This window comes from Bidens hawaiensis, unplaced genomic scaffold (genome assembly GCF_021521415.1).
Source record: "Bidens hawaiensis isolate Kalapana, Puna unplaced genomic scaffold, B.hawaiensis_p1.1 tig00037138_1, whole genome shotgun sequence".
Classification (NCBI taxonomy): Eukaryota; Viridiplantae; Streptophyta; class Magnoliopsida; order Asterales; family Asteraceae; genus Bidens; species Bidens hawaiensis.
The window spans coordinates 139653-190935 of record NW_027496468.1 but is presented as its reverse complement, the minus strand read 5'-3'; the positions used below and the strand labels follow the sequence as shown (position 1 = coordinate 190935).

The window sequence follows — 51283 nt, the reverse complement described above, 5'->3', positions numbered from 1 at the left end:
AGAATTTAAGACGAGGTATGACAAGTATATACTCAAAATCAAAGAATGAAACTCCTACGACACCGTATCAAATAAAAAACCGAAACAAAATAATTATTTACGTGAAATGTAACGTTAACCACATCAATGGAGTTTTTGGGCTTGGTTAATATTAAGCATGAAGGCACGTCCACGAGCATCTTGGGTTGATTAAGCGGCTTGGTTTGGTGGCGGAGATTGAATAGAAGGGTCTTGAACTGGTTTCATTGGAACCATGAGTTGAGGAACTTGAGGAGCAACGAGTTTAGGAACTTAGGGTTGATAGGTTTAAATTTTATAAGCTTGAGTGGTGTAATAAGGAGTAGATATGATTTGGCTTGATGAGCAAAAGCAAGCCGGGGACAAGTTGCGTAGATGGTTAGCGTCGTCACAATTATAATAAGCCCTAGGGGTAGCATTGGGTTGAGCAAATGACACAACACGAGGTTGCTAGTTCGGAGAAACAAACCATTGTGGAGCGGTTTATCCATGCGAAGTTTCCTGGTAAGTATTGATGAGGTGACCATAATGGTTGCAGTTGGTGCAAAACGGCATAAGGAGTAACCGGATGATGATGTTAACAAGTGGTGCACAACGGGTGAGGCCCGGTATACGGTTTCTTGTTAGGATGGGTTTGATATTGTGGTGGATTGGATTGGGTCAAAGCATAGTTTCTTTAAACCGCTCCCCAATGTTCGACCTTAAGCGTTATACCCGTTTCAAGGTAAGAGTCAGGTTTAAGATATTTCAATTCATAGCTTAGATTCTAGTTGAGGGTGTCACACCCCGAAAATCTTAATTTAAACAGCGGAAGACTTTGACCATGTCTTTCGGGTGGTGACAGACGCCGTTTCAGCCAATCATATTTATGTATACATTTATAATGAATGTTGAACTTTATTTATCCATCAGAGTCATTACATGTGTCATATTACACGGTTATTATTCAAACTAAAAGTTGATATAATGCTAAATATATATGTTTCCCGTGTATATTTTATTCAATATTTTAATAGTTTATGTTCGTTTTTAGTCGAGATTTGAAAAAAAACTACTAACACTTTTATGTTTCGTAGGCAATGGAAGTTGATCGTGATCGAAAAGGGCGAAAAAACGAGTGAAAAAGAGCCAAAGCGAGGATCCGGAACGCGTCAGGAAGGAACCGGTCAGACTAGGCCGGTCTAACCGGCCACCCCATTCTTACACGCCGCGCCGCGAGACGTTAGGAAGCACTCTGGCCGCGCGGTGCCTACGGGCTACTGGTGTTATTTTTTAGTTCGTTTTCGTTACTTGTTGGGCCCTGTTTTCAGTATTTAAACATCCCTAACTTTAACCTGAACATAACCTGCTGCCACCAGACGAATTTGGAGTTTTAGAGAGCTATTATTCGAGTTTTGTGGAGGTTTGGAAGGCAGAAAACAACCGGTGAAGAGTTAGACGTTCACGATTGAAGATTACGGGTTTTACCATCTCTGATTTCCCGTTCTTTATATTTTCACCATGTTTTCGATTTTAATTTTTTTGTTTGATTTAGATTATACGATGTTATGCTAAACTTAATAAACTACCTAGGTCGTGATGAACCTTTGTTCGGTTTGATTTAATTGGGATTTGTTTCGTTATGGAGTTTATGTTTTAAGTAAACTGTTGAGTTTGAGTTAATTGTTGTGCTTTATTGCTTGGTTACATTTACTTGGATTTATTGTTTTACATCGCCCTTGGTGATTGTTTCATAGGATGGGGTTTTGTTAGGTCATTTACTGTGTGTTCTTGATTAGTCTATGATTAATATGCATTAAGATCATAGAAATAATAAAACTAATTAAATAGATAAAAGTGAGCTGCTAGCCTAGAAAGCTGTAAGGTTATAGATTATTGATTGATCTTTGTTGGTCAGTGTCACACCCCAACCTACGGCGAAAATGCCGGGGCGTGAACTGATTGTCACAGCTCACAAGGTTACTACCATGAAAGCGACAATATCTAATTAATTTATTTATTATCAAACAACATTCATATACAATAAAAATAAAGAAAATTTACAAATACAAAACCAACTATTCTTGTATATGTTTTATCCTAAAGTCATCTCTATGTGAGCTTCAGTTCGTAAGCAATTCAAATCTATAACCTGCAAATGCGTACAAAATATATGTTTGTCAACAACACATGTTGAGTGATTAGATCACCAGTTTTGACACAAACAAAAATGGTAATAATATATAATGATATAAGTGAATAAAAATAGGAAAAACTGTTATCTGTGAGTATAAACAATTAAACCATAGCCCATACATGAACAATCAACCATAAAGAAAGGGCTAAACCATTGCCATGCGAATGGGCATTGGTTACCAAAAATGAGGTGTCGGTGAAACCATTGCCAATGCGATCGGGCTCCGGCCACTACGACGTCTTATGATCATACTATAATGAGATTATGTTGGACCTCTCCGAATGCGATTCAAGTAAGCAAGTAAGCAATTATCAAGTAACAAGCAATCATTCAATTGATACACAGCACAAAGATCACAGTTTGCGTTTGAGAAATAATAAGATAAATAATATGATAAATGGTACGCAAGTGTCCCCAAAACATTTAAAAACAAGTAAAATAGGGGAGTGATTACTCACCTGATCGGATGAACGAAATATAAGTGACGATGTGAGAAAGATGAACCCTTCGGGGTACACCGACAAGGATTCCTAGTTAGAAAATAATAATATAAATTAATTATAAGAGATATAACATTATTTAAATAAATTAAGATTTTCAATGTGATTTAAGTTACATTTGGGGTTAGGATAATTATTGATGGATCGATTAACCTCTACGGCCATTGTTATTAATAAACTTAATAATTATAAATTCCCCAACTATTACCCATGATATAATTTATAATTAAATACTTAAATAATATAAGATATGCTTGAAATAATAAAATCTAAATTAAATATACAAATTAAATAAAATACATTTAATTAAAACTAAAGTGAGATATACTTTTAATTATTAGAATAAATAAAATACGAATATAAATAAATAGACAATCATAATAATAATAATATGAAATTATTTAAATATAATATGTAGTAATATATAAATGAATATTTTTGTGTTAAACCTTTTAAATAATATCTATTTAACACGTTTAGTATTTATGTAATATATATAGTAAATATAAGTTTATAAAACACGTCTAACGAAAAGAATCACCAATGATGAGGTTTAAACAAGTTAAAGTTTATTATTAATATATATTTATTATACTATTTATTTAATAACGAAAACGTATGTATATGCATACATTATAAAGATATATATATATATATATATATATATATATATATATATATATATAATAGTTTTAAGAAAAATACAAAGACGAGTAAACGTCAGTATAGGGTGCCAGTTACATAGTAATAATATTAGTTTATGTTTATTGTTGCTTATTGTTTAGATAATAAAGCATTAAATCAAATAAAATAAAATAAAAAATAAAAAAAAAAGCCAAAAGAGGGCTGGCCAGAGCTCGTACCCTTGACACTGGTCGGCTCACTAAGTTAACACACGTACAAAGAGCCACCTGTGCCAACAAGACAGTTTGTATAAGAACGAAACGGAAAGTTATTATACTATTACATATTTAAGCATATACAATCAATCAAGAACCCTAATTCTAAATCGATTACTCTGATATGTTTTGCTTAAATAAAATATAGGGTTAATGGATTATGGACTAAAATGAATTCGCATCATATATTAATTACCAGATTTGATTTCGTATTGATGGAGAACGGCTATACGTGGGTGACGGCCCAAAAACGATCTTGTTCTTCGAGTTGCAGATTGCTACAAATCAATTACTTGTGAGGTTTGATTCGCGAGGTCATGGGGAGGCTATAGACTCAATTAATTGGATTATTACGTGCGATGTATTGTAATTGATAGCGAGATGTTGACAGCTCAAAGAATTAAGCAATATGAATCCTCTTTGATCGTTATTACCAAAATTAATATGTCAATAGGTTCGTTTAAGGCAAGTGGTATCATAATCATAAATTAATTCCATGATTAGGACGAGAATTAAGCTCCAAGAAACTTAAATGGGTATCGGGTTTGAGAAAGGATCGGGTTTGGGTAAAAGGTTATAATATAATATTATAATATGTTTGGTCAGATTTGTATTTAAGTCCCTGCAGTTTTAAGATAGAAACAAAAAGGTTTAAAACTAAGGTTTAGGAGTAAAAATGTATATATCTCAAAGTTGATTATGTATGTTAAATATAATAAACAAATAAAAATATAATAATTACTCGATAAACTTGATAATTAATTTCATACAATTTTCCAAACACCAAATGGGTCGGGTTATTTAAAATGAAAAAGACCGAGTTATTACAGTCTCCCCTACATTAGGGAATTTCGTCCCGAAATTAAAGGATATTGTAACAAAACCCTTAAATTTTGAGGAAAGGAAAATTTTTAAATATAACCTTTAAAATTTATCACAACACAGAACCTTGAATAGTCCAAATAACGCTCCAAATGAAAATCTGATAAGGGCACTTATATATAGGATGTACCAGCGGCGGATCCACCATGTCCTTATCATCTCTATATTTGTACCGTTATCACAACTACTTTCGATTCTATATCATGACACACAATTGCACGCATTATGATTTCCATGCGAGGACTTCGATAATTATGTAGGCCTCCATAATTACTTAGGTCGTCGGACGGTCCACATAATTCGTCACATCATGTGATTTACAAAATATTTGAAAGACATGATTTTGAGAGAAAAGTTATTAATTTATTATAAATATGAGGAAAGTGTTAACATATTATAAGACCATTGGGAGTTGATTTATTATAAGTGTAAAATCAGAAGGTTTTATAAAATATTACTAATAACGAAATTTAGGTGAACTTTCAAGTTTGATTAATGAAATTAGTGAAAATTTTAAAGTAACTTAAAAGTTAAGAGAAACGGAAACATTGAAGTTGGGATATATGATGCGTCGACAAGATCGATTGTGAAGAAAAAGAGTAGGGATACGAGCCAACTAACAAATTTACGTGAACTAACCAAAAATTCTATGATTGCAAGGATACATCAACAAAGGTTTATGAAGGATTTAATTGATAATTGTAGACGAATAATAACCTGTTAAATTTTTTTGCAACATTCGAGATAGAATTCTTAAGACCGTGAGTACAAATTTGAACAAGATTAAACGAAGACTTTGAGGGAGTTAGTTTAGTTAAATGAGAAACTCATGAAATTTAAAGAGAACTTTATACAACATTGAAATATCGCAATTGTGTATTTAAGATGATGTAAATTAAAATATTAAAGTACTGGTAGTAGTAATTGGAATGCAAAAATATTAATGCAAATATTTATGTATACAAACAAACTGTAAATAGATGAAATTGGGAAGCGGATATTCACGAATCACCGAGATAGTCCTATTCCAATTAAATCTTTAAAAACTGATATCGTATAAAGTGGGTCATTATAATATCCCCAGATTACAAGGGATTTTCCTATCTCCATGGAATCGTTTAAATTAAAATAAAGAAGTTTCAATATTCATAGTTTATCATGAAAGATTAAATAAATAATAAGTAATAATGGAAAATAGAGATGAGTTGAGAAATATAATTAAATAAAAGAAAACGCGGAGCTGGATATGCATGAACCACAATGACTATTCCAGTAACAACTAAAGAAATCATCAAAATATTTTAAATTCTCAATATATTAAAATTTAAGTAAAGAGTTGAAATATCCACGAACCACCGTACGACTTCAACTAAATAACGAAATCTAACAAAGTGAAAATGGGTTGTTGTGATCCCCACGAACCACCGCATGTTTTCAACAAAAATCGTGAAAATGTCACTAACTGAACTGAGTGGTCATGGAAATTTAATGAAAAATTCCTTATAACAAGCAGTTGTTCCAAGCCTTCACTCTCCACCATGAGCCTTTCCACATTTGTGACAAACATCCGAACCAGTACCCCACTTGCACTCACCACTGTGCACCTTTCCACATATCTTGCATGTCCTTCTCTCCCACACCTTCTGCTTATTGTCCTTAGGGTTCCATAACTGAGTACCTGGTCGTTTGACATCAGCAATCCATTTCTTATCCTTCTTCTCTTCCGCCACCACTTCGTCTATCGCCAAGTCACTGTAAACCATTTCTGCGAGTCCCACGGCATAATCAAGGTAGCAGGTCTACTAGCCTTGACCAAGACGCGAACGTTTTGTGGCAGTCCCCTAAGGTAACACTTGATCCGCTTGGCTTCAGTGTTCACCATGTCTGGCACCAGCCTAGACAGACGATTGAATTCAGTGAGGTATTCGCGGTGTGTCATCTTACCCGCCTTCAGACTCAAGAACTTCATCTCAACCTTCTTTACCTCTGCATCAGCACATAATCGTTTCATCACTAGCTCCTTCAGATCGTCCCACCGCATAGTTTTGATCTCCTCCCGGGTCTTCCTCTGTTCAACAGTTTCCCACCAGTACATGGCTTCATCAAGAAACGATTGGGTGGCAAAACCCACAGCTTGGTCGGGACGGCACTCGCTAATGCGGATAACCTTTTCCATAGTAATTATCCATTGGAGAGTAGTTATTGCGTCTCCCAAGCCAGTCAGCTTCGGCGGGTCACAACCTTTAAATGACTTGTAGTTGCACCCACCTCGGTCTCTTTTCCTATCATCGACTTAACCACACTTGATCCCTCATTCTCCTCCTCATCATCTTTCTTACTCCTTTCCCCCGACTTCTCAGCAGACTTTTCAGGATTCCAGTTCTTCGCAGCAGCTGCTACCGCCTGAGAAATGGCAGCTTGAACAGCAGGGTCAAGTTGATACTCTTCGTTGTTACTCGGATTTCCACCGGCTGCATTTCCTTCTCCCTCAGCGTTAGTATCTGCTCCTACTGACGGTTGTTGGACAACGCGTGGCCTACCACGACGTCCTGTACGTCCTCCTTTTCCAACAGCTTTCTTAACTCCAGCCATTCGTATTCTATAAGGAAACACAAACGTCATCACTTAAGAAACCATTTAGTACAGGGATAGTAAGGCTAACAGGTAATAACAGTGGCCAGCTGTGATTAGCTGCTCACGTTACTTTCCGTGTCTTATACACTTCCTCTTATGAATCTATTTGTGCTAGTTCTATTCTTAAACAGTTAAACAATCAAACAGTCAAGAAGTCCTATCCCTATATATCCTTTCTTTAGCAATTAAGCTAACATTAACATACATTATTTAATCATGCGCTTTACCGTTACTGAGCTTGCTTGAGTGACACATGGCATTCTCCTACTGGCATCTTCTTTCTTTTCTTACTTTAATCCCATTCTTTGTTCGAGTCTAAGCATGTAGGATGCTTAAATCTCTCGAACTTTGCTCTGATACCAACTTGTAAGGCCCCGTTACCGGTGCCCTACTTTGGACGTTGGATTTACTCATAAACACTGTTCTAGAAATCAGAGTTAACTAAAACTTTCGCGGAATAATATAAAACATCAACCATTCGTTACAATATCCATAATTTGTCTTTTAAAACATAACATAAATTATAACATTCAAAACATCATGACAATATTCGGATGCCAGCCTCTTCAATCCTGCCATGTGTCCATCTCAAACCAGCTGTCTCAATCTGTTAACCTACATACACATATACGTTCTCGAAGGTACGCATTACATACATAACCTATACTTCATTCGTTCATACACATTTATAGCTATCCTTACGTTATAAAGGGCAATTCACCCTACATACCTCGGATATTATTAGGGTGCGGTACCCTCCATCCTCGGATAATATTAGGGTCCGGTCTCCCTTCATCCTCGGATATTATTAGGGTCCAGTCTCCCTTCATCCTCGGATATTATTAGGGTCCGGTACCCTCTATCCTCGGATATTATTAGGGTCTGGCCACCCTTTCTTCCATACCTGTCCTTACTTACTTCCCTTGAAAATACGTGCAATCTCCGAAGAGCGTTCATGTACCATCAACGTATCATACATACATTATTCATACATCTTATATATTCATACATACCTCATTCATACATCATACATATCAATCATATCATTAACTACCACCTGACGGTGCATGCAACATCCGAAGATCGTTCACGCACCGTCAAGCAATCAATCATACCTTTTCACATAAAACATATCTGGCATACACTTATCACTTAGGATAAGTGTATTAACTAATCACATCGAGTATGCACACAGCCCCGAAAACATAACAAGGAATGGGACTAGAAACTCTCGGTTACGTTCACCGTTAAATTGTTATTCCCTTCTTGAGCTGTGCACGACTAACTGTATAATAATTATATGTATCAATAAACTATCACTACATATATCGTCTTTCTAGTTTAATTATTACCCTCAACGAACGGGGTCCGGGGGCAGCGCCTCTGGCAGCGGGGTTCTAGGGGCGGCAGCCCCTAGCGGGGTCCAAGGGGCAGAGCCCCTGGCTGGGGTTAAGCTGTTCTTGTCATTCTTTTTAATTAATTGGCTAACTTAAAAGTTCAAGGGCTTCTTTGTAATTAAATCATTCTTTTTCTAAGTCCAGGGACTGTTCTTGTCATTCCGTTAAACTTCTAGTTCGTTACTGGTTCATAACGAATTGGCTTATCTTAGCGAATTGGTTCATATAACGAATTGAACCCTTTAACGAACTGGACTTCTTAACGAATCAGTTCCATAGCGAACCAGTCCATATAACGAATTAGTCCATCTAATTCGTTATCTCTTCTAACGAACTGGCTATAACGAATCAAGGGTAATTCGTTACCCTTTTCCCTTAACGAATCGGATACGAACTAAAGCTAGTTCGTTAATCTTTCCTTAGCGAATCAGCTGACGAATTGCCTCTAGTTCGTTAATCCTCCGTTAACGAACTAGGGTTAGGTCAGAGAATGTCAGAACATTCTCTAACATTCCCTTAACCTCGTATCTTTTTCGGCGCCACCACCAGAAAACCGCGGGTTTGCCGAAAAACAAGTTTTGACTCGTTTTTCACCGTGTTTCGTTCCGTTTGATCCATATCTAAGCTAGGGTGACCCCTAAGCTCATCTTAGGTTCGGTTTATACCCGAATCCACCCGGATCTCGTGACTTAAACGGTTTAATGGTGTCGGCTTGTTGTTTCGTGACTATATCTAACGGTTTAAGCTCATACAGTATCATACTATCATTACCTTACGTCGGAATCGGTTATTCTTCTATGTTTCGGCTAGAGAAAGAGGCTAGAGAGAGAGAGAGAGCTTAAGTGTGGTTTTTGGGAGGTGTATGGAATATGTGTGAAATGAAATTAATTGGGTATTAATGGTTTATATAATTATGGATCATGGGCTTAAGCCCATGATCTTTTCCTCTTTCCTTCATAACCCAAGTCCATAATCCAGTTCCATCTAGCCCAACACTAGGCCGACTCATAATAACTCATACTTTCGTTTATTAACCGAAAATAAAAAACGGAATGTTATATTGATTATGTATGTTAAATATAATAAACAAATAAAAATATGATAATTACTCGATAAACGTGATAATTAAATTCATACAATTTTCCAAACACCAATGGGTCGGGTTATTTAAAATGAAAAAGACCGAGTTGTTACAGTCAGGATTGCTAGATTTAGTTCTTCGTAAGGAATCCGTCTAGGTTTGATCGTCAACTTAGTCTATTAAGTCAATTAAGTCTACTTAGCTATCTTTGATTTCCGCGATGTAAGGTAGGATTTTGTCATAAAGATACTTAGACATAAATTATTAAATAACCGTAAGGAAGTTTAATTCATAAAATTGGTGTGCCTTAAAACTTGTAAGAAATCCATAAGTGTCTTATTGAAGTTCAAGGGTCATATTCGGGTTTTCTGTCGAGGGTTTATTTTATGATCCCGGTTCCATAACTTAAGTTTACCAGTTAATTGAGTGCTGTAACTTAGGAGATTCTAGCCTAGGTAGTTATTTTCATCATCTGAATTAATCTAAGAGTTTTTAATAGTTTCTTAATATTTTATTTAATTAGGGTTTTTATTTTAAATAAATTGGATGGGACTCAATGGTAAAACATTCACTTTACTAGTGAGAGGTAGGGGGTTCAAACCTCACTATCACCAATTTATATGGGAGATATGAGGGATGACACTGGCTTGCCAGGGTTCAAGTCCTGATCTCACCTGGTTTTACTGGCTCCTCGCTGTCGTTTCATTTGGCAGGCGTGGGGGTTGGGTTTTATCCGGTGAATCCCTCAATAGGTGGACCGGTAGGGGCTCCGTCCGTCCGGACTAGTGTCCGGCTCGGGCTACCTTTAGCCAATGGGGGCCGCGTACGGAGTACCGGGCGTTACTTAGTTGGTCATTAAAAAAGGGTTTTAATATTAATAATAGAATAATTCAATTAGGGTTTGTTTTAATTAATTAAGTATTATTTTAATAATTAAGGTTTATTAAGTAGTCATTAGTTAATCATTGCTTAGGTTTTATTTAAATAGTTAATTATTAATTAGGGTTTAGTTATTAACTAGTTTAAAAATCCCCTCAAACAATATTATTAAATAGTCATGTCTTTTAGTCGAGTCTAATTTTCTAGTTTCTTAATTTAAAGAGTCTCGTGGGTTTGATATTTGGACTTACTTAGCTGTACTAGAGTCGACCAGTACACTTGCCGGTTAGTAGTTTAAGTTAAGTTTAAGAGTCTAGAGTATTACTTAGTGTCTAGTTTAGCGTAATTTTAGTTAATAATTATTTGACTACTTTTAGCACATCAACTTTTTGACGCCGTTGCTGGGGACTCTTGGCGATTGCGTTATTAGCTTCGATTAGACTTACTTGCTACATACGTGATATTTGTTTTATTTTCGTTTGAGTCGTAGAAGTCTAATTAAATTTTAGTTTATTTTTGTTTTAGTTTTTAATTCTTAGTATACTTACTTGGTCTTTTGCGTTTTCAGTTATATGTCACATCTTCATTTGCAAGGACCACCACTGGCTAGTCTTGAATTTTCTCCGTTGAAGACCGAGGCTAGTTCGTCAGTAGAGAAACAACCGTCAGAAGTTGACTCGACACCAAAGTCATCACCAAACACCAGAAAGTCCGAGAAGTCAACCAGACGTCCAAATGGCCGACAATAGACCAATTGCTGCTCAAGCCTTCGACGGCTTAACCGGAAACCAATCATGAATCGTCATCCCTGAGATCAACAATTACAAACGTGGCAGATTCCGTCATACGTCATGAACAACATTAACTAATCAGTTTCATGGGCGTGATGACGAGGATGCACCAGCTCACATTAACTGGCTCTACGCGTTTTGAAAACTTTTAATTTACAAGGTGTTACTGAAGATGCTATTTTCTTACGTCTTTTTCCTTTTTCACTTGTAGGAAAAACGGCTCTTTGGCTTGACACTCAACCACCTGGCACGTTCACTACTTGGGAAGCACTGCGCTCAGCTTTAATCAAGAAATACTTCCTACCTGCTAGAGCGGCTATTCTTCGTGATCAGATTCACTCGTTTCACATGGAGCCGGATGAACAATATTGTCATGCTTGGGAGCGTTTCCCGAACATGCTAGCTCGTTGCTCACAGAATGGTCTCACACCATGGGCTCTCGTGGAAAAATTTTACAATGGGTTGAATTACGAAACCCAAGTTCGCTTCGACACGGCTGCGGGAGGAAATCTAATGGCAAGAAAGAATGTCACCGGATGCAATGAGATGTTTGAAAGCTTTGCTCAATCTAATTACGCCAAAGGGCCACATCGCGGGAATTCCACTCCCGTCAGCAGTACATCCTCATCTTCTCGAGGTGTACACCAAGTTAATTTGGATCTAGTGTGGCTGCTGCTTTGGAATTACTAACTAGAGAGGTGAAGGAACTTAAGACGAAGGTGGACAAGTGTGAGTTTTGTAGGGGTGGACATGGTACTTTGGAGTGCCCGTTGATGAATCAAGACGTCGATTTTGTTGCTGGTCAGAATAGGTTTCCCAATAATTACAACAACAACAATCAGAACTGGAACACCTACAAGAATCCAAATCAGAATAACTCAAGCTGGCGCTCGGCGGGCGCACCACCTGGCTTCCAAAATTCTTATAATAAGGACAAGGTTAGTATTTCAATAATAATAACACCAATGGTACTAATGTTCAAAATAATGTGCAGGATTCAAATGGTGGAATGGGACGATTAGAGGATATGATGAAGAAAATCTTGGAGAGAGATCAAGTTACACAGAAAAAGTTTGTCGAACACGATTTACTCTTTAAGAATCAACAATCTTCGTTGCTTTACGTCCAAAGGTCCATGGGCGATATTGATCGCCGTCACGATGAAAGACCTCAAGGACAGTTTTCTGGTACTACTCAGCCGAATTCGGCCGCTCAATTGAAAGCAATTACTACTCGTAGCGGAAGGGTTTTTGGTCCCGAGGTTGTTAAAGAAAGGGTTGGAGTTGAAGAAGAGGAAGTGGTAGATGAGGAGATTGAGATAGAGGCCCCGGGTAAGTCACAAGGTAAAACACCAATTATTGACTACCAAGTTGAGAAAAAGCCGGTCGAATTCCGGCCACCACCCGATATTGATCTTGCCCATGTTCCGTATCCCGCTCGTCTTATGCATCAAAAGTACACGAGGGAATACGGGCATTTTCTGGATATGTTCCAACAGTTGAAAATTAATCTTCCATTTATTGAGGCTCTCCAACACGTACCAAAGTATGCGAAGTTCTTGAAAGATTTGCTCAAGAGGAAAGATTTGTTGCGAGAGGTTTCGTCTATTCCACTTAGCGGTGATTGTTCGGCGGTAGTGTTGAATCGGGTCCCGGAAAAGTTGTCGGATCAGGGTGTGATTACGATCCCGTGTATGTTCGGAAGTGATATGATGAGTCAAGCGTTGGCGGATTTGGGTGCGAGTATTAATCTTATGCCATATTCATTGTATAAGAAGTTGGAGTTGGGCGAGCTTACACCGACTCGTATGTCGTTGTCTTTAGAGGACCGTTCGATAAGTATCCGCGAGGTATCATTGAGAATTTGCTAGTGAAAGTGGATAATTTTGTGTTCCCGTTCGATTTTATGGTACTTGACATGGAGGTCGACGAGAGGGTTCTCATTATTCTTGGTCGTCCGTTTTTGAGAACGGCGAAGGCTCTTATTGATGTGTATGATGGGAGGATCACACTTCGGGTTGGTGATGAAAATGTTACTTACGATGTTACTAAGTCGATGAAGCACCCGGGTGATAATGATGATTTTATTGGTCCATGCCATTTGGTGTATTTTCTTAATTCTATTATTCCGGGTTTGGATACGTGCCTTGATTATATTTGTGGAGTCGATTTAGTTGGGATGGATGTGGAGAAAGAGTTGACGGATATTATGGAGGATAGTGAGGAAGAAGTGGTAGATGGCATTTCTTGCTTGGCGGAGATTATGGAGGTTAGTGAGGTAATTTGTGAAAAAGAGGTAGAAAAACCCGGCCCGTTGGAATTGAAGGTTCTTACGTCAAATTTGGAGTATGCTTACATTGAAGAGGGCTCAAATTTGCCCGTCATTATTTTTTCTAAGTTGACGGAGGAAGAAAAGTCAAAGTTGATTGAAGTGTTGAAGTTGCATAAAGGGGCAATTGCATGGAGACTTTCGGATATTCAAGGTATTAGCCCAGCTTATTGTACCCACCAGATTTTGATGGAAGATGAGTATAAACCGGTGGTTCAACCCTAAAGGTGTCTTAACTCGAATGTGCAAGAGGTTGTCAAGAAAGAAGTTCTTATGTTGATGGATGCTGGGATGATTTACCCGATTTCGGATTCTCCATGGGTAAGTCTGACCCAAGTTGTTCCAAAGAAAGGGGGGATGAAGTTGTTATGAACGAAAAGAATGAACTTATCCCTTCGCGTACGGTTACCGGTTGGCGTGTGTGTATTGACTATCGGAGGTTGAATGATGCCACTCGGAAGGACCATTTCCCGTTTCCGTTTATTGATCAAATGTTGGAGCGTCTCGCAGGTCAGCAATTTTATTGTGTTCTTGATGGTTTTTCAGGTTATTTTCAGATTCCAATCGCACCGGAAGACCAAGAGAAAATGACTTTTACATGTCCGTATGGTACATATGCGTATCGCCGCATGCCGTTTGGGTTGTGTAATGCTCTTGCTACCTTTCAGCATTGTATGGTGGTGATATTTCAGGATATGATAGAGACGTCCATGAAGGTTTTTATGGACGATTTTTCGGTGCACGATAATTCATTCAATCATTGTTTGGGTAATCTTGAGAGGATGTTGAATAGGTGCATCGAGAAGAAGTTGATGTTGAATGGGGGAAAGTGTCACTTTATGGTGACGGAAGGGATAGTATTGGGTCATAGAATTTCAAGAGATGGTATAGAGGTGGATCGGGTGAAGATTGACACAATTAGTAGGCTTCCTCCACCGACAAATGTTAACCCTATAAGAAGTTTTCTTGGTCATGCGGGTTTCTAGTGGCGGTTTATCAAAGATTTTTCAAAAATTAGTCGCCCGATGACCCGATTACTAGAGAAAGATGTCGCCTTTGAGTTCGATGATGAGTGTTTGAAGGCGTTCAAGATTTTAAAAGAGAAACTCGTGAGTGCCCCTATTCTCATGTCACCGGATTGGAATTTACCTTTGAGCTCATGTGCGATGCGAGTGACTACGCAGTTTGGGCGGTTTTGGGGCAAAGGCGTGAGAAACATTTTCACCCCATTTATTATGCAAGCAAGACGTTAAATGATGCCCAAGAGAACTACACCACCACCGAAAAGGAACTTTTAGTCGTTGTGTTTGCATTTTACAAGTTCCGGTCTTATCTTGTGCTTTCAAAGACCACCGTTTTTACCGATCATGCAACTTTGCGTTTTCTCTTTCACAAGAAAGACGCGAAACCTCGTCTCATACTGTGGATTCTTTTACTTTCCGAGTTTGACATAGAAATTAAAGACAAGAAGGGGGGCAGAGAATGTTGCGGCGGATCATATTTCCCGTTTAGAAGATCCGAAGAGAGAAGAGATTCGTGAGGAAGAGATTGGTGATAGATTCCCGCATGAGTCAATTGATTTTGTTGCGGCCAAAAAGCAAGGTTTGCCATGGTTTATCGATTTTTCTAATTATTTATCTACCGGCCCTGTGTTGAAAGGGATGACTACGCAACAAAAAAAAGTTTTTCGGGATGTTACTCGGTATGTTTGGGATGATCATTTTTCTTTTCAAGATTGGTGGTGACCGGATTCTTAGAAGATGTGTGACAAAAGAAGAAGGGTTGGATATTTTGAGACATTTTCACGAAGGTTTAATGGGAGGTCATCATGGAGCGCATGCCATGGCCCAGAAGGTATTTGATAGTGTCACACCCTCAAAATCCACTAACGGAGTTTTACCGTCAGAGGGTGTGAACTAACAGGATCGGAATCATTAGTTATAATCAAACACCATAAATAAAGTTTTCAAACCACGAAAACATTTAAGTTTAAATAAGTGCGGAAGCGTAAATTCGTAAACCAAGAGTTGTGTCACGCAGGACGACTTAAAACCCAATTAATAACAGTTTAAAAACAAGTTTACAAAAACGATAGAGTTCAATGAAATGCATGTTCCTATACCGCGCGCCCGCCTCGGCTACCTGAGAATAACATACTAAAAGTGTCAACACAGGGTTGGTGAGTTCATGTATATAAATAAAGAAAATGTTTGCGTTTAAGTGTTTGCGTTTTGCGTTTTGCGTTTGCGTTTGCGTTACCAGATAGTGTTAAATCAATTATATATCGATAGGTAGCTAGCATATAAAACAAGTATTACTAAGTGTTCGACACCGAAGCTGACTGTTTATCAATTGCCTTGCCACCATGTCTACCACGACCATGGAAAATGTGTTAGCCAAAATTACACCCACTCGACCTCCAGTCGAGTTTAGAGTTGGGTGGGGTTTGTCAAACCCAGTAGTACTACTCAACAGTGACTCGCTATTATCCAAATATTAAACGGTTCGATGTTATGAAGGACTTTAGTTGGTTCGCTTGCCACTTAGCTTTACAAGTGATATATAATTAATAACAACATCTAAAGCGTTTTGGAGTATGTTATCTCCCCCAAGTAAAAAGCGTTTAAAAGAGTAAAAGGGAACGTGAAACTCACTGTTTGCAAAGAATTCAAAAACAAGTCAACCGAGAGATGCGCGTCACAGAAAATCCTCACTAGCGCTCTAAAACAAAAATGAGATTTTCTAAGTGTTGGAACTATTATTGAGTCTCTAGACTCGGCACATAATACCTATGCATGAGATACGTTTCGTGTTTCGTTTGTGAATTATGTGTGACTCGACAAACAAATTGGTGACACGTTACATATGTATACAACTACTTAAGCATCAAATACTAACATTTTACATTACTAGTAAATTATTCCCCACAAGGGCAATTTAGTCAAAACATAGCAATTATCGATCAACAAACACGTTTCATGTATTTTCACATAGTTCAGCAGCTAGTTTTATCAAGACAGAATTCTACTTGGAAAGATTACTCAATTCAATAGATCCTAACATATCAATTAATTTACCAAAAATCGTCACAAAAGCTCACATGAGTTAGGTTTCCAGAACTACTTTTATTGTATTTTTGTTCCACATAGATTTCTCACAATAACCAAAACATTACAGTAAACTCACAGCAGTCAAAATCATGCGCAACAGAATAATATTTGTTATTCCCGTTAAATGGTAATTCTAATTAATGCAAGACCAATTGGGTTAGGTTCTTAACTCAACATTTTAGCTTCCAGAAGTGGAACCAACCCATTTGGTCTTGTAGTTTATGAGATATGATAATTACAAAACAGCCTAACAGCAGACCTCACAATTCAGACTTGTACTTCAGTTTTGTAAAATAATAAAAGTTAACTTTTACACGTCCAAAAATTAAAAACTTAGACTTTATAGAAACTAGACTCAACCTAGTACACTGTAGTGTTAAGAATTTCGACCAATTACCACATTAACATTCAGTTACAGTCGTCTAAACATAAACTTAACAATCTGTCCAGTACCAGTTTACATCAAAACTCAACATAACAACAATCTATGAACCATAATCCATGCATATAACACTCTAGTCACAATATTTACCAATAATTCATATAAATATCACATTACACACATAGTTAGGGTTTATCTTGAAAGTTTAAATCAAAGAACAAGTGATTATCAAACAACAATAACACAACTAGTTATCAATTTCATTAGCAATCATCATCAAGCATATAATCAAACCCTAACTCATCTTAATCATCAATTTCGTGACTTAGGGTTTTGGATTAACCCATTCAATATCAAAATTAAACATATAGAACGCATAGGGGAGTTGTTAATACCTTCCTAGCACCTTAATTCTTCAACCAAACTTGAAAATCCTTGTATGTGTGTGTGTGTAGTGTGACGGCAGCCAAGGGAGAGAGAAGGGGGGCGATCGGGTTTTGGGAGGGGGAAGGGAGGTTAGGGTTTTTGTTATTATTTAATAATAATATGTTACATAATAGTCCCTCCTCTTTTAGTTATTACTTTTCTAACATAAAATAACTTTTGCATCTTGAGTTAATGTTCTACATATAAATATCAAATAATACATAAACCTAACACATAATTATCAAATAATTATTGTTTTGATGTTTGTCGTTTGTTCACCAATGGTTTGAGTCAACTCGTTTGCGTTTCGGTGCAATCCCGAAAGACTACATGTGTAGTGATTGTCAAGCGTCATTTAAAACCCTAGTTTAAATGTAATGAGATGTGCGTTATAGATCAAGTGATCTTAAGTTTGAATTGACGAAGTTCGAATTAACGGAGTTAACCTGAAATTGACGAGTGTCACAGATAGTGGTTTTTATTGGCCGTCAGTTGTAAAAGATGTGGAGGAATTTGTTAAGAAGTGTGATGCTTGTCAACGCACCGGTAATATTTCATCAAAAAATGAGATGCCTCAAAACCCCATACAACCTCTTGAAACTTTTGATGTTTGGGGCATCGATTTTATGGGACCTTTTCTCGTTTCCGGTGGTCACAAGTATATTTTAGTGGCGATAGATTATGTTTCCAAGTGGGTTGAAGCCCAAGCATTGGCCACGAATGATGCTAGAGTTGTTGTGAAGTTTCTAAAGAAGTTGTTAACTCGTTTCGGGACTCCACGTGCGATTATTAGTGATCGAGGTACTCATTTTTGTAATTCCGTCATGGAGAAGGCATTAGCTCGCTATGGAGTGACTCATCGCACCTCTACTGCTTACCATCCTCAAACAAATGGTCAAGTCAAAAATGCTAATAAAGGGGTGAAGAGAATTTTGGAGAAAACGGTGGGAATAAGTCGGAAAGATTGGTCGGAGAAATTGGATGACGCGCTCTGGGCATTCAGAACCGCGTACAAGACACCGTTTATGCTTGTTTACGGTAAAGTATGTCATCTTCTCGTTGAGTTAAAGCACCGGGAGTTTTGGGCATTGAAGACGGTGAATGTTGATCTTACCGAGGCCGCAAGGAAGAGATATTTTCAAATTCATGAGTTGGAGGAACTTCGTGATGCGACATATTCTCGATCGTTGGATATCAAGAAAAAGACGAAAGTGTTGCACGATCGACGTTTAAAGGGAGGTAAAGACTTCAAGAAAGGTGATAAAGTATTATTATTTAACTATCGTTTGAAGTTATTTGCAAGTAAATTGAGATCCAAGTGGACGGGACCGTATTTGGTGAAAGAAGTGTTCCCGTATGGAGCGGCGGAGTTAGAGAATCCGGACAATGAAACTTCGTGGAAAGTGAATGGCCATCGTTTAAAGCATTATCTTGGAGAGCCGGATGATTCAATCGAGGTGGATGAAACTCCCCTCGATCCATCGAACTAAATCATCGAAAGGGGTTATTGAGTGAATACTCAAGTGTAGAGTTTATATAATTTCCTTTATTTTATTTTTATCGCCTTTGAGTCGCTAACACTAGTTTTTGTAGTTTGGTTGCGTCGTCGAGTCGTTTCAAGGAATCATCACCAACGTGACGAGAAGATTTGACGAGAATTCAAGAGATGCCAGGTAAGTTTTGCACGTTAAAAATGACATAAAATAAAAAAACAAAAAACTTGGTAATTTTTCTAGAAATTTTTCTAAGGCAAAAAATGGGAGAAAAACCAAAAAAAAACTTCATGTCAAAAACCCCGGTCGCGTGCGCGGGGGTTCTTTAATCCACTCCACGCGACGCGGAGACGAAATGGGCGGGCTGCGCACGCCGCGTAGCTCGACGACAGAGGACAAAGGAGTCGCGCGGCGCAGCTTCAACATACATATCAGATTTTTTTTTGATTTTTTACACCAAAATCTCACTTTTTCACCACTTTTTAATGAAAACTTGGAGTTTTAAATTATTAAAAACACTTTTTATATGATTTTGATCAAGTTTTATTAGTTTTTCAATAAAAATGATACGGTTTTTATTTTAGTTACCGTTTTTTAAAAATGTCAATTTTAACGTTTTCGTGTCGATTTTCACGACACGAATCGTGTAGGTTCAAGCTTTTCTATCTTGACCATTTTCTTATAATTTAACTTATGTTAAATATAAGAATTTTATGACTTTAGGGGCTGTTTTAAAACAGTTCCGAAAACTCATGTCGGTTCGCTTTAATAGTCGAACTTTTTTGACCGTTTAAGCAACCGACTCACAAGCTAAACCAAACAAAACATGATGCGCCCATCATGCATCAAATATGATTACTTTAAACCTATGAAACAATAGATTTTCCAGATCTGAATGTATGCCACAAAAATGCAAATTTTAAGCAATTCAAGTAAGCATCTCTTAACACACTTAAGTCTTGTTAATCATATGTAGTGAATATAACTAAACTAGTCCTTTAGAACTCATAATGTATCATTTATAAACGTTTAGAATCAGCTTCTTATCATCATCTATTTAAAATAACCATTAGTAAATTTGCTAAATATGAACTAGCACGTACCTTATGCAATATAACTTGTACTTTTCAATGTATAATCTTTTAACTAGTTAACTAATTCCTAAATTCAATGCTCCATGACCAATGCATTTCTTTTATTATAACTTAATATTATCAACAATTTCACAAACTAACAAATTTTAACCATCAACTTTAATATTCTAGCATAATATCCTACTTTCTTATCGTATTTTAAAAATATCATTATTTATCACTAATAACCAAATCATGTGTAAATAATCATCATGAACCTTAGCATCAAAATCAAATAACATGAATCAAGCATAATTCATTTCATAACAAAACAACCAAAACAAGTCCCACTTGTTTCTTTCTCTCTTACCAATTACACCCACTTCATTTTCTTACAAGTACAAGAACAATAAACATCTTTCAATAATTCAAGAAATCAACTATGATGCTTGCTTATCATCAAGAATCAAATACATCAAAGAATCATTAGGTTACAAAAGCTAATACACATGTGTGTGTGTATGTAGGTGGGTGTACAGCACACCCCACCCACCCACACACACATTCACAATTCACCCAAGTTCCATTCTCTTAATATTTATTTGTTTTGTGTGAATGATTTTAAGATTGCAAGAACAATATTTAAACATCTATAATGGAAAAACTCATAAAATGGTTACCTTGGGTTTTGGGTTTCGGGTTTTGAGATGAAGAAGATGATGATGCTTCTAAGTGGGTGCTTAAGCTCCTACCTTTGCTCCTATTAAACACTAGATCCTTGCTCTTTATTAAAATCCTTGTCTAAGTGTGATGAGATAAAATGTGATGATGATGGAAGAGATGGTGTTGGCCGACAGTTTGGTGGTGGTGAGGGAATGGTGGTGTTTTTCTCTATATGATGGTGTAAAAAAATGGCAATCAGGAAGAGATTAACAGAATTATAAACCTCTTGATCAATAACTCTAAATACTGAACACGATTACCAGGTCTTGATTACATGCAAATCATCAATATAATGATTTGAAATCATACTATAGATCTAACAAGAAACCGTTCTTGAACAACACGATCAATAACTAACCCTATATCTAACAAACTTGTTTTAACAATATGAGAGAGAGAAAAATGAATAATATCAAGTGTCTGGTTTTTTTTCTTCTTTTATAAACCTGGATATATTCACAAAATATCACAGGGCTTGACTTGGACCCGCAACATCTTCAAGCCCAACTGCTACAGCCCACATCAGTTAGCATCCAGCCACTTCTGTCCAAAGCCCAAATGCACTCCTGGCCCAACGAAGCTTATCCAGATTTTACCTCATAAAAACATTGAATTGACATAAGTAAATGAGTATTTATATTTTCAACACCCTCCCACAATTCAATGACTAAAGACATCAAGCAAACACAACTTATTACAAAGTTTAGTATGCTGATTAATTAGCAAACCCTTGGTAAATACATAAGCAATCTGACTTTCATATTTAACTAAGACAGTTTTAATTGTACCTTTTGAAATTTTTTCCCTTAAGAAAAATAAATCTAATTCAAAATGCTTAGTTCTCTCATGGAAAACCGGGTTGGCTGCAATGGATATTGCAGCCGTATTGTCACAGAACAGATTAACAGGAACACTAACCTTGATTTGAAGTTCAGACAACAAGTTGATTAACCACATTATTTCGGATGTTGCAGCTAGACGTGCACAAAAAAACCGGTTCCGGAACCTAACTGGTGGAACCGAACCGGAACCGGTTCCAGTTCCAACCCGGTTGGAACAATACCCGGTTTGGGTATTTTTGTACCCGAAAATCGTACCCGGTTCTCCTATTTGTATGTCAGTACCAGTTCCAACCCGGTTCTTAATTGGAACCGGTTCGGTTCGTACCCGGAAAAACCGGTTCCGACGAGTTTTTTTTGAAGGGTCAAACAAAAGTCAAACTAGCCGTTGGAACCGGTTCCAACGGTAATATAGCCGTTGGAACCGGTTTTTTAGACACCAATTAGCCGTTGGAACCGGTTCCAACGGTAATATAGCCGTTGGAACCGGTTTTTGAGACAATAGATCCGTTGGAACCGGTTCCAACGATAATATAGCCGTTGGAACCGGTTTTTGATGCCCAAACCTATATATAACTTGTTTCCATTAAAAACTAACTATTACAAACATTATTAAAACATAAACGATACTAAACATAACTAAAACATAAAAAACAAAGTCCGTCGTTTTAATCCGGGAATACTTATTTTTGGGTTGTATAGCCGGACGACTCTCCCACTTCCGTTTTTTTAGCTTCCAATCTTCTTTTCTCTCGACAATACTTATTCGTATGTTTTCGTAATGTCGAGTTGGACCCTGCTTTAAGAAACTTCGAGCAATATTTGCAACGTGCCAACTCATGTGAGTCGGTCATGAGACACAAATCGTAATGAACCCAAACATCGGGGCATCTTGTTGTTTCGATCACCATAACAACGTCATCATTGGTTGCCATTTGTTGTCGGTTTAAGGTTAATTGTGGTTTGGAGTGTGTTTTATAGTTTTGGAAGTGGTTTAACAAGTAAACAAACAAACCTTGCTATTTATAGTAAAAAAATAACCTATTTATAGTTAAAAAAACCGGTTCCAACGGTCAAAAACGGCTATATAGCCGTTGGAACCGGTTCCTAACGGCTCTAATATTTAAATTTCAAAAAAAACCGGTGGAACCGGTTTTTACGTAAAAACCGGTTCCGGTTCATACCCTACCCGGTTCTTAAAAGTTCGCATATCTGGGCATCAGTTCGGGTCGGGAACCAAACCGGTTCTTGATTGGAACCGGTGCCATTTTACAACCCGGTGTGAAAAAACCGGTTTGGAACCGGTTCGGGTTTTCCATTTGAACCCGATTTGTGCACCTCTAGTTGCAGCACACATAGCACGGTATTCTGATTCGGCAGAAGACCTTGAAATGGTTGATTGCTTTTTTCTTTTCCATGCAACTAAACATTTTCCCAAAAACATACAATAACCAGTGACTGATTTTATTGTCTCTAAGCATTTAGCCCAATCGGAGTCTCAATAGGCTTTTAAGTCAAACGTATCACTTTTACTAAATAGAATGCCCTTTCCAGGAGCAACCTTCAAGTACCTTAATACTCTTAGTGCAACTTACAAATGTGTATTAGTGGGCTTATGCATATATTGACTTAGATAATGCACAGAATATGCAATATCTGGTCTAGTATGTGACAAATAAATCAATTTGCCCATAAGTTTTTGATAACCAGTTATATTGGTTAATACAAACCTGTCCTTTTTACACATGTTGGTTATCACAAAGTGTTGTTCTAAAGGGCAACTAACTGGTTTGCATGCTGTCATGCCATACTCAGCTAGAAGATCAAGACAATATTTCCTTTGTGATAAACAAATTCCCTTATCAGTTTTAAGAACTTCAATGCCAAGAAAGTATTTAAGATCACCAAGATATTTTATCAAAAAATTAGTTTTAAGAAATTCTTTTATTTTAATTATTTCTTTGTTACAACTACCAGTTATAACAATGTCATCAACATAACAAGTAACACAATAAACAAGGAATTACTTGATTTTACAAACATGGAATAATCACATTGGCTTTGAATAAAACCTAATTCAAATAGCACGTTTATCAGTTTTTCATTCCACATTCTAGGAGCTTGTTTCAAGCCATATAAAGATTTTCTTAGTTTGCACACTTTAGTTTCTCCTCAGGCAGAGACATATAAACATCTTCGTGCAAGTCACCATACAAGAACACATTATTAATATCTAAATGGAAAATTGACCAATCATTTTTAACAACTAGACAGCACACACCTAATAGTCACCATTTTGACTACAGGAGAAAACGTTTCAAAGAAGTCAACCCCCTCCTTTTGATTAAAACCTTTAGCCACTAATCTAACTTTAAACCTTTCTACTTCCCCATTTGACTTATATTTAATTTTGAAAATCCATTTGCACCTAATAGTTTTCCTTTTGGGTGGCAATTCAACAATATCCCATGTATGATTTCTATTTAGGGCTTCTATTTCATTATTCATAGCTGCAACCCAATTTGGATTAGTTACAGCTTCTGAATAAGTTTTAGGTTCAGAACTTTTGTCTAATAAGGACGTAAAACACAAATTAGTCATAGACAAATTTGAATAATTCACTACTTTTTCAAGACCATATTTTACTTTGCCTTCTATAATATAATCATTTAAAGTTCTAGGGAATATAGTATTTCTAGTAGACCTCCTTAACACAGTTGGTGTATTGTGTTTTATTTCTACTTCTATTCCCTCAGAAGCATTATCATTAGACACTTCATCAGTTCTGCCTACACCCCCGACCCCGCTAGAAATCGGCTCAGAACTACTGGGCTGCTGATTAGCAACATCTGCCCCGCCCTCAGTAGTATGTGAACCATTTCTAGACTGCTGAGTCCAACGAGTAGAAGATTCTTGTCTATTAGAATCAACGTTAAATTCATCATTGGGTATGTCTTGGTCATTAGAAAGTTTGGTGTCAAATTGATCAAACAAATCAAAAAAATTTAAGTTGTTGACATCAAGATTACTTGTGTCAACTTCTTTTAAAACATCATTATCAACAAATGGAAAAATAGACTCATAAAATTTCACATCTCTAGAAAAAATGACATGTTTAACATCTAAACTCCATAATTTGTAACCTTTCTTTTGATTGGAATACCCAATAAAAACACACTTTTCAGCGTGACTTGAAAATTTATTTATGTTATTTAGGATAGTACTAAAACAAAGACAACCAAACATTCGTAAATGACTCAAAACAGGTTTAAAGCCATACACCAACTCATAAGGAGACCTACCATTCAACACAAAGGATGGAGTCCTGTTTATCAAGTAAGCAGCAGTTAACACACAATCAGACCAGAACCTAAGAGGAACCCCCCTCCCCCTCCCGCCTTGAAAAAGTAAAGCCCTAGCAACATTTAACAAGTGTCTATGCTTCCTTTCAACAATCCCATTTTGTTGAGGAGTATAGACACAAGTGGTTTGATGCACGATCCCTTTCTCAATACTATAAAAGTTCACTTGGTTGTTTATAAATTCAGCCTCATTATCACTTCTTAAAATTTTCACATTTTTACTAAACTGGTTTTTAATCAATATTACAAAGTTCTTCAAATTATGAATAACTTCATCTTTGTGTTTTATTAGATAAACCCAAACAACCCTTGTATAATCATCAACAATAGTGAGAAAGTATCTATACCCCTCTCTGCTTGGAACCCTATATGGGCCCCAAACATCAAGGTGTACCAACTCTCCTAATTCTTTTGATTTATGATCACTTAAGGGAAATGGTTCCCTATGTTGCTTTGCCTTATGACAAACATCACAGGGAGCAACTGAGTCAATTTTTTTAAGATTCAAACGATCTTTTAAAACATCTAGAATAGAATCACATGGAAGTCCTAACCTAGCATGCCACAAACTAACAGCCCTATAACTACTATAGCACACCTTGTCCGTTAAAGTAGATCCACCACACATGTAAAGACCATCAATTTGATTACCAGTCGCCAGGACACTCTTTGTTAATGAGTCCTGTATTTAACATTTAAATTCATCAAATGACACAGTCAACTTACTATCTTTAGCAAGTTTGTGAACAGGCATAAGATTCACATTGTAATCAGGGACGACAAAGACATCACGTAACATAACCATGCTACTAAGTTTAATGTTCCAAATTTTAGTTACCACAGCACTAGTGCCATTAGGATGTTTAACCCTTATATTAAGATCTGTTACATCTATTTGATTAACCAATTATTTGTCGGACATAACCATATGTTAAGGACTCATATTACCTGATACATTACAGCTTTGATTATCCCCAGCCTTCTCATCTGATAAGCTTAACAGCCTAAGAACTTGCACAGAAGAAAGACCATTAACAATAGGATTACTAGTAGAAACAATATTATCAGACACAAAATTATTACTATTACCACTTATACTTTTGGCTTGCCCATTCCTAGGCTTCATCCAACTAGGATACCCAATTATTTCAAAACATTTATCAATAGTGTGTCCCATCTTATTACAATGAGAACACTTAGCATTTTGATTTTGTATTCTAGAGGTGTTCTTTTTATTGTCAAACGCCTGATTAGCCTTAGAGACAAATCCCATATTTTGGGATTGTCCTTTCTGATTACTACTAGACATCCTGTGGGATTCTTCTCTAGAAATTATAGAGAAAGCTTCCTTAACAGTAGGAAGTGTCTCCCTTGTTAACAGGTTTGACCTAATAGACTGGTAACTACTATCAATACCCATCAAAAATTGCATCAATTTAATCACTAGATTGAATTCATTAAACTGCTTTGAAGCATTACAAGTACAGATAGGTAACTGAAGAATTTGATCAAGTTGTTTCCACATAATGTTCAATTTATGATAGTATTCAGAATCTAGCATATTATTTTGAGAAAACATGTTAATTTTCTAATACAAATTAAACACAACTGATCCATCAACCTTATCATATGTTTCTTTTAATTCTTTCCAAACATCATAAGCCAATTTAGAATAAACTTGACCAAGATATAATTCCTCAGAAACAGAATTCAAAATCCAAGTGAGCACAATTGAATTACATATATCCCACTGTCATGCAAGTATTTCATTATCAGTGGGTCTAATGCAAGAGCCATCTATAAAACCAATTTTATTTTTTACTTGAAGTGCTAGGTTCATTGCATTAGACCAAACAGTGTAATTTTCAGAACCAGATTATTTGATACTTACAATAGTGAGACTACTAGAGTCTCTAGCATGTAAATATAAAGGATCATTAGCCTCAATCTTACTAATCAAAGTACCATAATTAGAACTAGACGCATCACCCATTATTACACTTACAAAAATACACACAAAGATCAATTAATGTGCAAACAATTAAAGGATGCAACACACTCAATGAAACTCTTAATCAACCAAATATGTCTAATCAACTAATCAAAATTAACTGGTAACAGACTTAACAAATAAGCAGGAACAGAACTTAACAAATAAGTCGGAACGAACTCACCAAAGGGCGCCCAAGTTAGGGTGTTCCTTCCAAGAGTCAAGACCCACAACCTTCACTTAGGGTTATAATGATTACCAGGTCTTGATTACATGCAAATCATCAATATAATGATTTGAAATCAATACTATAGATCTAACAAGAAACCGCTCTTGAACAACACCATAAAAACATTGAATTGACATAAGTAAATGAGTATTTATATTTTCAACAGATGTGTTTATGGTGTAAGGTTTTGATGTTCTTGAGTTTCTTGCATCTTGAGATTATCTAATGGAGTTTTTGGGTGATGAATATGATGAGAGCAGGGTGGTGCCGATCAGGTTTTAAGAAAAGAAAGAAGTAGGGTAGTGTGATGAGTTGGTTAATAGGTTTGAGAGGTGGAATGAGTTTAGTGTATACAATACATACTCTAGGTTTGTAGGTATTGATCGAGTATATGGTTTTACAAGTAAACTATGGGTGTGTGAGGATGAGGTGGTCGGTTTGGTGGGGGGAAGATGGAGATATTGGATTAAGGTGGTAATTAAACAAAGTCTTAAGTTTTTGGTTTAACGTATCACGAATTCTAGATAATCAGTCAGACTCTGTTTCGATTAGTTCTTATCAGACTTGGTCCGAGTCAAATTCCTGACAATATGAGCTAAAGAAACTAATTTTGGAATTAGTTAATTTTGGGTTCATACGGTGTTTTACACTGACTTTTGTTCGCCTATTTTCTAAATTTCACGATTCGAACCTTCTAAAATTAAGTTTATATACTATCTCTAGTATTCTAATATAAATTTTAATTTTTCGAGACCATTTAGACACGTTTAGGATTTTATCCGTTTCTAAGTCGTCACCTGAGGTCATTTTGGACTAAAATAATATCCTTTGTTTATTATATTATTTTATTTACGTAAGTAAGGTTATATTAGTCACGGAATTAGGCTAATTTTTAACCGGTTGTCACATAGGGTATACCTTAAACTTTGAAAAGTTAAGAGATACATTTAAGTTTTTTATATATAAAGGTTTACAAAAATAAACATTTCTTTATTATTAAGAAACATAAAGTTTTACATACAAATGTTATTGTTAGTTAACTTTCTTCTAAAGAAAGAAACATTAAATTTTTTTATATAAAAGATATCTTAAATAATTAAATAGAAAAGTGTGACAGGCATATAGTAACTGGAAGAAAGACAATATCGGTAGTCGAGTTTCTTATCTAAGAAAAATAATTCGTATAAATGCCAATAAACCGCATGACCTGTTTACTTTCCTAGAGGGCTTGATGAGAGTGTTCGAACCTGTTAGACCAAAACATGCCACACCAAACGTCATACGTACTAAAGTAAGCATTTTGAATAAAAATGACTTTTATATCAAAGATATTGAAGTTTCATGTAACTTAGAAAAAAAACACATATAAAAAATCATAGTTTTTAATTAGCACGGATTTTATATAAGAAACACCTCAATATATGCTTAAAAAAATATAAGAAAATACTTGAAACTATACTGTTAGCATATTTCATGTACGAAAGTTATACTTAAATTGTATTTTTATTACGAGATTAATAAGTAGCTTTATGTCTTTCTTTACGATGATAAGAATTTATTCATTTTCATAACTACAATGTTGTTTTAATTATATCTTCAAGATAATCCAAGTACATACTTTTTATCCTTGCAATATGGTCTACATCCATCTCAAGGATGATATGAAACTTATACCACTTTTGCACAAACATACTTTTTCTCATACCATGAAACCTACTTTGGACAATGGAGACATGAAAGAACATTAAAGGAGCACACTAAAGATGATAATGTTGTACTAGTTTACAACCACTTCAAAATAATAATAATAATAATAATAATAATAATAATAATAATAATAGCACTTAAGAGCCACTTTTTATGTTAGGCTAAAAAGCCAAGACTTCAATCCTTTTTACTATCCCACATCCCACCTCTGTATTATTTCCACAAATTCAAATTTCAAAGACAAAAGCGTTAAATTATTCAAGATAGCCTAATGACAAAAGACAACCTTATACACTCGTGATCACAAACAACGTTGGAGCCCAAACACACCATCTCATATTCCTAAAATAATCTAACGCTCAAAGACCCATTACAATAAAACGCGGTTATAATCAAATTCCAACATAAGACCTTATAATCTCCGACTCATATCTTCACTTCTCCCATCACCATTTAAGCAGTAAATCTTTTAAAAAATAGATTTAATTGGTACGGAGTATATTTATCCTTATAATAAAATAGTAATAATAATAATAATCTCTCAAAAGTAATATGACTTCCCTTTTACATATTTCAACATCATATTTAGAGATGGTCAAAAAAACCGGTTGGGGAACCGGTTTAAACCGGAAACCGGTTTTTACGAAAACCGGTTTTTTAAAAACCGGTTTGACCGGTTTACAAACCGCCGGTTCGTATTTCGGTTACAAGTTTTAGATCCAAAACCGGTTAACGAACCGGTTAAAGGAAAAACCGGTTTTTTTAATAACCGGTTATGGAAAAACCGGTTAACCGGTTTATAAAAAAACCGGTTTTTGACCGTTGTGGAAAAACCGGTTAACCGGTTTCTCCATAACCGGTTAACCGGTTAAAAACCGGTTTTTGAACGTTGTATAACGGCTATATGCCCGTTTTTTTTTTTTTGACCGTTTTTTTTTTTTTTTTACCATTTTACCCCCACAAACATCTATATATAGTTTAGGTTGGGTATTGGTTAGATCACACTCGATTATACAACTCCAAACGCTCTAAACGTTTATTTCATACGCGATTATTTTGTTATCTCACGCTCAATTATACCACATTACCACTCCATACGCTCTTATTTCGTAGTCGATTATCATGGCCTCCCAAAGTGCTGCTTCATCCGTCAACATGGGTGCCTCGAACACGGGAGAAACGGTCGTTCGGGTCATCCCCACGAAACGAAACCATGATGTTTGGCAACATTTCGACCTATGCGAAATGTCTAACGGTAGCCAAAAAGCTCGATGCAAACATTGTTTGAAGTTTTATGGCAAAGATGCAAACTCCACTTTAAAAGCGCATGTACAAAGGCCCTTTTGCAAGGCCTTGAAGAACGAATCGGGAAGTAGTTCGCAGCCGGAGATGACGAATCAAGGAGCAGTGTTTACGTACGACATTGAAGCGGTACGTACAAAGTTTTCAAACTTTGTGATTCAACAAACACTTCCTTTCAACCACTTCGACAACCCTCAATTCACGGAGATGATGCAAAACTATGTTCAACCACGCTACCAACACGTAAGTCGTTCGACCCTTAGAAGAGATTGTCTTAAAGCATGGAAAAACGCTAAATCCGAACTAATTTCATACTTTTCAAACTTACAAACTGGTGTAAACTTAACAACGGATGTGTGGTCGGTACCTCATGGTTCGCCCGACTCATACATTTGTGTGACGGCTCATTGGGTTGACCCCGAGTCGTGGCAAATGATGAAACGAACCGTTGCGTTTCAATTGTTTGATTACCCGCACACGGGTAGAAATATTTTTCAAATCTTGGATAAAGTCATTCGACAATACAAGATTGAACATAAAATCTTTTCAATTTCGTTTGATAACGCGTCCAACAATACGGCCGCGGTTGGCCATTTAAAATTAAAGTATAAACCTATTTGTGATGGAGCGTTTTTTCATAGCCGATGCATTGCACATATTATCAACTTGGCCGTGCAAGATGGGTTAAACGTGATCGAAACGCAAAGAAACAATTTTAAAAGAATGTTACGAGATGTTTTTAGCAACAATAAAACATTTTCAAGATACAAAAAATTTTGTGTAGAAGCTAATTGTCAATGGTTGGGGCCAAATTGGGATTGTCCAACAAGATGGAACTCGACTTGTAATATGTTTGAGAAAGCCATCCAACAAAAAGAATCATTAATTGCGTTTCATCAAATTTTGTCAAGTAGGGGTAAATGTGCACCGTACGATCCTAGAAACTGGTTATTGATTGAGATCGTTACGGAGGTCCTTCAAATTTTTAAATCTTGCACAACTAGTTTATCCGGGGTTTACTATCCAACAAGCCCCATTGCTTTACCAAAAATTGCTGTCATGTGCACAAAGTTGAGTGAACTTCATTGTAGGGGTGCACCTTATTTTGATATGGGTGTAAAAATGAAAGAAAAATTTAGAAAATATTTTCAAGAACTACCCGCTATTTTGACATGTGCTGCTGCGTTAAACCCTTGCATCAATGTTGGTGGTGTTGAAGCTTTAATAGAAAAAATTTGTGATGAGCTAGAGTTAAACGACGATCAAAACCCCTATTATAGCCAAACTTTAAAGAATGCTTTCAACACCACCTTGTCAAACATGTATGATGTCTACCTTACAAAATACGGGTCGTCTTCCCAAATTCATGACTCGTTAAGAGCTGTTGCCCAATCCCAATCCCAAACCGACCTTGAAATAGGGATGGCTACATGATTTGGGAAGACGCCAGTAAACGTCAAAAGGTAAACACCCCAAGCAGTGAACTTGGAAGGTATGGTGGTACCAACTTTGTGAAACACATGACTCCGGATGAATTTAGAAGTCTTGATTTGCTGGCTTGGTGGAGAGGTAAGGAGGATGAGTTTCCGATCCTCGCCGCCATGGCCAAAGATTTACTAACGGTCCAAGCTTCCACGGTAGCTTCGGAGTCTGCTTTTTCTGTTTCTGGCAGGGTTATATCGATTAGGAGGACTCGACTCACTCCACCAGCTATAGAGATGTCGATTTGCTACAAGGATTACTTGGACTCTTTAGATAGGGCACAACATCAACGCTCACTCGAGGGGGAAATGGAGTATGAAGCGGGCTTGTATGAAGACGAGGTCAATGAAGGACACACTCAACCAATGACCGATGAAGAAGCCGCGTACGAAGATTACCTAAGAAATAGCTCGGGATCGGGTAGCGAAGAAAATTAGTTAAAGAAACAGCAAACATGGAGGCAAATAATGAGTAAGAAACAGCAAGTTGTTCATGTAATCGTGTCTAAGCATTCTTTAATGTTTGTATTTTTGAGTTACGAATATGCGATAACGATTTAATGTTTGTATTTTTAATGTAAAAACTATAAATGAAAGTTATGTGTTTTTAATCTTTGGTTTGTTGAAAACACATTCACCAACACACACTCATACTCATCTTCCAAGCAAAGAACCCTAACAACGAAAGCAAAGAATGGCTTCGGTCAGTCCGTTTTGCCTTGTAGTTACCGGTTTGCCTTGTAGTTACCGGTTTGTTTATACTGTGAAAAAATAATGGTTATTAAAAAAAAAAAAAAAAAAAAAAAACCGGTTAACCTAAAAACCGGTTATTAAAAAACCGGTTAATAAAAAAACCGGTTTATTAACCGGTTTCTAAACCGGTCCTAACCGGTTAGACCGGTTAGGGTTTTGACAGACAAAAACCGGTTATTAACCGGTCCGGTTATTAACCGAACCGGTTTTTTTTCGGGCCAAAAAAAACCGGTCCGGTTAATAACCGAACCGGTTTTTTTAAAAAAATCGGTTTGTGCACCTCTAATCATATTCATTCATTTCCATAAAACAACACATTATTTATTACTTATATGAACAAACCCTAATTCCCCAATTCACAAAACACAAATCCGGCATCAAGATCCTTACTTTCCGACTCAAGATCAAGAATCAAAGCTACCCAGATAGATCTTGAATCACTGCAGGTCAGTTTTAGTTGAATTCATTCACTATTAATTAGTTGTTTATGTTTATTGTAATCTTGATCTGAGATCTTGTTGAATTAGCTTGTTTGGATGTTTAATCTCAAGCACCCACTTTTTTTAATCAGTTAAAAAATTCAGTTGCTATCTGAAATTGATTGATTGTGTTGCTAATTAAGATTTATGTTTTAGGGTTTGACCCAAAATTTGGGGGTTTTAGGTTGTTTGATCTGCAGCATTTGGGAGTATAAAGATGCAATCGAGGTCGTATACGAATCTTTTAGAGTTAGCTTCAGGGAATTTTCCTGTAATGGGTCGGGAACGGGAGAGACGGAAGATGCCACGCGTGATGACCGTTCCCGGGAGTATTACCGAGCTTGATGATGATCAAGCTAGCAGTGTCGCGTCGGATAATCCGTCTTCACTTGCCATGGATCGAATGATTGTTGTGGCGAATCAGCTTCCGTTGAAATGTAAACGGAGAGTTGATAATAAAGGTTGGAATTTTAGTTATGATGAGGACTCGTTGCTCTTGCGGATCAAAGACGGGTTTCCGGACGATATGGAGGTGTTATATGTCGGGTCGTTGACTGTTGATGTTGACCCGATTGAACAAGATGACGTGGCACAAGTGCTGTTGGATAGATTCGGTTGTGTCCCGACTTTCCTCCCGCCTAATTTGATTGAAAAGTATTATGACGGGTTCTGTAAGAAACAGTTATGGCCTCTGTTTCATTACATGTTACCGTTTTCGGTTGAGCATGGAGGGAGGTTTGACCGGTCAATGTGGGAGGCTTATGTTGCGGCTAATAAGTTATTCTCTCAAAAGGTTATTGAAGTGATTAACCCTGAAGACGACTTTGTTTGGATTCACGATTACCATCTAATGGTATTGCCTACCTTTTTAAGAAGACGGTTTAACCGTTTAAGAATGGGCTTTTTTCTCCACAGCCCGTTTCCATCTTCCGAGATCTACCGAACACTTCCGGTTCGCGAAGAAATCCTCAAAGCGTTACTGAACTCTGACCTTATCGGTTTCCACACGTTTGATTACGCGCGTCATTTTCTTTCTTGTTGCAGTCGGATGTTCGGTTTGGAGTATCAATCAAAGCGTGGGTATATCGGGCTGGATTATTATGGAAGAACGGTTGGGATTAAGATAATGCCGGTTGGAATCCACATGGGTCAAATCGAGTCGGTTATGAAACTTGCTGATATAGAGTGGCGAGTCGAGGAACTTAAACGAGAATTTGACGGGAAAACCGTGTTTCTTGGAGTTGATGACATGGATGTGTTTAAAGCTATAAATTTAAAACTTTTAGCGATGGAACAGCTGTTGAAAACGCATCCATCGTGGCAGGGTCGCGCGGTTCTTGTGCAAATTGCAAATCCCGTCAGGGGTAAAGGCGGAATTTACTTGGATGAAATACAAGCCGAGATACAAGAAAGCTGTAAACGTATCAATAATCAGTTCGGTAAACCTGGGTATCAGCCGATCGTTTACATCGACACCTCTCTCGGTATCAACGAGCGTGTTGCTTATTACAATATAGCCGAATGTGTTGTCGTGACAGCGGTTCGTGATGGTTTGAATTTAACTCCTTACGAATATATCGTGTGCCGTGAGGGTGTTTCAGGTTCGGATTCAAATGGGCCTAAAAAGAGTATGTTGGTTGTGTCAGAGTTTATCGGGTGTTCACCGTCTTTAAGCGGTGCGATTCGTGTGAACCCGTGGAACGTTGAAGCGACAGCTGAGGGGATGAACGAGGCTATATCCATGAGTGAGCCTGAGAAGCAATTAAGGCACGAGAAGCATTATCGTTACGTTAGTACGCATAATGTCGGTTATTGGTCTAAAAGCTTCTTGCAAGATATGGAACGAACGTGTGCAGATCATTTTAGGAAAAGATGCTGGGGAATCGGCTTGGGATTCGGGTTTCGGGTCGTGGCGTTAGATCCCAACTTTAGGAAGCTTTCAATTGATAATATTGTTTCGGCTTATATAAAGGCGAAAAACCGGGCAATTTTGTTGGATTATGACGGGACCGTGATGCCTCAGAATTCGATTATTAAGACACCAAGTCGAGAAGTTATTTCAATTCTCAATACGCTTTCGGGTGATAATAACAATAAAGTGTTTATTGTCAGCGGACGAGGTCGAGAAAGCTTACACAAGGCGTTTACTCCATGCAAGAAGCTCGGGATTGCAGCCGAACATGGTTACTTCATGAGGTTTGTTTCCATGTTACTGATAAAGTTGGATCCTATTAGTGATAGGGAAATGGGCGGGTTGGATTGGCTGGGTGACAGGTCAACATGAGAACTAGGCCTGGAAAACTGGGCAGGTTTGTGTCAAAACGGGTCATTATAGAAAAAAAAATCAATTTGGTTTGGTTCAAAACGGGTCATTTTATAAAAAGCATCACTTTGGTTCGTGTCAGAACCGGCCATTTAAAAAAACATCATTTTGGTTCGGGTCACTTAAAAAAGGCATCAGTTTGTTTCATGTCAAAGCGTGTCACTTTGTAAAAAGCATCAATTTGGTTCGGGTCAAAACGGGTCACTTTAAGAAAGCATTAATTCGATTAGGTTCAAAACGGGTCATCTTAAAAAAGCTTCAGTTTTTCATGTCAAAATGTGTCACTTTTAAGAAAAACATCAATTTGGTTTGGGTAAAAACGGGCCATTTAAAATTTGGACACTTTTAAATTAATAAGTTTTTATAGTAGTTACAGGTTTTGACCAATGGCTAATTTAACTACACACAGATTGACCTGCTGACTGAGTTTAGATGACCCAAATTAGCCCATACACGATTTATTTTGCTCAATCAACCACTCCTTGAAAAATCATGCCATGACAAGTAATCAAACAAAACGCGTATTATGTGTCGTGACAGGTGGCCGGGTGACTTGGAATGGGAAACATGCGGTCACAATCATGATTTTGGATGGATGCAAATGGCTGAGCCCGTGATGAAACTATACACAGAGTCAACCGATGGGTCTTCAATTGAAACCAAGGAAAGTGCATTGGTGTGGCAGTATCGGGACGCTGACCCGGTGTTCGGGTTTGCTCAGGCAAAGGAGATGTTAGACCATCTCGAGAGTGTATTGGCAAACGAACCCGTTGCGGTCAAAAGTGGTCAATATATTGTTGAAGTCAAACCTCAAGAAGCCAGCAAAGGCCTTGTAGCAGAAAAGATATTTAAATCAATGGCTGAAAGCGGGAAGCAAGCCGATTTTGTTCTTTGTATCGGTGATGATAGATCTGATGAAGATATGTTTGAGATTATCGGTAATGCGATTTCAAGAAACTTGCTTTCGGTGAATACCAATGTGTTTGCGTGTACGGTGGGACAGAAGCCGAGTAAAGCGAAGTATTATTTGGATGACACGAACGAGGTTATTTTGATGCTTGAGAATCTTGCTGAGGCTACAGATTCACCGGTCACGTCTGAAGATGATGAAAGTGAGTAGGTCGTGTTTGTGTCTGAACGTGTTTTTTAAACGACGCACATTATTCTTATTTGGGTCGTGGGTTTGAGGTGAGTTGGTGTTGGTTCATCTTGTTTGGACTGCTTTTGTTTGGACATAATTTGTGAATTCATTTGTTTTGAGGAAGGTGGTTAGTTTTGTAGGATTTGTGTTTTGAAATTCATCTCAAGTTAATCACATAATATATCCTAATCCGTTTGTATATATTCAAGACATAAAAATTGCAGATTCGGTTAGAACACAAGTTAATTGCCCGTCAACAAGCCAGACCGGCGGCCTCTAACTATACTCTAAAAAGACATTATTTTTCAACGAAGTAGAGATTTTAACCTGTTATCCAACCCGCATCAAGATAGCACAAAACATCTAGCCTCATGAACAAGAAGCAACATTTGTCTTTTATATGAATAAACCACTTCAAGATAAGACACTTATAATTTTATAATCCACTCAAGTTTTCCAAAAAAAAAAAAAAAAAAAACTATAAACTCAATGACATATCTTAAGATTTCCTAGAAACAACACTATTTTCCGTTATAGAAGACCCAAGACTCAACATAAGAGGATAAACAGGACTGAACTCCTTGTCACCCCTTGCCCTTACAGTCACAGCATAATTATCAAGAGTCACTTTGATACCCTTCCATATCTGATCCTCCCCTTGCGAATCCAGCCACAGCGAATACTGCAACGGACTAAACTTATTCCTCTGCATCGGCGACTGCAACTCATCGGGCGCCCGAGAATAAAGATGATGAAGTACAACGCTCAATGGCAAATCCTGAAGCAACGGTGACCCACCAAGCTGTGCCGTTTCAAGAAATATAACGGGCCTAAACTCCCGAAGTGCCCGATACGGCGCACCGAGTTGCTCAACTGGGAACAAGTTCTGACCCACGGCTAGTTCCAGCTCGGCCATGTCCTGAGCCATTCTGAGCTTGCCCGATTCGGATAACGGTCGGACTAGAGAGGCGTGTCGGATGAAGAATATTAACACCCGTGAAGCCATGGTTCGGACGAGTCGGGTGCAAATGGTTTCGGTCCCGATTGAGATGACTTTGGCAGATGACGGTAATAGTTTTGATAAGAACTCGGTGCGGAAATGGGAAATCTGTTTTTGTAATTCTTCCAAGTAAGGTGACGAGTTGTTGTCGGTTGAGGCAAAGTTTTGGGTGTGGATTTGGAGGATGCATGACTCGAGGCGTTCGAGCATGGATTGGAATAAGGGTGTGACGGATTCACAGGCGACTTCATATATGGTGTTGAGTGACGGGGATAATATGTCGGAAGCGATTGGCGGGAGGCCTTTTGTCATGGTGGATATGGAACCGTGGATGTCTTGCAAGTGTTGGCAGAGGGTGAAGTTTTTGAGTTGGGCTGGCGTAGCTGGGCCGGATATTTGGCGGGCTTCTGGGCCCGTTGAGATCTGCAATCAAAAGTTTGATTATGATTAGTTGATCCTTACCAACTTCTGGAAAAAGAAACAAAAAAATGTTTGCGGGTTGGCCCAACCCGTTACCCAGCCTGCCTAATTTGCCACTCCTGATATTTATATTCTTAATATTTAACTGCCAACTAATGAGCATGTCTTAATTTTTTTCTCTAAATAAATATTTTGTTACCCTAATACTTCATTTGTAATTAAAATTGAGTTTCATATAAAAATAACAGAAAGTAGGTCTTGTTGGTTATCAATAATGATGTTTCAAGACACACATTTCACATTAAATTGTCAAATACAGACTCCTCTTAGGAGACCTTTGTAAATGAATCGAATGAACACAAACAAAGCACGTTTGTTTGTTTTAACTTAAAACAAACAAATAATCGAACACGAACAATTAAACGAACAGGGTTTTCTACTTCACGTTCGTTCAATGTGCTCGCTTTCGTTTATGTTCGTTCGTTGCTTGTACGAACGATTCACAAATGTGAACGAAGTAACATAACTGAACATAGATGAAAGAACGTAACTAAGGTAATTAAAAAGTAGATGTGTACAACAATGTGCTGGGCCTAACAAGTTACTGAAACATTACCCATATGGATTATGGGCCTATAAAAATCAAGGAGCATAAATGAACGAACGTAAACTAACAAACACAAACAAATCTAAATAAACGAACGTTCAAGAACATAAATGAACGAACAATACATGCATTCATGTTCGTTTGTTTAACAAAATGAGTATAGTTTTATTCATGTTAGTTCATTTAACATAACCAAACTTCCTGCCAAACAGTTTAATGAACATTTGGTTCGTTTACAGGCTAACCTTTTAGTGTGTGTGAGAATGTTATTTAAATCATACAAACAATAGCTAGAAAACATTAACTTAGTTACTTAAAATCTACATTTTACAACAGCAAAAAAAAATGTTTATAACTGAGTAACTAAAAATGATAATTGGAAGTGTTTATATTCTGAATTATTATACTAAAGAACATATTTGTACCTGGTACTCAGCTCGTTGAGCAAGCAAAAGCAGGACTTTGCTGATCTCACGCAGGAAAAGAAGAGTCAACCGTGCATCCAACTGAACTGCTTCAATCTCTTCTTGAATACGCAATATAATTCTGGAAATATGTTCTTTAGAGGGAACACTACCACGGTTTGACATTGGGAACACACTATTAACAAGATCAGATAACCGACTCAAGCATAGGGTCAAGAAAGCTGTCTGAAACACTTCAATGGCACCAACCATTTGATCTCTACCTTCTACTGTTATAGCAGGTAAAACCCCTTTAACATCAGTGTCGCGTGTAATTCTTTCAACAAGATTTTCGATCATAGATAACAGTTTTGGATAGCCGATGGTAAATATCTCTTTAACAAAGCTTGATGCTGTGAAAGTAGATTTCATTTGGTTTGCAAATGATTTGACAATTGCTTCCCAAACACGAGCGGTTAAGATAGAGTCACCATCCTAAAAAATATAGTAACAGCTGTATACAGTTATACCCTTGTGTAAATGATAAAAGCAAAAACTTGTCTAAGTCAAGGGGTAGCTTTGTCATCGAAAAAAATATAAAGCTTACAAAAGCCAATTGGTTGGATCAATAGCATTTCTGCACATGTGCTAGAAATTATATTACTTTTGTAAGTTTAAAACCAAAACAATACACTCGCTATAAACATTGTTTTGCATCGAGCATATTGCATTCCAGATTGAAGATTAAACATGATCCACAACAACATAATTGACTGATATCAAACTTTCATCAAAAGCAATTACTAACAGCAACTTTTATCAGAAACAATTACTAATATCAAACTTAACCGAAATCCACATTCGTTGATGGTAAAGACAATTAGTTTTGAGGTGTTTCGGATGTTATTTTAAAAGTCATTTAGTGTTTGTTGAAGAGCACAGTGACATACAGTTTTCTAACCTAATGATTTAAAGTATATAGGATCATCTATCATCAAAGAAGAGTGGTAACCACAATGAAGCAAACAACTCACCTGCATGACCTCATCAAGCAGCAACACATGCGTAAACGGATCCCTTTTCTTCGACAACACCCTCTGCAAATGCCAGACCGCCACCACAACCGAATGCAACTGATCCATACAGCCACAAGGCCTCCTTCGCCTTCCCTCCGCTCCTCGTCGACGGACAGGATTAGATGAAGGGCTTGGTGTAGGTTAGAGAGCTGGATGGTTTTGGATCGGATCTGGCGGCTGGGGTCTGCGATCTCTGACCTGATCCTGTGGTCGGACGCTACTGCTGCGTTGACCGAAACCAAGTTATGTTTTTTGTTTTAACGATGCTTTTTAACTATGTTAGTTTTTGATGAATTTATTTTTTGGGTTTTACTTGTAACCAACCTAACCGAGACTTTGAATTTGTGTCGCTTTAATAATAAGTCGCACAAATTTCGATATTGTTTTTACCGTTTACAAATCTTTTATTTTGGATTTATTCATGTTAGCTATGCGCGTTACCATTATGACGTTTTGTAATTTATTATTAGTACCGGTACATATAACGAACGAATTCGTGTCGCTTTGATCATAAGTTATACGCGTGTTGTCCATCTTCTTTTAGGCGTTTACGGATTTGTTTTTTTGTCCGAGAGCCGGTGCCGTAATAAACCGAGTTGATACTCAACAAATTCACGTTGTTGCAACGCCGCAACGCGGCGGGCTCTACCTAGTTATTATTGTTATTATTATTATTATTGTTGTTGTTGTTGCTGGTGAGGTTTTATGTTGATACACAGACAAGGAAATGGTAGCTACTAGCTACCGACGGGGGAATGTGTTTACTTTACTGCCTGTGTGGAAACAAAATAAAGTATTAAATTGCCGGGTGAGGTGCGGTTCGGTGCGTATTTTAGCTAAAAGCAAATCGTAAACCAAAACTTTGGTTTTTGGGTTATTGAAACCGTTTAGTTTTGGTTTTTTTGGTTTCGGTTTTTGTCATTTAATTGTTAACTACTGGTCTACTAGACTATTATGCATTTGGCCCAAAGTATTTTAGTTACATATTTATTTAATTCTTATAAATTATTTAAAATAAAAAACACACAAATAAAAATCTACAAATTTGGTTCGGTTCGGTTCGGTTTTTGTTTTATGCAAACATAAAACAAAACCGTCAATTTTTGTTTTGGTTCGGTTTTTTTCAGTTTCATGCACACCCCTATCAAATGGTACTTTGGTGTCGGTTACATTCATTATCGTACCCCAGTTGGTAAATCCGAACACTACGACTCTCTAGGTAGTAAATCCGAGCGTTACGCATAGAGTCAACATGAAGTAGTTCGGTATTAGTTATGTTCGTTACAGTATCAAAACTAAAACAAAAGAATTACATATTTAAAGAAAAAAGGGACACAAAAATAATCAAAAGTATCTTTGCAGCTGGTGGGTCTGAGATTTATCTTATGTTATAATTTGTAATTGCAAAAAAATAAAATATAAAATGAATATTACACATAGGGTGACTAAACTTTGGCAGCAAGTACACTTACAAGTTACAGTTTGTGTTTAAACGAGTCTATAAAAACACATTTTATATCTGCTTTAAGACGAAAACATAATCTTCCACGATACAATAGTTTGGAAGGTGTCTCCAAACTAAACCACTACCAATTTTAACGGCTAACTAGAACTAGTTGCCGGGTGATATTAAAAGGCTTATCACTCGCGTACAACACGTGTTACTCGAATCCAATTCCCCATTATAGTTAGTTGTGTTGCCCATATTTCATAGCATGGCACCCCAAACACGAACAACTCATGAGCGAATAAACATACCGATTTCATTTTACCTCACAAACAATCCTATGATTCTCGCTTTCTAACAAATCATTACTAAATACCTTTTTCAAATTGTTTTGGGTTTTATTGTTGATTCCATACTCCAGATGCCAGTTACTAGTTGATTTATAATTATAATAATAATATTGCATTTCAGGAATGAAGCTTACAGTTGTATGTTGTTAACTGCGTGGATTGGTTAATTCATTCCGCTTCCAAGGCCACCAACTAGTGTTTTATTTGTCTGTTGCCGCGCTGGTTTTCAGATACTTGTCAGGTTTGTTACTTGCAAAATATGACTGACTAATACATGATTGCATGAATACTTTACTTTTGCTTCGGGATAGTTGCAGTCTATACACATTAGACTTCAGTTATGCCTTATAATGAGGCACACTTCTGCTATGTTAGGTTGTCTACCGTTCTTTTATTTAATGTTTAATATAGTATATGTGCCACTGTCTACAACCTCTTACGCTAAAGTTCAAAATTTGCAACTTGAGCTTCAGTATATTCCCGTTTTGACCTTTTGGACCGACAATTTGATATTGTTATCAGCAGTTTGATTGTCCGTGTCACATATGCTATTCATATCAATCTCAAAGATGAAATTCCATGATCATACTGATATCAATCTCAAGGACAAAATCTGTTTGATGTTATTAATATCTATCTCAAAGATGACATTATTGTTGGCCCTGCTCCTGCTTTTATCCATTTGCAGAATAGAAAAACAATAGACGAACAAGAAAACTGTCGAGAACTCGATCAACACTTCATAGGTCTCCTATTTAACATAGACACGTACTCAAACTCAAATCTCTACTTTCTAGGCATTCAAGTAATTAAACTAAACTTGCAACACAGTTTAAATAATCTAACCTACTAGCCAATAAACATACTAATATAAATAAAGGAATAAAACAAAAAAGAAATAATAAAGTGGACTCCTTTATTCAGCTATTATCTATATTTAAGACTTTATGATGAGAAATAAAAAATTTGACAAATTGACAACAGGTGAACAATTTGTTAACTAACATACATCATCAAAATGGCCCCTGCAAAAAAAGGCAAAGCTAAAGCCAAGTCAGCAGAGGCACCACCAACACACCTTCTAGTACCAAATTTCCCGCATGCATGTGTTTCATTCCTCCATCGTCCGTTGCTGTCACCATACACGCAAAGCGTCTTTTATTTTATTTCTAACTAACTGTTGTAAAATTAGATTTGGATGATGAGGCTGTAGGAGTACAAATAGATGCACCAGCTAAAGATGGAGAAGCTAATGCTGCACTTCTTGAATACATGAGCTCGGTAAGCCTAAGATTGGATGGTCTTTTTATGTTGTAAATAATTAACGACTCCATAGTATTATCAAAAGACGTTTTTCTTGGAACCGTACAAGTTTGTAGTTTCTTAGTCACGTCTTGAATACTGACTCTGATACATGATATATCACAAATGAAACTTGAAGATAAGCTTAATGCATTCTATTTTTTCACTCTATTATCTTTTTCTTATGTGTTTCTTTTTATTTGTTATTTAGTTTTGTTATTGTTGTTATTGGATATAGGTTATAGGGGTGAAAAAGAGGCAGGTTTCGCTAGGAGCTGGCTCAAAATCAAGGGACAAGGTTTTAATAGTTGAAGGGGTATCACTAGAAGCTGTGTACAATGCTCTCGATAGGGTATTACATAATCCATGATACGGTAAAGCGACCCAAGGTTTGTATACTTATGCTTGCAAACTTCTTGAATTATGAATGTCAACAAATTTCCAGTTTGGAATCACTATTTGATGGTCAACATCATGCCCAAACATTTATGTGTGAAATAGCTTAGGGTCGGGCCTTATGTGGTTTTATGCATTTTTACGACTTTCAACCTTTTTGATCATTCGACCCTTTTTTTAGTTGAATATTAACCCCTTCGATCCGTTAGGTATGGAATATAACCCAAATCAACTTATTATAGACAAATTAATTATAATATCGTTTACTTTGTTTTACTCTGTAGATGCCATACATGGTACGCTAGTGAGATTGTGCTATGCAAGGTTGTCTCGATTTAGAGAATAAGGTGGGGAGGCAGTGCATTGTCTATGCCGAGAGAGAGATCGACATGTGGTTATGGATTTCTATCTTAAGGTTTGGTACTTGTTCCATGTGAGTGGTGGGGAATTTGTGTATTCACAGTTTGTTAATTATATATGATGGGTTTTATAGAGTTGAAGTTGCAAGTTAAAAGTTGTGATTCCTTATATTTGTGGTTCATAAAAGCTGGGATGTTTAGACTAACAAAAGCTGGCCTGCAAAGTTTGCCTTCTATTAGATTATGAAGAAATACAATACTGGAATAGTTGAGTATAGGTTCAAATTATTTGTCAAATATAATTAAATTTTTGGAACATAGATATGACCGGTATAACCTATTTATATAAATAATTTGAAGGTTTAGTGGAGCAAAATGCATATAACTAATCCATGATGCTATACAGGAACACCTTTTTTAGAGGTGTTTAGTGAAGGCACCCCATTCTCTTGTCACATCAGTCATTATAACTGCTATACGAGCATATAGATATAACTTAGATATATGGTCGTGTATTCGTATACAAGTGTGTGCCTCTTGTAGACGTGTGTAGGCTTGATATGTGGCCGTGTCGTTCTTAATGATCTTTGAGGTATAATGATCACCTTGAATTACGTAGATAATGATACTGAGATATGATGATGTGAAATTAGAGTACGTGACACATAAATACTGTAATTAAACTAAATGGGTAGAAATGGAAAGATCAATGGTTCGTTTCGGACCACCAAAACAAACAATTGGGTTGTTATCTTTAATTAAATATACAAATTCACCACTCCAGGCTAAGAAATCTTGTCTAAGAACACTACCCAATGCGTTGTGGTTGAGCTAGAGTGGACGAATCAACTTTAACACAAAATCCATCAAGAAAAATTAACAATCATGATCTTTATTCATAAGCTCACTACCCAATTTTCAATCATTGAATTGATTACATAGAGTGAAATGAAAAAACGGAAAAAAAAACCTACCTACCATATTTTTAGGAAAAAGAAACTACCGAAACAACTAAACAAAATTAGAAGAAAAATGAAACTAAGATAAAAACAAATGCATATGAAACGAGCTAAACAAACATGAACATGAGCATGCTTGTGTTCGTTTATGAACCTTAAAATTAACGTGAACACTTAATCCGACGAATATTTGTGTTTATGTTCGTTCGTTTACAAAACAAGCATGTTCATGTTTGTTTATTTTCGTTAGTTTAAAGTCTAAACGAATAGTTCACGTACATAAATGAACAAACAAAACGAGTGTTCATGTTCGTTCGCTTAATTAAATAAACATAAAAGTTTAATTCATGTTCATTTGTTTGTTTAATGTAAGACACGGGTTCCATTTTATTAAAAAATAATAATAGAATAATTATAACGAGTCTCTCGTTATACAAGGGAAATACCATAGTACAATACCATATACGTACAAAACCAAATGGGGAAAATATTATTTACAATTGATATAAATATAAAGCTTCAAGCCGATATCTTTTGTGAAATCTTCAACAGAAACTCTTGACTCGATTCATCCACTCGTTTAGTAACTTCATCTTCGTCTTTGTTTTCCTTGTTGTGTGTAACAATCATCTATTACGAAAGGATTGTGACTATAGATTCTTATTCTTGATCCAACTCCGTTGACTGCAACAAAAACAAAAAATGAACAAAAAATAATATATTGAGTGTTGGTTGAGACATAAATTCAATAGGTTTCTCTTAAAACATATTTCGGGTCTCTACTAAAGAGTCTATATGTCTCCCAGGGTAAAACAACTGGAATAGTATGTGTACTGCGGGACAACACCGGCCTTGAAGGTGTGCGAGCCGCAGGGGCACGTTTTTTTCGGGGGGCAAAAAATTTATATATATATATATTTCTACATGTATTTAAATAAATAATTCTTATGTATTGAATTTTGATCCCTCATAAACTTATTGGACCCAAACAAAATTTTATTCTAAATCCATTGGTTAAAATTTAGGTTATTGCGCTCAAACCAAAATGACAAAATCAATAAAAAATAATAATTAATAATCCGTTAAAAAAATAAAAGAAAACGTCGATCAAAATAAGGCATATGACGACGCTTCGTCGTTCTCGTTCCCCATTTCAAGTTTCAACACTCATTCTTTAGTTTGTTGCCACCAGTCACCACCATCTCCAGCAGTCCACCATTGTCGCCACCACCAAACAGAACATTGCCACCGCCATACCAACTCAGTGACTCATCAGGGTATGATATTAAGTTTTAACTATTTGATTATTTTATTTTATAGTTGGTCGAACGATTGGATATTTGGAAAATATAAACTGCGAATAGGTGATTAAACACTTTGTTGTCAAGAATGGTAGGAGAGTTTTATGAATCACCGGTTAACGGTTAGCTATTATTGTATTTAATTTTATTACTGTATTTTAGCAATTAAACAATTTGTTGTCAAGAATATTTAGTGATTAAACTCAGCCTCCACCTCTAAAAAATTCGGTCATGGTATTCTCTTGATGCTAGCTCAGTTTCCTCTTCAAGACCTTATTCCCGATTTGACTTTGGTGCTTCAAAAGTCTTTGACTCGATTTTTCTCATCATTCTAACCATCATTCGGGTAAGTTGTATTATGTGATTTTGTGTGTTTTTGTTCATTCAAAAGCGTTCAATCAATTTCAGTGATTGAGAGAGTTTCATGGGTCAATTTGATCTTGACCCGTTTAGGCTTATAAAAGCCAATTCCTGTGTTTAATCGATTACTATTGCTTCTTGTCAATATTAGATTTTAGATCAGAAGACTTTTATGTTTGTCTTGACATTTTGAGTTTATTGACGGGAACCCGATTCCAGATTCGAAGTTCGGATTCTAAATAGTACCGGCTCGCTTAAACATTAAATATTTCATATCTTGAGTTTTATAGATTCGTTTTACCTAGTTCCAGTGGCCATGTTCTCGTTTTCAATTTTATTTCACCATCTCAAAGTTTCAAGTTTGTTAATGTCGGATCAATTGGCGCGCTAAATTCTTGGGAATCGTTTATTTTTTTATTTTATTATTTATCTCGCCTATTCATTAAGGTGGGTTAATCACTATCTTCATTTTCACTTTTGGGGGCTTTATGCGTACCAATTTAAATGTTTTTTCATATCAAATCTCAAATCATGAATCATTATTTGCTTTATTGTGTTGCATGCAATTTGATGTTATATGCAATTGCTTTATCTTTTTATTTAATCGTATTCGAAGAGGTCCATCTAGTTTATCTCATTAAGTATGATCATACGCCATCTTAGTAGCCATAGATAATGTCACACCCCGACCAAATGCGGCAGAACATGCCGGGGTGCAATGGATTGCCAAGAACACAAGACACTATTAAAGTGACAATATTTAAACAACTCATTAATTTCATTCAATCACCAAAAGTAACACATCTTGTTCATACAAATAACACCAAATATTAAAATTTAATTGTTCATTCTTCTAATAATCTAAACTGTCGCATCCCCATCTTAGACCTGAGGTGCGACCAACAGATTGTACCACATCTGTAAATAAATCAGGGTTAGCGGATTAAAGCGGAAAATATGTTTGCGTGGATTAAAATATTATAAAATACCCATTTAGTATTTACAAATATTACTTGTTTATACAAAACCACCATTTTAAGTTTAATATTAACAAAATGATCTGAGCCATAAGATCGCCTACTTTACTTCGTCCTTTCCAAGCGGCTAATCTTCTTTACCTGTAAAATGTTTAGAAAATACGTCAGCAACACATGCTGGTGAATAAGCTGACGCATAAAATATTTTCTTTACTTGATTACCCCTCGAGACATAACTTAGGACCGGACCATCGTGGCTTAGGAATAATCAAGTTTTAAAAACAAAACACAATTATAAACTTAAGTTCTACACAAACCACTCAGCAAACACCGCTTCGTTCGATATTACTTAGATACCATCAGTATACACATGATTACCCTCACTCAGACGTAACTTAGGTCCGGCCCATCGTGGCGGAGGCTCATAACCAAGTGTGGCGCGGTGTGCCCACCGACTTTTTACCACATACGTAAGGATCCAAACAAACGTACACGACAGCCTAAGGGCTAGCGATTACTTTTGTTTATAATGTTTTAGAGATACGTAATCTCATGTAATTCATTTCATCAATTTGACTCGATTAAACAAGTTTATAAATTTGGGCGTATTCACCTTTCTTTGAAAAGATCAGCTTCAATACACTGATCGGTTCTTCCTTGTTATATCGGACCTATAATACGAGTATAACCTTTTATTAATACCATATCTTAAAACCGGCTTAAGACCTTTAGTCTCTTTTGTATAATCTTTACCTAGATTATATTTTCTTTTAAACCTTTTTTTAAATATTATTTCTTTCTTTTATAAGTTAAAAATCTTTAATTTAACTTATTTACTTTTCTAGCACTACGTTTCTTCTTCTTGAAGAAAAGTATACTTTAATCATTTACTTATTATTTAAGAAACTCAAATAATAATATTACCATTAACAAAGACATCATTTTTATCACATTTCTTTACTTATATTTTCTTTGTTATATTTTTTTATTCATTTGCTCGAGGTATCGAGTATATCCTCGACTTAGGGTTTTAAGCCTTTATTATTTTATTATTATTTTATTTGGGAATTATGCCTACCTTTGTTGGCTTATAAACCCTAGGAACTTGGGCAGCACTTCAACGTCGCTTCGTTTCTCAAACTTCTTGATCAATACCCTCTTGGCACGCAAATCGAGGCACACTAATCTTCAAAACTTGTCGACACGCTTATCGAGACAGGTCGTTGGTGTCACACCCCTATCTAGGGCCTAGGAGTGCGACCCATAAGTTGATATCGTGTTTGTAAATAATTCAGAATTGCGTTATTTTGCGGAAGATTTTATAAAACTTTAAGGATCGAAAGTGTAATTTATATATACAATCAAAAGACGGGAATTATAAAATACCCGTTTAAAGTTGTTAACAAAAGTTTACTTGTTTAGGTTTACAAACCACCATATTAAAATTATACAAAATGGATCCGAGCCATCGGATATTAGTACTTCGTCATTTCCAAGCTCTAACCTTGTTCACCTGCAAAATGTAATAAAATACGTCAGCAACGAATGCTGGTGAACACGCTGACGCAAAAATATTTCTTTTACTTTATTACCCCTCGAGACTACGCCTTCCTCGGCCCAACGTGGCTTAGGAATAACAAAGTCAAATAACACATTATAAATATGAGCCTCTACGCTAGGTTACCTCAGCAAACACCGCAGCGTTCGACTTAGTTAAGTACCCGTAAATATACACAACGGTCGTACTCCCTTCAAGAGAGCGTCTTACGACCAAGGGTGGTGAGATCATGCCCATACATCGCATAGTACCACCTATGTAAGGATCCAGACATATGTATACCACAGCCTGAGGGCTAGGTTCATACCCTTTATTTATAACGGTTTTAGGAACACATAGTTCCTTGTAAACAATTTCACAAAACAAGTTGACTCATTTTTTTAAATAAGTAAAAGTTCGGGGGCGTATTCACCTTATCTCTTTAGGATCGGCTTCACTCACCGTCCAAGGGTCTTTCCCTTCCGAACCTATAGTTACGAGTATAAATATTTGTTAGTCGGATACACGATCCGGCTTAAGACCTTTAGTCTTATATCTCAATCCTCGATTGAACCTTTAGTTCAATTCTTATTTACTTGAAAACCTTTAGTTTAAAAGTAAATTATAAACCTTTAGTTTATATTCAAAACCCGACGTTTCTTCTTCTCCAATAAACGTAATCATTTTCTTTTATTATTTAAGAATACTCTTTATTCATTAAATAATATTTTCATAACAAAGAATATATACATATATACTTACACACACATATATATGTTATCACAATATTCAATATTCATTCTTTTATTCATTTCTTTGTTATGTTATCTTTCTTTTCTTTATCGAGGTATCGAGTATAATCTCGACTTAAGGCTTAAGCCTTTAATATAATATTTAATTATATTGAATTCATCATTACGCCTAACCTTAATGGCGTATAGAAATCCTAGGGACTCGAGCAGCACTCCGACTCCGCTTCACTTTTCTCGACACGTAAATCAAGAAACGCCAAATCTTCAATACTTGAGGATACGACTTTTGAGACTCCTCACCATTATCACAACACCTTCTTGATTGAGTGTGGGTGGAGGGTGGTATAAACTTCAAGGAAACGTTGTACACAAACGAGAGATCGTGGCACGCTTATCGAGGCAAATCGAGGGTCGGGATTATAAAACTTAGAGAGATGTTAGAGAGAGGTAAGAGAGCTGAGTTGTGGGATGCCAAGAATGAAACCCGGACCTTGCTATTTATAGACATAAAATTGGTCCCCATCGCGATACGCGATGGGTCCCTGAGCAGACCTATCGCGTATTGCGATATAGGTCTGCTGACTCACTGCGTATACCTGCCACGTGTCGACACGTGGCAGGCACCGCTCCACGTGGCAGCAGTGGTGACACGTGGCGATAACCAGTGCCACGTGGCACACGTGTCAATATGTGTCAGGTACCCCATCGCGGTACGCAATGGGGATCTCCTCTGACTCATCGCGTAGCGCTATGGGTCAGGAAATCAGAATTTTCAATTTAAACCCTGGGGTTTGGAATTTGGCAATTTTAGTCCCTAGACTTTGGAAAGTTGATACTTTGAACTCGAAATTTTCACGTTGTTACATCCTCCCCACCTTGAAACAAATCTCGTCCTCGAGATTGATTTTACAAGAACAAATGGGGGTATTTTCTTCTCATTTTCGATTCGAGTTCCCAAGTATATTCGGGCCCTCTACGCGAGTCCCATTTTACTTTCACTATTTTCAATTTTCTTTTCTTTAACTTCTTTGTTTTCGAATCTTCAATTTGAATTGGACGTTCTACGAATTTTAAGTTCTCATTTATTTCAACATCTTTTAATGGCATAGCCAACGATTCATCGGTCAAACACTTACGCAGATTCGAAACATGGAATACATCGTGTATCCCTTGCATTTCCTCAGGCAGTCGCAACCGGTATGCAACAGTGCCGATTCGTCGAGTACCTCAAAAGGTCCAACGAATCGAGGACTCAATTTTCCTTTCTTACCGAAGCGAACAACGTCTTTCCTAGGCGAGACTTTCAATAACACTTTGTCGACGACATTGAACTCTAACGACTTACGACGGACATCGGCGTAACTCTTTTGGCGATCACGTGCCGTCTTAAGTTGTTCTCGGATTTGAATAACTTTTTAGGTGGTTTCTTGGACTATTTCGGGTCCAGATAACTGATTGTCTCCGGTTTCAGACCAACACACGGGCGTTCTACACTTTCTTCCATACAACGCCTCGAACGGTGCGGTTTGAATACTTGCGTGATAACTATTATTATACGATAATTCCATTAGAGGTAAATGGTCATCCCAACTTCCACCTAGATCGATCACACAAGCGCGGAGCATATCTTCCGACGTT

General features: G+C 36.8%; 2 protein-coding genes and 1 pseudogene across 3 annotated transcripts; 2 read left to right on the top strand and 1 right to left on the bottom strand.

The window, feature by feature from the left end:
- Positions 1 to 33151: 33151 nt before the first annotated feature.
- LOC143589001 (putative alpha,alpha-trehalose-phosphate synthase [UDP-forming] 7) lies at positions 33152 to 36400 on the top strand. Its single transcript, XM_077069869.1, has 2 exons — positions 33152 to 35130; positions 35798 to 36400. Exons 1-2 carry the CDS (start codon positions 33152 to 33154, stop codon positions 36375 to 36377), a joined length of 2559 nt encoding a protein of 852 aa, XP_076925984.1. The 3' UTR covers positions 36378 to 36400.
- A 452-nt stretch (positions 36401 to 36852) lies between these two features.
- On the bottom strand, positions 36853 to 39973 carry LOC143589000 (conserved oligomeric Golgi complex subunit 5-like). Its single transcript, XM_077069868.1, has 3 exons — positions 39864 to 39973; positions 38851 to 39324; positions 36853 to 37821 (listed from the first exon to the last, which is right to left on the bottom strand). Exons 1-3 carry the CDS (start codon positions 39969 to 39971, stop codon positions 36898 to 36900), a joined length of 1506 nt encoding a protein of 501 aa, XP_076925983.1. The 5' UTR covers positions 39972 to 39973; the 3' UTR covers positions 36853 to 36897.
- Positions 39974 to 42720: 2747 nt separating this feature from the next.
- Positions 42721 to 43883, top strand: LOC143589004 (uncharacterized; annotated as a pseudogene). Its single transcript, XR_013145198.1, has 3 exons — positions 42721 to 42983; positions 43243 to 43393; positions 43685 to 43883. The product of XR_013145198.1 is annotated as an uncharacterized LOC143589004 (transcript).
- The last annotated feature ends 7400 nt before the right edge of the window (positions 43884 to 51283 follow it).

Coding starts and splice junctions, on each gene's coding strand:
- LOC143589000 (XM_077069868.1), bottom strand. CDS start 39,971: ATGGATCAGTTGCATTCGGTTGTGGTGGCGGTCTGGCATTTGCAGAGG. Junction 39,325..39,863: donor TGCTTGATGAGGTCATGCAG/GTGAGTTGTTTG, acceptor TATATTTTTTAG/GATGGTGACTCTATCTTAAC. Junction 37,822..38,850: donor CTCAACGAGCTGAGTACCAG/GTACAAATATGT, acceptor TTTTGATTGCAG/ATCTCAACGGGCCCAGAAGC.
- LOC143589001 (XM_077069869.1), top strand. CDS start 33,152: ATGCAATCGAGGTCGTATACGAATCTTTTAGAGTTAGCTTCAGGGAAT. Junction 35,131..35,797: donor GAACATGGTTACTTCATGAG/GTTTGTTTCCAT, acceptor GTGTCGTGACAG/GTGGCCGGGTGACTTGGAAT.